The following is a 72089-nucleotide window of genomic DNA, read 5'->3' on the forward strand; positions in this document are numbered from 1 at the left end:
CGAATTGCAGTGTTGGGGATTATGCATAAGCGTCCACTGTGTTGGCTGATATGGAACTAAAACAACAAAATCCATGAATATATAAGAGAACACCTTTGAACAGCTGTCCACTGTAGTGACCACTATGTATGAAAGGGTTAAATCCATTCAACTTCAACTTTTTCGGACTTTGGACTATGTCTACAAATTAGTAGAATATACTGAACATTTTATAGTAATGTAATAAAACTGAAATCATTTAAGTACATTGTAATTAAAGCATTTTAGTAAATACAAAGTCTGGGTTTACAGTGTACTAGAGGAGCAGGAGCAGGGACAGGACATAAACACCCCTCACCCAGAATGAAACCGTCCAGTCAGCTGACAGACTGGTGCTTTACAATCTGCCCGTCAGTTTAACTTCATTATTGTTTTTTATGTTTCAGCTGCAGTCATTCAGCATCCGTGGCCAGAAGGGGGAGGGTCTTGCTGGGCTGGCGCTGTATGATATAATGGGTCTGGGGGACGGAGACATGACTGGACTGACTCTCCATGACATTCTGGCCGTCATCAAAGGACACGCACCTGACGGACATAAGGTAAACAGTAACACTGACCACTGTGGAGCCAGTGTGTTTCAGAGGGGGTTCAGAAGGCTCCGTAGCTCAGGAGTTAGAGCACTAGTCTTGTAAACCAGGGGTTGTGAGTTCAAATCTCACTGGGTCCAGGGCTGTTGGATGTTGTCAGGATGGTCAATAACCATGTCTTTACATATAGGCCCAAATCTTGCTGCTGATTCCATTATTAACCCTTTCATGCACGAATTATGAGAACCTTAATGAAGATTTTTTTCCTGACTGTTTTTATTCCTCTTTAGGCATGAAAAAAAACAATGCAATTGAAATTTTTCTCATGAAAAATAAATAAATAACAAAAAATAAAGTTAAAAAAAGACATACTACTACTACTACTACTAATAATAAAAATGATCTTATGAACCTATTTTACATGAAGTTGCAAAAATGTCCATTCAGCTGGACACCTTGCATTTAATTTTTGAAATGAAGAAACATGTATTTACAGATAAATTGTGTGAAAACTGAGGGGGGCTTGTAGTTCTGGGGGTGAGAGTATGCTCAGGGGAGATCTACACAATGTTTCCAATTCATGTCAGAAAAGATATGTAGTGTCTTAAAACTTTAATAAAGATATGTGCAAAAACAAACAAACAAACAAACAAACAAACAAATCCATGAATATATAAGAGAACAGCTGTAGAATAGCTGTCCACTGTAGTGACCAGTATACATGAAAGGGTTAAAATAAAAGAAAAACAAAGCGATTAAAAAAAAAAAAAAAAAACATTCCACATGACTATCAAGCTTGATATTTGTTCAAAATAATATGTCAAACAAATCACACTCAGATGTTCTTTCTGCTCACCTCACTTCTGTTCAGCACAGTCCTGCTCTGCTCTGTGTGGCAAAACAGGTGTAAGCCAATCAGCCTCACTATATCCCAAAAGGGGGTGTGGCAACAATTAAACAAAATGGGAAGGAAATCCAACAGAAACCAAAAATAGATAAAAACAAAAAAAGGAAGGAAAATATGAAATAGTAAACCTATCAACCGGCCACTAACACAGTCACTTCCCTTAGAAGCTCATTTTTACCATGTCTTCCTGTATATAACCTGCACCAAACGTAATGACAGTGCTGCTGAAAACTCTGTTCCTATTGTGTATTGTAGAGGACCAAACACAAGGACCAGGACAAAGGTGGTAAAATTAGGAAAAATGATAATTTAATAAAGGTAGAAAATGTTAACACAAGCTCAAAAAATGTCAGTTAACAAAATGAACAAAGATGGGCCCGACTGAGGTCAACTAAACCAAACTGCAACAGAACAAAAACTGACCGAACCAGACAAAGAACCCAGGTGGGTTTAAATAGAAGTGGACTAACCCAAATGACACACAAGGGGGAGGCATTACACCATGAAATTCAACCAAACCATTAACTTAGTCCAAATAACATAAAAAACAAATAATCATAAATAGACACAAAATACTAACTGTGTGAAACCAATGTGATTTAACCCTCCCGTATCCGGGTGCGCCTTTTAGGCACACTTTGCACTTCATTTTAAAAAACTTCATATTATTTTTCACAATTTAAATAAGGTTAGAATTCAAAAGTTGTTCATTTTTGCATGATCGATTATAATTTGGGCCACCAACTAAAATTTTTCACATTGTAAACAAAAGAAAATTACAAGACTAGCATCTGTCTCCCAAGTGTGCCAAAAACGCACTATTTCTTCCATTTGATCTGTATGAGTAGGGCTGACCTGGATTTACAAAAATAAAATCAAATTAGAGCAGAAAAATAAATCAACATATAATATTTAATATTTTTATGTATAGGTGTGCATTTTACGCACACTTGGTGACAGATGCTAGTATTTTTGTACATTTGACCCAGCGCCAAAAATAATAATGCAAATTAACCGATGTTGGAGTTAATCATTGACATATGCCAGGCTGCAAAAATCAAATATGTGATCCACTTTTTATGTAATATATTGAAAATAAATAAATAAATAAATATGTTTTTGCATCCAAAAAAATGGTTTGTTTACATTACAAACATGGCATTTAAAGGGTTAAAAAAATGTGACAATTATTGAGTATTTGGTATTTTTATTTACAGCTCAAGTTGATGAAATCGTAAAAAGTGCAAAAGAATTAAAAACAAACTGTATGAATTTTTTTTTTACATTATTCCACAAGTGTGCCAAAAAGGCACACTTGGTGCTTAGTAAGGGCCTAGCTGGACGGGATACCAGAGGGTTAAACCAAGAATTTAAACAACTAAATTAACACATAGAAACAAACAGTGCCCTGCCCAGTCTTGTGGTATTAGTTCCTTCCCCTGTCTTAAATACTAGCCAAGCCCGTTTTTCTGGTCTTTTGTCTGAACTGAAGAACAATGTGAGTAAATAATTCAAACATAACTAAAATGTGTGCACCCACATTAGAATGTTTAAATAAAATACTTCAACTAAACTGTGTTATGTAATCATTAACTGTAACTGAACAAAAACGCATGAAACAAAAACTACTAATACAAGATGGTAATGGCAAAGGATCCACCACATGTATCAAAGTCTGGTTTGACTTGGTCTTTGAACCCAACTGACTTCACTGTTTTACTTTGACATTTGCACTTTAACCCTTTGATGCATGAATTATGAGAACCTTAGTCAAGATTTTTTTCCTGTGTGTTTTTATTCCTCTTTTGCATGAAAAAAACAATGTGTTTGAAATTTTTTATGGACCGGTTTTTTTATGGGGTTACAAAAATGTCTACTCAGCTGGACACCATGTGTTTAATTTTTGAAGAAAAAAAAAACATGTATTTAAAACGCAATATCTGAAAGTGATAAACTGTGTGAAAACTATGAAATACTTTTTTTTTTAAATGCAGCTAATCTAATGTTTTCTCACATTTTAGCATACACTAATACTAGTGATTACTCACTTCATGGACATATTAAAAAAAATAAATAAATAAAAAAATAAAACCTTTTTATTTAAGGAAACTGTTAATTACAGTTAAGAAATCGCAATAGATTTACTCTGAAATAGGGACGTAACGATATGAAAATTTCATATCACGGTTTTCATTATTATTGCGGTATTATTGAAATTGTGCTCAAAATGTTCAAAAAGAACTGATATACACACTGAAATAATTTAACCTTAGTTTAACATTAGTGTATTTTTAATGTATTTGTGTGTTTGTGTGTGTTTTTAATGTATTTGTGTGTGTTTGTGTGTGTTTTTAGTGTATTTGTGTGTGTTATTAATATATTTGTGGGTGTTTATGTGTGTTTTTAGTGTATTTCTGTGTGTTTTTAGTGTATTTGTGAGTGTTTGTGTGTGTTTTTAATGTATTTGTGTGTGTTTGTGTGTGTTTTTGGTGTATTTGTGTGATTTTGTATTTGGGAAAAAAAAAAGAAAAGAAAAACAACAAAAAAAAAAACAAATAAAATAACTGGCACAATGTGCCCTCTGTTGGCAGAAACATTCAAATATTAACCTTTAGTGGTCTGAGCCTATTTTGTCCGTTTTTCAGTCCTTTTGATTTTACCTTTATATACTATATAAACAAATGTTTACTATACCCATGTTTGGGATCTGTTTTTTCAGTACAACTTCATCTATCTCATCTGCCTATTATTTTTTTCACTTTAACCTACTATATTAACATAAGAATATGTAAAATCCGATTTGAAAAATGTATATAATTTATTGCATAAATAACACACAGATGCTTAACGAACCTTTTCAAAGACTTTAAAAGTGAATATTGGTTCCAAATATTAGGTATAGAAAATTAAAATTGTAATAAATTAAAACTATACTCAAATATTTAACATAAAAGCAGATCTTTACATCGGTGTTTTCTCCGGAAAAGTGCGATAATCAAACACGGTTATCATGATAATTACAATTTAAACAGTAATACTAACCGTTGGCAGTTTTACTGCGGTTTATCATTATACTGGTAATCGTTACATCCCTACTCTCAAACATGTTACTGCAGATCAGGTTTATCAAGAACAGCACAGTTATAGTAATGGTCTGAATGTCAGTGTATGGGATGATGCACAAGCGTCCACTGTGTTGGCTGATATGGAACTAAAACAACAAAACTCATGAATATACAAGAGAACAGCTGGAGAACAGCTGTCCACTGGAGTGACCTTTGTGCATGAAAGGGTTAAAATAAGCTGAAACAGAAGACTCAGTCACATCGGTTATGTTATCTCTGAAGGGTTAATGTAGGTGTACCAGGACTCAAACAAACTCACATGAGCTACATAGCCTTTGATTTGTTTTCTAGACTACAGCCTGAACTATCCTTTTAAAGTGTTCATTCTTTTTCCCTTTTTTCAATGGCAGTTTAGCTCAGCTCATCCGCTGAGCTCCGACATCGTGGGTTATGTGAAGAGGCCGAGTCTCAAAGACAAGATCCACTGTGTGGCTTTTGTGGTGGATGCTTCCAAAATCCTGACCTACCCCAAAGGCCTCAGCGCCATTTTCCAGCAACTCCGAGAACACATCAGCGACCTCGGTGAGTAAAGAATAATCGGAAAAAGCAGACACTGACCGAGTGCATTAACAGGATTATTCATTGTTTAAGACTCATTCATTAAAGCCCTTTTGCTGAGTGAGTTCGTCTGAGTTTCAAAAGGTTAACCCTTTAACCCCTGACACGATTCCAGGTAAAGGTGCTGCTAGGGAAGGGAATCGAGAACCGGTTCTTTTTGAGAACCGGTTCCCAGCAGCTCGATTACTTGGAATTGTTTGGCTGCCTCCTTACCAGTTCTGCTTGTCGATTCTGTCTTCGTTGTGCATGCGCGATGACGTCATACGTATGCTGCATTGTTTTGGTCAGAACGTAGCCAACATGGTGTTGAGGCAGAAACGGCCCAAACGACCACACCAGGTCCACTGGAACACTGTCAAAGCTTCCATGTCTTCAAAAGGGTGGAATCCCTCCAATCTGCTCAAACATTTGTCCACAGCATGTGAATCATTTACAGGAATGTCACGTATTTGATACTCTACTCAGCGGCGCTTGTGAATGTAGCGGCAGAGTGAACGCTGGGCCGGTTCCGGTGCGGGCAACAAATGTCGTAACTCCTCAAAAACAAGTTTCCGAAGGTAAGAAGGGAAAGGAAATGAGGTGGACAACAACGGGAGACAAGCCGAGCCGAGTCGAACCGGTTCCACGGAGTAGAAATGCGGCAATAGAGGAATTAGTAAAGAGTCTGTAGTTTCACAGTTTCACTTTCACTGTACACCCCCCCGAACTGGACCCGGCGTCATCTGTTCTTATTATTTGTACATACTGTATATGTTATATTTTCTGTGCAGATGGAAATATAAAAGACAGTTAATGCAAACACACCTGTTTGTGCTCTTTTATTCCCTCACCCAATGAGAATCGATAAAGAATCGGATCGATAAGCAATATCGATAATGGAATTGGAATCGTTAAATTCTTAACGATTCCCATCCCTAGGTGCTGCTGTGAATTATCGTCTGTTTTAGGTTCATTAAAGCTTCTGTGAGTATGTGCTTGTGTTCCTTTTCATCAGTGGTTTTTGTTTTACTGTGTTTTAGGGTCAAAACAGGTGGAAGAACAGAAAAAGACAAAGAGAGGAACTGAAGTTTGACAGGTTTTTTTGTACTAAATAAGTCACTCAGAATGTACATCAGTCAGAGATTTAGGATGTTGAACATGAACTGTGAACTGGAGCACACTGAACAACAACTAGGATTTGAATTTGGGCCCAGTAGTTTATGGTTTTTTACTTTGTTCTAAATCAGTCCACCTGCTTTTGGGCACCTGGTTGAACTCCAAAAAGCAGTTACACGGTCAAAACTCGGTAAAAACACAGTAAAAATAAAAAAAGAAAGGAACACAGCACTACAAACAGTAAAAACAAGAAACAAGGAAGATAGTGTACAAGAAAAAAAGCCCAAACCACCATTTTTATGAGTCGGTCTCATTCACTGCTCTGTGATTTGCCCACCCATTACACAGACGACAGGGGGTGCACTGAGCATGCTCGGATGTGTATGGAAAGAACAAGGTCTATTCTCTCAGCACATTTTGAAGTTTTGTCTGTTGAGCAAACGGTTGAATTTTTATGAATATTTAAAATAAATCATATATTTGGAATGCTCACCACAGACACGACAGGGGTTAAAGGGTTGAAAAGTGTCCAACGGTTATAACCTGAAGAGCTGTAGACCAACTTTACAAAGTAATTTTTATACTATATTAAAACAGTTTACAGTGTTGTGTGTTCTTTTGATGTAAACGTCCCAATGGTTGCGGTGAAACCTCATTAACTGGACTGTTTCATTGTAGGTGTTCATCAGGTGGCTCTGCTGACCCACATTGACAAAATTTGCCCGCAGACAGCCAAAGATGTCTGCCAGGTTTACAAGAGCAAAGTCATTCGTGACATGGTAGGTCGGAATAAACCATGTGTGGTTTCAGAAATGACTGTTGTTATGGAAATACAGTACGAGGATTTGAGTAAAGATATGGGAAAATTTGCATGTAGAGGGGGGTATTCAGGAAAGTTAGCATACAGTGAGGGAGGGTTTTCAGGAAAGGATATGGGAACAGAGAAAGGAATAGATAAAGAAGTTAAAATTCCATTACACTGTATGTTTCTATTACCCCACCCCTGAAGGGGAGGCAAAGGGTGTTGTTTTTGGTTTGGTTTGTGTCTTTGTCATGTCATCAGACAACTTTTGGCGTTATGTAAATAAAATTTGATTTGATTTATTTGTTCTTATCTATCTGTCGTTTATGTGAAGCACTTTGTAACATGTTGTTTTAAAAAGTGTTATATAAATAAAGCTTTACTTACTTACTTTACTTACTTTGTTTAATTGATAGCACTTTAGCAGCAAAACTATTGGTTGAATTCATACCAAACTTGGTTTATAGATTGCCAGTGACCCAGAATAGATTTGGTTACATTTTAGGGAAAGTAAACCAAAATTGTCAGTTTTTTTTATGAATTTTTAAAAATCTTTTGTCTTCTCCCATTTACTTATAATGGGCGAAATTTCTAATGTCTATAAAAACAACAATTTTGTCTCAATTTACTTCAAACTTGCCACATATAGAGGGACAGTTGATATGCTGGTATCAGCACATGCATAGACATGATGACATCAGCTGAATCGTTGCCAAATAAGCTACCATACGTGCGAGGGGTGGAGTTTGTTGTGCCTGGAAACACTTGTTTAAAGTTTGAGATTAAAAATGTCTTTTAACATTGTGGCCAAGACAACAGCACCATTAACAGCGTTCCAGATTCAGTTTCAACTAAACCATAAGGTTCAAGGTTCACTTTATTGTCATTACATGTAGTGTATACATGAAATGAAATCAGTACTCAGGTCCAGCAATGTACATGGTCAAATCCTATAAAATGAATCCTATATTAAAGGTAATAATAATAAAATCTGATAATAACAGTAAAAATGTAAAAAAAATAATAATGAATAAATATACATAAATAAATATTACAGTGCAGGATTAAAAAAATTAGCAGCATGTTAAACCAGAATAAAAACAAGTGGTGCCAGGTACAACAAACCCCACCCCCTCACGCGTATTGTAGCTTACTTTGGCATCGATCCAGCTGATGTCATCATGTCTGTGCATGTGCTGACGTCAGCATAGATATAGACAGTATAGACAAATTTCAGCCATTGTAAGTAAATGGGGAAAAAAAAAGATTTTAAATATTCATTAAAAATTGGAACTTTAACTGACATTTCCCAAAATGTAACCACATCTGTTCAGGGCAATCTATAAACCCAATTTGACATGAATTCAACCAACAGTTTTGCTGCTAGAGTGTAAACAAACAAACAAACAAACAAATAAACAAACCAAACCAATAACAATACCCCTTGCCTCTCCTTCAGGGGGCGGGATAAAAATTATTTAGACCAAAAGAAGAATCACAAATGACATATTTATTGATCTGGATCTGAACAGGTTAGATTTTAACTGACACTTAATGTTAAATTAAACAAAGTGCTGCTGAAATAAATATTTTTTTAATCTGTATGAACAAACATGAGGAGCTGTCAGCTCAATGTGACTTCCTCTCGACTGCATCTTGCTTTAAAAACTAGTTTTGATTCAAGCAGATTCTGCGGAACAAAAGCACATTGCTGTTGTGAGAGCCATATATGGTGCAAATGCTGAGCTATATCACCATGTTATCAGCGTAATGGCGAACATTAACATTAGAAACATTCTGATCAATATTATTTATGTAGAGGATGAACAGCGGTGGTCCTAGAACTGACCCCTGAGGCACCCCTTTGGCTTGAGTGACTGAATGCTTCTACTTATATGGATGGTTCAGTCCAGTCCTAGAGCCGAGGTGCATTTCAGTTATAGGGCTAAAATCGCAGCGACGGTGTTTAAAATGAAGAAACTGAACCTGAAATGTGAAAAATTAAAAGTTAAAACAGTTTTTTTTTTTTAAGATACATACATTTAGACTTCTATATTTGTTGACCTGCATCCCAACAGGGTATAGGCGTTGGTTGAGGTGTCGATGTTAAACCACATAAGGTGCAGCTGTAATGAATATTTAATATTTTATCTGTATCGTGGTTATAATAGTTTTGGATTTTTCATTGTAGTTTAGTTTTATTTAGTTTTGACTTTTTTTCTCTAATTCCGTTGGTTTTAATTAGTTTTTAGAGCAGATTTGCTAGTTTTTATTCATTTCGTTATTTTCTAAATGCTTAGTTTTAGTTTACTTTTTTCGTATCTTTTATCTTCTTCACCATTGTATTCAAATAAATCCCAGACAGGACTCTGCTGCTTTAGTCTCCATGTTTCCAGGCAGAGTGGGGACCAGAAGACGACTGGAAACCACAAGTGACGGACCGTGAAGTGTCATATGGTGCCGCTAGCTAAAATTGCTCGAGGGAAATAAATCAATTTCGGATCAATCCGACACTGACAAAAACAAAAACAGAGAATTTTATCCATAATTTTTGTAAGTTTTAGTTAGTTTTGTAATCACACAATACAGTTGCAGTCAGTTACCATTTTTTGTTTTAATTATAGTTTTTATTTATTTCAGTTAATGAAAATGTTTTTACAGTTGAAGTCTTCATCATTTTGTTAGTTTTCGTTAACGATAATAACCTTGATCTGTATTTACATTAATAGATAAATAAAGCTGGAGCCCTGCTGGGGATGTCCACTTCCTACATTGTCCCTGTGAAGAACTACTCATCAGAACTGGACCTGGACGTTAACACTGATCTGCTTCTGCTCAGTGCCGTCGACCACATCTTGCAGTATTCTGACCTGTACTTCCTGGACAACGCAGAACAAACTCAGCTCAAACTTTAAGACATTTTTTCTGGTGTCATTCGGTGGCGGATTTGGACATGTGCTTAAGTCTTGGTTGTTATTTCCTGTTTAACTTTGAAATTAGTTCTGTCTATGATTATTTATGTCACAAGTGTCAAACCTGTGGCCCGGGGGTCAAAACCGCCCCCCCAAAGGTTCCAATCTGGCCCACGGGATGAATTTGCAAAGTGCAGAAGATATTAACAGTCAAGGGTGTTGAACTTCAAAATAATAGCACAGACCTAAAAATAATAACTCCAAATATTCTTCTTGGTTTAATGTGGAAAAATAATATGACTCTTTGATTCTCTCTTTGATTTATTGCAAAGAACATTAAACTGTGATATCCTTTAATAATAAAACGTCAATAACCTGAATAAATATGAACATCCTGGAATATCTAAAGAAAAATAAGTGTAATTTTAACAATATTCTGCCTGTTTTGTGTCTTGGTAGGCCCGGGGGTCAATCACGGCCCGCGGTCAGATTTTATACGGCCCACAGCTTCGGTTTTATAATGTATTATTTATGGCCCGCTTGGACTGTTGAACAGAGTACATGAGTCATAAAAGGTTCCAAATGCAGTTCCTCCTTTCACCTCATGGTGGCAGCACCACTCTAACTCTATCTGGTTCTGTGACTTTGCCGTGAACCATTTTCGCTAATTTCTAACCATGGCGCCTGTAGATAAAAAAACGAAGTTGACAGTGAGGGCCGCCGCTTCCAGGAGAGATGGGAATTACAATTTTTTCCCCCTGAAAATCGAGGCGATTGTGTTTGCCTAATTTGTCAAGAGACTGTTGCCTTGTTTAAGGAATTCGATGTAAAGAGACACGAGCAGACAAAACATGCTAACGCATACGACAAGCTAGCAGGGAGTGAGCGCTCCGAAAAAGTGAAGCAAATTCAAGCTGCTTTAAACTCACAACAGTGACTCTTCGTGTGAACCTGGGAGTTCAATGAATTCACCACCAGGACAGGCTACCAAGTTGCCAGGTTAGTTGCCTGTAACTGCTGGTGTTATGTACTTGTAGATGTGACACAAATATTACTTTCTGAATGATTTTTGAAAGACAAGAGTAAGAGTCATATGTTTTCATCTGAAATGTTAACAGACTTTACATTACTGAGTAATATATGAGTAATGATTACTCATATAAGTCATGTTTAAAATGAATGTGGGGTTAAGTTTTTTATCAACTTCTTGGACGTTTAAGATACTCCACACAGTTTGTTCTACGTTATCTGACTCCAGTGTGAAAGGAAGGCAGAATTGTTTTGTTTTTTTTTAACTTGTTCACACCTGAGTGGCTTAGATTTCGTTACATTGCCATTTAAAAAAATGATATTGTGACAATGAAAATAAAATTGTTGTAGAACAGTGCTTTTATATGTAATTTTTACTGTTCGAAAAACATCCGAAGGGACCACTGGCCCCTGGCAGTCTCCACATTATCAGATCTGGCCCTCTTTAAAAAAAAGTTTGGACACCCCTGCTTTATTTATATAGCACTTTTTAAAAGAACATGTTACAAAGTGCTTCACATAAGGGAGAGATAGATCAAATCAAATTTTAAGCCAATTTACAGAAACCAGGAAAAAACAGGAAAAAAAAAACAACTTACACCTGTCTTCAACAATACAGTGTCAATATATATGTCTGTTTTTTCTTCCCAGCAGTCATTCTAGTCTCATCCATTTTATTTCGATCATCTAAAAAGTTCTGCTGGTCACTTTTTAGTCACAATGAATATTAAGGATAACAGTCAAAAAAGATGGTGGAAATCAATAAGTGCATATTTCCTCCTTCTCTGTTTTTTTCCAACATGTGCTGTTTGCTAGATTATACAAGACTAAACACAACGTTATTGATCCCTTTGGAAATTAAGGTTCCAGCAGCAGCACAAGATCATATGTACAGAACAGAATTAGCCCATAGGTGTAAGAAAAATGAGGGAATAAAATAAGAAAATGATAATAACAACATCTATAGAGACAGTAGTGAAACAGGAAATTGCACATTGGTGGTACTAGTAAAAATAAATAATCATTTTAGTAGTAGTAGTAACAATATCAATAGTAATAAAAATGGTTACAGTAACAGTAATAATGATTATAAAGGTATGTAGTTAATACTACTTCTAATAACAACAGTTAATAACAATAAAAAAAATAGGAACAAACAAATATTGTACACTGGATAAACAACATTGAACATTGTTTTATACTTTAATAATATTGTAATTTAACCTATTTTTGTTCTACATTGTTAAATGTTTATCTGTTCATTATAACATTTAGTCATTTTAATTCATTCAATTAATTATTGAATATCTTGATAGATTTTTTTTTGTTTGGTAATATTTTATATTTTTTCAAACTCATTCATTTGAAGGTGTTTTGTTCAGGTGTAGAATTTTTTCCCCCTCAACTTTATTAAAAATATTTAGGTATACAAGACATATAAATTTTGAACAAACATCAAGATGTCAAAAAGACAAAGCAGTTGAACAAATACATTTAAGAAAAAATGCATAGATTTAAAGACACAAAGTAGAACAGACAAATATTAGTGTGTGTGTATATATATATATATATATATATATATTTATATATATATATATATATAAATAAACATATCTAACAAAAATTAATAAATACATCAGAGAGTTTGGTCTATTTTAAAGAATTCTTTATAAATTGCCAGGGTGCTAGTGCTAAATTCTAGAGATTTAACTTTTTTTTTTTTTTTTAAATTCCACCAGGAAGATTTTAACATGTGGGTGTGTTTTGGTATGTTTATTTTTGTGTATATGAAATTTACCAAATAAAATGATCAAATTTACAACAAATTCTAAATTACGAATGCCATGTTCAAAATGTGTAATTATAGTTATTTTTTCATGACTTTAGATATGATATATTTTTCTCATTTGAAGGTGTGGTACTTCTCTCAGATCGCAGACATGATGGATGTGGATACTTTCAGTTTCATTTCTGGATAAACGGGAGGGTTTTGAACAGCAGCACACAGTCTGGATCTGCAGTTGTCCACAGGCTCCCCTCATCTGGAGTAGAAGGTAAGACTGGAAATGAAGGATGTTCTGTTTATTTAATCGCCTTTAGTGCTTTGTTGATTTTATTTTGTGACTAAATGACGCAGTTGTACGACGGCGTATTAAAAAAAAACAAAAACGCTGGTCACTACAAGAGTAAAGTCGTTATATTTCGAGAATAAAGTCATAATATAATGAGAAGTTGTACCTAATCATTGATGTAGAACTTGGAACATTTTGTGAAGTTCTGCTTTCATTAATCTATCCTCCATCAACACATTAGTCTGAGGACTTTGAAAAGTTTACACACATTTGGGTTTGTTGTAAGAACTGAACTGATTTGTAGTAAATTGTCTCTTTTGTGGAGGAGAAACTGATGAAGTGTTCATCTGTAGGGTTATCAGTGGAAACACCAGAACTAAACACAGAGGGTCTGGTGTTTCTGAACAAACTGTGGGGATTCTACTGTGAGGTTTTCAGTCCAACAGAAGGAAGGATGCTGCTTCACTTATTGCCTTCGCCGTAAAACCGGAAAATGTCGAATTTTCAAAAATATTACGAGTTTAATCTCATAAAAGTACGACTTTATTCTCGTTAAATAATGACTTTATTCTCGTTAATCAACGACTTTTTTCCTATTAATTAACGACTTTATTCCCGTTAAATGACTTTATTCTCATTAACGACTTTATTCCCGTTAAATGACTTTATTCTCATTAATTAGTGACTTTATTCTCGTTAAATAATGACTTTTTTTTAAAACTACAACTTTATTCTCGTTAAATAATGACTTTATTCTCGTGGTGACAAGCGTTTTTTTTTTTTTTCTTACGTGGCCCTAATACGTCGTCGTACAGTTGTGATACCTGGATAAGAGTGACTGTAAAAAGTGACAAAACAACGAAAAAAACAAAACAACTAAGGTTCTACATTTTGCGCAAAACAATGAACAATCCAAATAAACTAACAATTCCACTTCCAGTCATTTAATTTAATTTAATTTAATTTAATTTAATTTAATGCTATTACTGAGACTGTATTTTAAAGTTTGACACAAACGTGGTCAGATGTGACGTCATGCAGGTGTGTTAAAGCAGTGCAGGAAAAACAGGCTGTTCAGGTGCGCAGACAAATGCTTACAACCTTTATGAAAAAAGAGACAAATGCCCACAACTTTATTTCATAATATTTTATTAGCAACAAAAGTAACAAAATTATATACATTGTTAGTAAGGAGATGCAAAAAACAGTAGCTGTGACATCTCATCACCTCCGTATGTAGACATATTCACAGCTACTGAGGAAAAATGTTAATGTTAAATTAAACAAACACTCCAAGTCCCATTGCCTGAGGATTCATATGTGAAATATTCACCTCGACAAGTTATAAACTTAAAGAATATGTTAAAGTCCCATGTAAGAAAAATCTGTATTTGCATTTACATGTTAAATTGAACTGTCCATTGCATTTTTATTCAGTGTAGCCCATACCATGAAGCACCCTCACACAGATCAAAGACGCTGTAAGGGACGGTCTGCAGGCAGTCAAGAATGCCACTGAAGACCATCTGTTTAAAAATTTTATATATATATATATATATATGTGTGTGTGTGTGTGTGTGTGTGTGTGTGTGTACATGTAGCACCTGAGTATATATAAAATATTCTCCAGAAAAAGAAATCCAAATTAAACTGTCCTTTTGCATTATTTTAATGTAGTCACACATCATAAAGGCTTAGTTCAGATCCTGTATCAATAATGTTACTATGACATAACTATCTGGACTATTGTTGCTTAACAACTGAATACTGATTCCATATGTAGATATCTGCAGAACATATGTACTTAAAATATCTGCAGTATTTGCATGCTTCATATAGGTCCCCCATTGGAATAATGCCTTACTACAAATTGTGGGCATTTGTCTCTTTTCATTAAGGTTGTGAGCATTGGTCTTGTGGGCATTTGTCATGGAATCGCTGTTCCATGTCTGTAAGAGTCTATTATCAGTTCATCTAAAACTAAGTCAGACTTGAAGAAATTCAGTCATCACAATAACACTGAAGTACTGGATATATCTGAACTACTATTAGACCAAAAGTCAGCAGATATGAACATACAGTTGTGTGTAAAAGTCTTGGTCCAACATTAGTTTTGTTGGTTTAGTAAAGTTCTCATGTCAACACATATGCATTAGTCAGTGTCTGTCACTAATTATGGACATTTCATTAACTGACATATTGATCATATATTGTCTAGCACATATTGTACAACTGCTGTTCCAATTTTGTGTCTTACTAGTTTGTTTTAATATATACGTGTTGTGTATGTGTGGGCTTTATACATGTCTGTTTATATTAGTGCTGTCAAAATTAAAATTTTAATCAGATTAATCAAAGGGTTGCTGTGGATTAATTTCAATTAATCACAATTAAATATCATTCATTTTTAATCTATATTTATTGCGTTTCATTTTGCATGAGCAAACAGACTCAAGAAAGAAGGAAATATATATGCACTTAATGTGTTTATTAAACACCTTCAACAGTTTCAACAAAACAACTTGAAACAAAACAGCTGTAAACAGCCGATCAATCTTGTTTTTATTAGTTTGCCGGCCGACAGGCTGTAAGCTACTGTCGTCTGTCGTCCGTTACAAAATTTTCAATCGTCTTCTTCTCCAAAACTACTTTTCTGATTGACTTCAAACTTGGTATACAGCTTTTTTATGATGATGTCAACACAAGGTATTGAAATTATTTTGATCTGGATCTGATTCTGGATTTGGTGTGACTTTGAAACATTTCCCCATTATAAGAGAAAGGAAGTGGATTGAATCAGTAAGTATCAATAGGCCCTTTCCCACCAAAAGCCCAGGAACTTTTTTACCAGGAACTTTTTGGGGTAAAAGAGTTCCTGGTAATTGCGTTTCCACCACATCTGAAAGTTCAGGGTAATTTATTCAAATCAGGTTGATGATGTATGAGGGAGCAGTAACAGAACCTGTAGTCCAGTTCATGTACATTCACAAACTGACCTCTAGTTCAATAAAATGACACAGTACTGAAGTGGACAGGTTGGATTTAACGTTTTACTGGTTGTTGAATCACTTAATCCCTCTGAAATACATTTTAAATGAAGTTAACCATCATTACATATTCTTAATTTGTATTTAAAAATGGTAGAACATGTATTTTAAACTTCTCATTCCTTAAACTAAATCACATCTAACTTTCAGTGTGATGGATGGTTCTGTTTCATTTCTGTTGTTTTACAGATATAGTCCAGGTTCAACCCTAAAGTCAGACACATTTACTCAAGTGCCTGCATTTAATTCAACTGCATATTACTGATAAAAGTACTTATACTCATATTTTGATGCCTTGTAAATGAACAGACAGTATTAGGTTAGATTTTTTTTTTATTAAAATTTGAAACAAAACAAAAGGTGCAAAAAAACAAGGTGCCTTGAGATTAAAAGGGAAATAAACATGTGTGAAGCGTTCAGGCTTGTGGACCAGGGTCTGGTCCAGCTGGTCCTGGACAGCCGGTCTGGAACTCCATGGTCCTGGTCCCTTTTTCGCTTTCCTACTGGAAAAGTAATAAATACGCATAAATGAGTAACAGAACACATGATGACAGATTCCTACCAGTGTGATGTGACATGTGACCTGTCTGACCTGGGCTGTTGTAAACAGCAGTAGACGATGGACCAGGACACAAAGGAGCTGCAGGTTTGGAAAAAGAAGCGAGTCCGTCCGGTCCATTTCAGGTGGAAATCACAAACATACAGAATAAATCGGTGTTCAGCTCACGGTGACAACACGAATACATCCAGTTCTGTGATTTAGGTTTAGTGTCAGACTGTTGACCAGTTAGTATTAGGTTAACTGGACTTCACTTCTGACTAAACAGCTGATGCCACTGACTACTGTTACAATGTGGAATGAACTAAACAGTGAATATTTCTGTCATATACATACTATTGGTTTGTTCGACAGTCAGATCCACTGCGACTGTTGTGGTCCTTTAGTTTCTTTTAATCCTGCATAAATTTCTTCTTCTTTTCTCGTATTTCTTTAGGCTTGTGTCTTATATTTGGCTCCAACAGCTTTTACTCGCTTGTTTCGTGTCGGTGATTCAAAGTCCGTCTGAATTTCCTCGTCGTCTGTCCACTTGTCATGGCTTCTCTTTTGGTCCATTTTCCAAATAATCAAAATACAAAGCTTGTGGAAATTAAATGAGTTAAATATTGGCGGTGAACAGAATGCGGAAACGCTGCCAGTCTAGTCCACCACTCAGTGTTCTGCAGCACACAGCCAGCCCCTTAAAGTTCCTGGTAATCTGGAAAGTACTACCTCTGTACCAGGAACTTCTTCGGGATAAATTGGGGGCTGGGGGAGAGTCATTTACCAGGGTAATTTTTGGTGGAAACGCACCAGGAACTTTGAAAGTTCAGGGTAATGTTGACGAGTTTGAAAATCAAGTTGGAATTTGAATTTTTTACAGATCTGATTGGAATATGACCAAAACATGGGCTGTTTCTGTAATAGAATAAATACACAGAACTGGGTGATAATAAATGGCATCTGATACATTTCCCAAAGCTTTTAATTTGTCCGGTAAGCTCCAGGGCCATTGGTCCTTTTTTTTTGTCCTTATATTTCCACCCAAAGGGTCAACGTGCTGTTTAGTGTCTTCCATTTTTACACTTTTCCATATAGCTGTGATAGTGTTTCTTATATAGTTCCATAGATGTTCAGGTGCAGTTTGCTGTGCATCAGCTGCATCCATGTGTCTCCCTCTACTTTCCACCTTCTCCCCCAGTCTCTCTCTCTCTCTCTCTATCTTTCTCTTTTTCTTCCTTTACCTTCTCTCTTTAAGTTTGAGTTTATTTATTTGTCATTGTAAAACAACTAACATCGAAACTGAGCATGCTACTCCTTCAGTTAACCCCAGCTGGTCCTGTTAGACCTCCATCCTCCAGGAGTCTGGCTCTGCTCCAGGTTTCTTCTGTTAAAGGGAGTTTTTCCTTCCACTGCCATCAGTCACTAGTGTTTGCTCCTGGAGGATTCTGTTGGTTTCTGTAAATTGGCTTAAGAGTCTGGTTTCGACCGGCTCTATATGTAAAGTGTCATGAGATAACTTTTGTTATGATTTGGTGCTATATAAATTTTAAAAAATCGGATCAACTGCCCATCTGTTCATGCCTGATGGTAACTCTACTTGGACTAATGCCGCGTTTCCACTACGTGGTACCGGCTCGACTCGACTCGGCCTTTTTGCATTTCCATTTCGAAAAAGGACCTGGTACCTGGTACTAGTTTTTTGGTATCACCTCCACAGAGGTTCCAAGACTGGGGACCAGATACTGAAATGTGACGTGTAAACACTGCAGACCAGTGATTGGTCAGACAGTTGTCTCTGTGACCCGCCGTTTTACAAAAAACAGATGCAGAAGTTTTCAGCAAATATAGCGGTAGGTTAATCCACATGATGACAGCCCGCAAAGCTACACCATAGTCGGTCGAGGAGATTCAGTTTTTGGTGGCCGATGTAAAAATTCAGCGTGAGCTTGATGAGACAACACGCAACGAGCGAGTTTATCAGCAACTCTGAGCAGACGACATGGAAGTAACGCACCGCATCGCTATGACGTCCAGGTACTGTAATGATGGTAGTATCCTGTAATGGACATGGTCTCCAGGAAAAGGACCTGGTACCAGAGTCGAGCCGAGCCGAGTCGAGCCAGTTCCACGTAGTGGAAACGTGACATAACTGACCCAAATGTGTTGCCAGAGACGTGTTAATTTACAATTTTCAAAATTTGGATGCAGTCATGGCCTGAAGGGATGTTGGTGGTCAAAGGTCAAGGCCAAGGACCATAACTGTTGAGAGACCTGCATGGGCAGATTGTGATATAGTTTGTTTTATTTGTTTGTTTTTTCAGACCCCAAAGTGAACAAACACTGAGTTTTGAGACAACTGAACCTTCTACCATGAACTCCATGTTGACCAGGACCCAGCAGGTAACCATCTGGAAGGAGCTGGGGACGATCCGACTGAAGCTGCTGTACAAGGCGTCCGTCCACGGTTTTACCGCCGCAGCCTTCCACCAGCGATGTGATAACCATGGCCCCACTGTGTCTGTGGGCTATAATAATTCTGGTTATGTGTTTGGAGGGTACACCAGCAAACCCTTTAGTCAGTCTGGGCAGTATGTGAATGATGACAAGGCCTTTCTTTTCAACTTCAGAGGAGAAAGGCTCAACAAATACCCAGTCACTAGTTCTGTTTATGCAGTGAGAATGATAAGTACTTCTGGTCCATATTTTGGAGAAGCACTGGTTCTTCTCAATGGAGGTCAAGCTGTAGTTTATACCAACCCTGGGAGCTACTACAATTTCACTGCTGCAGACATGCATGGAAACAACCTTAACCTGACTGAGTGTGAAGTCTATGAAGTTGAGGGTAAGTCATCTCGCTGATCAATGATTAAATGTGATCAAAATGGATGTTGCAGTTCATTTTGAAAAGTTGTTTTTGTTCTTGACAGAAACCACTGAACTTGAGAAGCCATGGAGGATGATAGTTTGGGAACCTGAGTAAGTTGGATCCAATAACCATCCTACGCCATGTCCTCCACCTTCTTCCTACCTGTGTTTTCACTCCTCCTTCATTCCTCCTTGACCTGTTATTAAAGCTTGTGTTGCTGCTGCAGCCGATGGAAAACCGCAAGTTCTCCATTAACTCCAGCATTAGTGGGATCAGTGGTTTTTATATATAACAACCCTCAACTGTAATTTCAGCTCTTATGAACATCTCCATGATCAGTGAATTCAGTATAGGAAAATACATAGTTTTCATTGAAAAATGCAAAATGAAGAAGATAATATTGCAATAAATGGTGATAAATCACTTAAAAAGGTTAAATATAGAGAAGTGCTGCTGATGCTGCAGCACTTTTACATTACAGTTTACTTTACACCTTTTTATTTACTGTTTTATTTTGACACATTACAGTTATTATCCTGGGTTTTTTTTACCCAGGCTTGTTTATACTTGTAATTTATCATGTATAGTGTTTGCTCTTGTGCTTTATTTTTATTTCTGTCTGTCCGTCTGTCCGAGCATCTTTGCCAATTTTAACCCTGTAAAGCCTGAACCATTAAATCACTGACAAAAAAATTCCAGTTCTTTGAAACTGAAGCCTTTGTTGGTCCTTCTGAACAACCAAAAAGAAAAAAATGTTTTCAAATATCAATTTCCATGTATGAGTTTCAATTTTGTGTCATATTTGATACATCGGGTCTCAGTGCCTAAATATTGTTATTTTTGAACAAACACACATAATATAACACAAACATGTCTAACAAATTGGTAATTCCTTTTCAAAATTGTGAAAGTTCTTCCTCCTTCCTCATTAATGACAGTCTTGTAGTGTCACTGGAAAGGCCTCTGGTGAATGAATTCCTCCCCCCTGGTGGATTATCTGTGTATTACATTTATCTAATTGTATACATCAGGTTTTTCGAGAAAAAAAATATCACTGATCATGTAGAGGGCTTCAAAACTCATGTATCAAATATGATACGTTTGGTGTTATGGGGATAAATGTGTTTCTGCATGACTACACATACATAAATATTACGGCTGCACAATATTAGAAGAAACTGACATTGCGATTTTTTTAACCCTGCGATATATATTGCGATACAAAAAACTACTCAGGAGTATATAATAGCTGTGTGGTGCCGATGTAAATGGTCAAACAAATTAGGCAAGGCAAGGCAAGTTTATTTGTATAGCACATTTCAGCAACAAGGCAATTCAAGGTGCTTCACACAGGACATTGAAATAAAAGAAACAAAAAGAAACACATTTAAAACATTAAAGAAACATGTAAAAGGTGATTAAAAACAGCAAGTAAGAAAACAACACATAAAATCAAAAAAAAAAAAAAAAAATAGAATAAAATAAAATAATAAAAACACACACATATTAAAGTAAGACTTGCAGTGCAGAGTTTCAAAGAGAATATAAAGTTTAAAAAGTCAAAATCCTTTTAGTCAAAGGCAACAGTGAACAGATGAGTCTTTAACCTTGACTTAAAAGAACTCAGATTCTCAGCAGACCTGATATTTTCTGGTAGTTTGTTCCAGATATATGGAGCATAGAAACTGAACGCTGATTCTCCATGTTTAGTTCTGACTTTGGGAACACAGAGCAGACCTGCACCAGATGACCTGAGTGGTCTGGATGGTTCATACTGGACTATAGTAGAAGGTCTCTGATGTATTTTGGGCCTAAACCATTCTGTGCTTTATATGCTAGCAGGAGAATTTTGAAGTCTGTTCTCTGAGAGACAGGGAGCCAGTGTAGAGACCTCAGAACTGGACCGATGTGGCCCACTCTCTTGGTCTTAGTGAGGACTCGAGCAGCAGCATTCTGGATCAGTTGCAGTCGTCGAACAGACTTTTTAGGCAGACCAGAGAAGATACTGTTACAGTAGTCAACTCGACTGAAGATAAATGCATGGACCAGTTTTTCAAGGTCCTGCTGCGACATCAGTCCTTTAATCCCAGAAATGTTCTTGAGGTGATAGTAAGCTGACTTTGTAATTGTTTGTATGTGGTTTTTAAAATTCAGGTCTGAATCCATGACAACACCCAAATTCCTGGCCTGGTCTGAAGTTTTTAACTGAAGTGACTGGAGCTGCATGCTGATTTTAAGACGCTCCTCCTTGGGTCCAAAAACGACTACCTCAGTTTTTTCTCTGTTTAACTGAAGAAAGTTATGGCCCATCCATTCAGATATTTGCTCCATGCATTTACCCAGTGCTTGTATGGGGCTATGGTCACCTGGGGCCATTGAAATGTAGAGCTGTGTGTCATCTGCATAGTTATGGTAATCTATTTTGTTTTTTTCTATGATCTGAGCCAGTGGAAGCATGTAGATGTTGAACAGAAGGGGCCCCAGGATGGAGCCTTGGGGGACTCCACATGTAATTTTGGTCTGCTCAGATTTAAAGTTACCTATTGACACAAAATAATCCCTGCCCTTTAAGTAGGATGCAAACCAATCAAGAACTGTGCCAGATAGTCCCACCCAATTTTCCAGTCAATCAAGTAATATATCATGGTCGACTGTGTTGAATGCAGCACTGAGGTCCAGTAACACTAAAACTGAAGATCTGCCATGATCTGTGTTTAAGCGAATGTCATTAAATACTTTGAGCAGAGCTGTCTCAGTGCTGTGATGTGGTCTAAAACCTGACTGAAAGACGTTAAAGCAGCTGTTGACTGTTAAGAAGTAATTTACCTGTTGGGACACTGGAGCCTTTTCAGTGATTTTATCTAAAAAAGGAAGATTTTATATCGGCCTGTAGTTGTTCATTGAGGTCTTTTCTAGAGTGTTCTTTTTTAGGAGCGGCTTAATAACAGCTGTTTTTAGGGTCTGTGGGAAGACTCCTGAGCTTAGAGACACGTTTACAATCTGTAACAGGTCAGATGCCATGATGTGTGAAACTTTTTTGAAAAAATCTGTGGGTAAAACATCTAGACAGCAGTAGGAAGAGCTCAGCTGGTGTAGAATGTCCTCCAGATTTTTGTCATTGATTGGATTAAACTGCATCAGGGTGTTTAAATGGTTTTCAGACAGCACAGATCCTGAACCTGGTGTTGAGGAATTCACGGCCTGTCTAATATGCTGAATTTTTTCTGTAAAGAACAAAGCAAAGTCATTGCAGGCCCTGGCAGAGTGAAGTTCAGGTGCTATTACCACAGGGGGGTTTGTTAGTCTGTCAACAGTAGAAAACAGTGTTCGAGCATTATTTTTGTTTCTGGTGATAATGTTTGAGAAGAAAGACTGCCTTGCATTCCTCAGCTGTTGATTATAAGTGTGAAGTTTCTCTTTGTAGATGTCAAAATGAATCTGGAGATTTGATTTTCGCCACCTGCGTTCAGCTTTCTGACACTCTTTTTTCATTTTTCACTGCCATGGCATTTCTCCATGGAGATCTTTTCTTGCTAGAGACAACCTTCAACTTAATGGGAGCAATGGCGTCTATCACATTTAACATTTTAGAATTAAAGTTATTCACTAGCTCATTGACTGAACCACAAGGCAGGGTTGCTGTAGAAGAAAAAAGTACATTAAACATTTCACTGGTGTTTTCAGTAATGCATCGCTTCTCGATAACTTCTCTCTGATTACTTGTGTGCACAGAGAGAGAGCTCTCAAAGAAAACACAACAGTGATCAGACAGGGCCACATCGCTCACAACAACCTTGTGTATGTTTAAACCCTTGGCGATAAGCAGGTCCAGAGTGTGCCCCCTGTTCTGTGTGGGTTTTGACACATGCTGACTCAGCCCAAAGCTGTCCAGAGTACAGTACAGTTCTTTAGCCCCTCTGTCCTGGGGGGTGTCAACATGGATGTTAAAATCACCAACAATGATTATACAGTCATATTCAGTACAGATTATGGACAGCAGTTCATTCAAATCATTGAAAAAGTCTGCACAGTATTTAGGTGGCCTGTAGACATTTACTAATATGGCTTGAGGGGAGGACTTCAGCTGAAGAGCCACATATTCAAAAGTAGAAAAATTACTGAAAGATAGTTTTTTAAATTGGAAAGAGTTTTTGAATAAAACTGCTACTCCCCCTCCTCTCCGATTTACTCTGGCCTCACTAATAAAATTATAGTTGGGAGGGGTTGACTCAATGAAAACAGCTGTGCTGTTGTTTTGATCCAACCAAGTCTCAGTTAAAAACAAAATCAAGGTTGTGTTCCGTTATAAAATCATTGAATTCCAGATAACTGACTTTTGGCACCAAGTCTTAGTTTTCAGTGATTTTCTCTTGTTTGTTGCTCATTTTTCAATGTTCTTACCAGCGACTCACTCCATGTGCAGGGGTGTGGTCTGCTTCGGCAAATTGATTAAGGACGATTGTGATTAGTGGATCACTGTGCAGTGTGTGTCAGGTACCCAGGATGAAATTAGATGAAAACATGTTGAGTTCATTTACCTCCTACATTCCAGGACCTGTGATGTGACTATTGTGCACACATACATTGCGATGACGATGCTCAAACAATATATTGTGCATCTCTAATAAATATCAATACAATCTTACCCAGATTTACCCATTTAAAAACCAACTTATTACATCTTCATCACTCGTGTATTACCTAATATTAGCCAAATTATTAACTCTCTGTTCTTTGTTAAACAGGCAGAGGGTGAAGCTGATGGACAGTATTCAGTCCTACCAGCCCATGAACAGCTCTGTGTCCCAGTTTCGGGTTCTGCTCATCGGACCAGTCGGAGCCGGAAAATCCAGCTTCTTCAACTCCTTTAAGTCAGTGTTCAGAGGTCATGTCACCAGCCAGGCCATCGCAGGCAGCTCCACCACCAGCCTCACCACACAGGTATTTAACACCCCCACCCCACACACACACACAGACAGAGGTATAACATCCTTTTGTCTGTGATTTTTTTTTTTGTGAAACCTGTTTCTCGAATGCTGTTCACCCGATTCTGTTCAAATTTCACACACACTTTTTTTTCTTAAGTTTTTCAAAAGTTTGAAAGTTAAGCCTCAAAATGAAAAAAGTGGGTATCAGTGAGCAGGAGGGGCAAAGTTTTGAGTATTAATAAGCTCCGCCTACTTTTTCGTTTGTGCTTTATTCTTAAGGAAACTGCTGTTAAATCCACATCATTTTGATCTGTTCTTTGACAGTTTCGCGCCTATTCTGTGAGAGCTGGACGAAGTGGAAAACCTCTGCCAATCCTCCTGTGTGACACCATGGGACTGGAGGAAAACAAAGGGGCGGGGCTTGATATAGATGATATCAGCAGCATCCTCAAAGGTCATCTGCCAGATTGTTACCAGGTGAAACTTTTTTCTACTCTCAGGAGGACATGGTAGGAAAATAATACTGTCTGTAGCATCCCTGGTTGAATGATGGTCTTTACTCTTCAACTGATGGTTCATGAAAGTCTTTATTTATAACACTGTAGCTCTTAAGCTTTTCTCTGAACACACTGTAAGAGCTAGGAGGAAAATAAAAAACAAAGATGCTATTTTACCATTCTATCCCTTTGAGACTTAAAATATTCCAGTAACATTTAATCACAATGGAATACATTTTACTGTTGCTTAAAGCTTAAATCTGAAAAAGAATTAACTTTACTATTCAAATAAAGTTATGAAATGACCCTTTTTAACCATTTTAACAGTCAGTGACAATCTCCAATAGAGTGCTATAATAATAGGCCGACGACATACATCCCACAAAAAAATTTGCAAATTACATAAACTACAGTTTTTCAAAACCTTTCTCCCACATTCAAATGTACTGCAGTTATTGCAAAACAAATCTTACAGCTTAAACACAAATTTCCTCTTATTAGCTATCTTAATTTAGCCCAGTGGTTCTCAATCTTTTTCTGTTGGGCCCCCCTTTGGAGCACGAAAAATCTCCAAGCCCCCCTCAACCCCAACAACATTGTACCTGTGGTGCAATTATTACTTTTATTGAAAGAAACATCAATATTGTAAGAATACTTTTTGCTTTTCCTTGGATAATTTGTTGTGCAAATTAAAAATAATGTACATTTTTGATTGAACAATACAAATGAACTCAACAACACTGCTCCCTGAGACATTATTTTTCAAAATAAAAATAGGAAATGTGTAATTATCTTACAACTATGACAACAAGGTACTTTTTTTTTAGAACAACAAACACATTTTGGTAACAAAGATGAACATTTTAACAATATCAGTGGCTGCAGTGAGCCCGTTTATGTTGCACATCTGAGAACATTAAAGTGCAAACTGTACAAACTGTGCAAAAACACAAACATTGCACATTTTTCTTTTCCAGTCCAGTCCTTGTCCACTCTCCAAACCTAAACTCTTTGTCTAGTCTAGTGGCAGATCACCATGGCAGTAGATTTGTTTGTTGTACGTCCCTAAAATGAGTCCAGGGTGTTCCAACACTAAAACATTAGTTCCACCTGCTACATGTTCAAACCTGAAGAAAAAATAAACACCTAGGAATGATCCCATGCCCCCCTGGCAAGCCTTCGCGCCACTTTTTGAGAAACACTGATTTAGCCAAAGAATAGCAATGACAACAGAATTTTGATGTCCTATGGCTAATATGACAATTTAGCTAATTTACACATGCAGGCTTAATCAATACAAACTCTGATAAAACTTCTAAGAAAAGTCAATTATAATATGACTCAACGTTGCACACAAATGACATTAACACTGACAAAACTTGTGCCTTTTCAACCAGGTGCTAAGTAAACAAAGCATAACTTGAAACACAGCATAAGAAACACTTGTTCACATTTACCATTATAAACATCTTTTTACTTCCTACCACATTTTCACCTTCAAAATAAAAGCTTTTTCAAAAGTAAAAGCACCTGTTTTTATAATTTAACCAAATGAGACAAAATCAACATAGATCACAAGAAAACTGTAATAAATTGAACAAACATCATATTTTAGGTCCTTTACATTGTCATTGTAGTAAACTTTGAGTGTCTTCTATCTGTATAACTCAGTTCAACCCCTCTGCTCCTCTGCAATCGGAGAGTCACGGCTACCGAAAGTGTCCGGAGCTCAAAGATCAGATCCACTGTGTGGTCTACGTCACTGACACCTGCAAGATTTCCATCCTGTCGTCTAAGGTTGAGGAGAAGCTGGATGCCATCCGCAGAAAAGTCAACCTCATGGGTCAGTAAAATGAACCCTGTCAGTACATCTGAAGACAAAGTTACCTTACCTTCAGTGTTGGTTGTGGAAGTGCTTTCTTTACATATTGTGGATTTGTCCATAACGCTGGTCCGGTCCGGTCCAGTCTGGTCCATCTCCCAAAGATATCGGTGCTGACCTCCATCTACAGCAGGTCATAAACTGATTTATACACCTGTTTTAGATATTTCAGGTGGAGCTTCATGACACAAACACATAATAGACATGAGGAAAATGGGATGTGACTAGGGATGTAATGATTACCGGTATAACGATAAACTGCGGTGAAATTGCCAACGGTTAGTATTGCTGTTTAAATTCTAATTATCATGATAACCGTGTCTGATTACCGCACTTTTCCGGAGAAAACGCCTATGTAAAGATCTGCTTTTATGTCAAATATTTGAGTATAGTTTTAATTTATTACAATTTTAATTTATATACCTAATATTTGGAACCAATATTCACTTTTAAAGTTTTTGAAAAGGTTCGTTAAGCATCTTTGTGTTATTTATGCTATAAATTATATACATTTTTCAAATCGGATTTTATATATTTTTGTGTCTTTTCTGGCCTTTTATGTTGATATAGTAGGTTAAAGTAAAAAAAAATAATAGGCAGATGAGATTGAGGAAGTTGTGCTGAAAAAAAGATACCAAACATGGGTATAGGAAACATTTCTTTATATAGTATAAAAAGGCAAAATCAAAAGTACTGAAAAAAGGGTCAAAATAGGCTCAGACCACTAAGGGTTAATATATGAATGTTTCAGCCAAGAGAAAGTGCATTGTGCCAATTATTTTATTTGTTTTTTTTTGTTTTTGTTTTTTTTTCAAAATACAACTTGGTTAAATTATTTCAGTGTGTGTATCAGTACTTTTTGAACATTTTGAGCACAATTTCAATAATACCACGATAATAATGATGACCGTGATAATTCTGGTCACAATAACCATGATATGAAATTTTCATATTGTTACATACCTAGATGTGACGCCATCATTTAACAATCTCTATGTTTTGAACACACAGATACATACAAACAGGAGTTACGAAAATCTACACTTCAGAAAGCGTTTTTCAAAATCTCAGTTTTTGTGACAATGCTGTTCATCTATGAACGAGAGGAACAAACGAACAGAAAAGTATCTACTTTACCTACCTTATACCCTCATAATTATCACCAGGCTTCGCTGTCAGGGGCCGACAGCAAGGATATATCTGCAAAATCCCCCCAATTTTCTGCTCCCCCAACCATTTGTATAAACACACCACCTGGTGTCAAAATGGTGACCCATGATGTCCTGTAAACTCAAAGAGAACTGTTACACAATGGATATGAACTCAGTTTGAACTACATGGACCTGATAGTGGCAGAATTATGAATTATGGTCAAAGAACCAATTTTTCCCACAAAACTTCACGTAGTGAATGAAAATGACCCCATATGAACTCTGGATGGTAGACAGAACATGGACATTAGGAAAACGATCAATATGAACCAAATTTTATCTCCATCAGCCTATTATTGTTTGATTTCTGTCCAAAAAACTGATTTTTAACTAAAGCGCCCCCATGTGGATGACTCATAATCCTCATAGAGGAGTTGAACTCCATAGGGTTCTTCCACTAGGGGTCCACTATGTTGGTTATCAAGGGAGAAGAAATCCAACCAAATCTGTCCTAGTTATCGCCAAAACACGAAGGAGGCGTTTGGGGTAAAACCATTCTAATTACATACAACAATACTTCTGCACACTTATTTATGAATATTTCTTTAATTATCATATTGATCATATAGTGTCCAGTACATATTGTACAAATCTCCACATCAGCAGGGACGGGGCATGAGGGACTTCACAGCTGACGTGTGAATGTTCTGTTTGTTTTGTCTTTAGGGATTCCTCAGCTGGTCCTGCTCACCAAAGTAGATGAAGCATGCCCTCTGGTGAAGGAGGATGTGACAAACATCTATAAAAGCGGCTACATCAGAGAAATGGTGAGCATTTTAGGATTTGATAGAAATAGGGAGAAATAGAACTCCTGCTCCAGCTTTCATTCAATTTAGTAGAAAAACAAAGCCATTAATGAAGTCATTACATTTTGGTTTGTAATTAATAAACTTACAACGTGCATTTAGTCCTAACAAACCATGCAACTGAAAAAGCAAATACAGGAAAAACTCATTTACCACTCATTTACTGTTCAAAGAGTGAACTCAGCTCATGTCTTGTTTGTGTGTTTGTGTGTCCAGGTGCGGGACATCAGCGACCGGCTCGGTGTGCCCATGTCCTGTGTGATTCCGGTGAAGAACTACAGCGAGGAGCTGGAGCTGGACACGAGCTGTGACATCCTGCTGCTCAGTGCTGTCATCCAGATGCTGCGCTGTGCTGATGATTACTTTGACGAGATCAGTGACCGTCTCAGCAGCACTGAAGTCAAAGAAAAGCGTTATTAGCATTCCACCTTAGGCATCTGTAAGAGCAGAACACAGCATGTCTTTGTAAAGCATGGTTTAGGAACATGTTTTGGTGGAATATTTGTGTTGCAGCCAGTGATATAAACAAAGATTTACCGTAAGGCAAACTAAATTTGTGTCTGCCAAGTTAATTAAAAAACAGGCTGCATTAAGTTCAGTTTAAGTTTCAGTGTAACAGGTTTTTTCAACCAGTGTGGTCATGGAGAATCTAAGCAGTGTCAGTATTACAACAAAGAGATCACACTGGATGTTATTTTTCACACACCTTAATTTTATTTTAAGGGTTTATATGCTAAGCAAGTTTCTGATAAAAGGCGTGTTCTGTTATGTTGTATGTTTATGCAATAAAAGTTCATGGTTATTTGTCCACTAGGTTTGGATGCTGTGATTTTGACTGCCATCTTCCTATTCTGTCAAAGATAATATAAGACAAGACCCTAACTTAACCATAAAGCCGCTGTTTACGCATATATTTTCCGAAGCTTCAATACATTGATTACAAAGACAGGATACAAAGTACTAGGCAAAACTTAAATTATATATAAAATCTCATCATCTTAAAATTGGTGGAAATCTTTTAGCCAACACTTGGGACATCTCCAATGAGTTGTTTACATTTTTTTGATAATCTAAAAAATATAAAATCTCCACCCTAATTTTTCAACAGGTAGTGCACGGATGTCAAACATACGGCCTGAGGGCCAAAACCGGCCCACTAAAAGGTGCAATTTGGCCCATGGGATGAATTTGTGAAATGCAGAAATTACACTTAATATTTTAAAAAAGATGTAAATTTAGCTCAGGGGCCACAGTCAGCTCAATTTGACCTCAAGTGGGTTGGACCAATAAACACTACAATTATGACAATGTTTACATTCATAAAATATCCTTTCACAAAACGGTGAATGACCTTAACAAATATGAACAACCTGAAATGTCTTAAGAGAAGTGCAATTTTAACAATATTCTGTCTGTTCCTAAATGTTTTGTGTATTTGTAGATCCACTGTGAGCTGGAAGTTGTAATGTACATGTGTAAATGATAAACTGAGACATAATGTTAAAATTGCACTTATTTTTCTTAATAAATTTAATTTTTTTCATGTTTGTTCATATTATTCACATTTTTAAAAGTATAATTTTCAGATGTAAACATTTTTATATTGTCATTTTACTTTTTTATATTCTAAAACATGGAGAGAAATGTTTGGAGTTGACAATATTTATAGGTTTTTTTTGTTACTTTACTGGTCTGGCCCACTTCAGATCATATTGGGAGGATGTGGCTCCTGAACTAAAATAAACTAAAATACAATTTTGACTCCCCAGAGTTAGTGTAAAGCAGGGGTTCCCAAAGTGGGGTACATGTACCCCCAGGGGTACTTAGAAGAAGCCCAGGGGGTACTTGAAATTTTTGGGGAAAAATACATTAAGTCATCATGTACTGAATATAAAATAAATAATGAGAATTAACCCTTTCATGCATGAATTATGAGAACTTTAATCAAGATTTTTTTTCTGGAGTGTATTCCTAGTTTATTCCTCTTTAGGCATGAAAAAAAAAATCAATGCGATTGATTTTTCATTAATCTATTTTTCATGGAGTTACAAAAATGTTCACTCAGCTGGACACCATGCGTTTAATTTCAGAAGCAAAGAAACATGTATTTACAGATATACTATGTGAGAACTATGAAATAAAAACATTTTTAATGCTGCTAACCTGGTGTTTTCTCACATTTTAACATACCTGCATGCCGATAATATGCAAAAAAAAAAACAACCCAAAAAACAAGCAACTTTTGTTTTAAAACAAACAAACAAAACAAAACTGTTTATTTCAGTCTAGTAACAATTATCAATTTTTTTTACACTCAAACATGTTACTGTAGATCAGGTTTATCTAGAATAGCAAAGTTACAGTAATGGTATGAATTGCAGTGTATGGGCTGTATCAGCTGTCCACTGTAGTGACCACTATGCATGAAAGGGTTAATGTTGAAATATAAAACGCAATAAATCCATTCATATAATAGTTTTATTGTCAATCATCTTGTTTAAGCTTTGATAACATTTTAAGAACATTTCTATTTTATATTATTCAAAATGAGATTATTTGAGCAGCAAAGTAATTAGTTTTTGTTGATGAAAGGTTCATATATATATATATATATATAGAGAGAGAGAGAGAGAGAGAGAGAGAGAGAGAGAGAGAGAGAGAGAGAGAGAGAGAGAGAGAGGTGGGTAATCCCAGCTCCATAGAGTAAAAGTCCTACCATGAATTGGTTCTACCTGTTCACTAAACACAGGTGATTCCACTAATTATCCATCTACCTGATGAGGAGTTGTGCTCATCAAACTGGGCTGGGTCACTGAGTGGTTGGAACTAATACATGGCAGGACTTTTACTCTATGGAGCTGGGATTACCCACCTGTGTGTGTGTGTGTGTGTGTGTGTGTGTGTGTGTGTGTACACACACACACACACACACACACACACACACACACACACACACACATATATATATATATATATATATATACACACACACATATATATTACAGTTAAATATATGTTGTATGGTTACAAAATTTTGAACATATAAACAGACACCTTTGGCACAGGAACAAATTTTGCCAAATTTTTTCCAATCAAAAATGCTGAAGCGAGAGCTGGGGGTATTCGGCTTAAAAAAAGCATATTTCTGGGGGCACTAAAGTTTAAGAACCACTGGTGTAAAGTATACGGTTGAAATTCTTTCCGATTTTCCGAGGGGAACCTGAAGGCGGCATCTCTTTACCAACGGTTCAGTCACTAATCACTTCTCTGATTGACTTATTTATTTTTTAACGTTGAGTGTAATTTCGTAGTATTCCAACATATAGACGCCAAAGAAAAATCTATAGCGGATGACAGCAACGAAAAGGCATTATATTTGTCACAAATTCAGTATTTGGAGCAGTGGTTGGACAGGTAAGAGTAAAAAAAAAAAAAAAAAAAGTCGTTAGCATCAGTGCTAGCTAACTGGTCATGTCTGAAAGGCTTGAACAAGAAAATGTTTGTTACTGTTTGAAAAGAGACTTAAAACCCCAGACTTGTTGCAGTTGAGTTTAATATTGACTGACGTATCAACTAGTAAATCACTGGGACTTGTTGGGAAAAAGTCAAGTCACTTTTTAAAGTCAATTACCATTAGCTCATGTTAGCATTAGCCTGGTCCCATTCTTGCTAAACGGGTCAATTTGTGCACTTTTGATACTAGTTTCCAAATGCAAGGTTTCTGCGGGTCATTAAAAAGCATTAAAAGTCATTAAGATTTTGTGAAAATAAAGGCCTTAAATGGCATTAAAAAGCATTAAATTCTATGTCCAGAGGCATTAAAAAATTAAATACACTTGATGGAAAAAAGCATTGTTATTCGCGAATAATTTTGATTATATAAACATTTAATAATTTTGCAGTATAGTGTGATGATTGACAGGTGGAACCCTTTAATTGGCTTTTTTTTAAAGGCCGGTGCATGAAGTCACAACACCGGATGCTTAGAATACAACCTGCTGTGAGTGTGTTCATGCTGTGGCGAAAGAGCGGAGGGAATATTAGCAAATGTGGGAAAAATGGAAAAATACAAGTTTCAGCAGAAGTGATTTCAGGAGGAAGTGTTCAGAACCTGGTTAAAGCCTGTTGACGGTAAACTGACATAAAACTACATATAAAACTGTATCTGCATTTGGATATGGGCATTAAATTTGTTTAAAGTGGCATTAAAAAGCATTAAATTAGATTTGCTGATACCTGCAGAAACCCTGAAATGTAATCAAAATCTAACCAAATATGAATTTGACTTAGAAAATAAACAAACAAAACAAGAATTTACCTCTAAAACATCTGAAACAGTGTGAGACACTCATAGTATTAGTAAACAAAACAAGAATTTATCTCTAAAACATCTGAAACAGTGTGAGACTCATAATATTCATAACTACAAAATGTTTGTTGTTCCTACTTGGAAAAAATTGACTACACTATAGGGACCGTTAACATTTAATAAATAGATGACCTACATGAAATCTTCATTTCATACCCCAAATTATTTCCAGAGTAGACAGGAAAAAAGCAACCAAAAGCATATAGAATAAAAATAAAGGTACTGTAAAGGTAAAGTTACTGTTGAAGAAGTTTCCAGGTTGAATTGAATGCACAGTTTGTAGCATTTATATTTTTGAACTACTTAAAAATTTATCTTCTAGGCTTATTTTTAAAAAAAAATTTGTCTCAACTTTTATTATATCAAGTTAACATTTAACATCACTATATGTGTTAGGAATTGAACTAATATATTTTTTTGAGTTACATCATAGTGAAATGCTCCGTTCAGTCACACCATGTATATGTTTAGGACTTTTATTTTGAGCAGTAATAAGTGATGAATCTGTAATATATGGCAACAGACATCTTATTATTTTAATAATGGAGAAGCTTCAAGACAGAACATACTGTACATTTATACCTTTCTTCAATGGTCCCGAAAACATTGACTTTATTTTCCTTTTTTAAGGTAATGCTACTGTTACATTTCCACTTGAAATATTTTTTTAATGGAAAATCACATTACACATCACCTCAATGATAACTCTATTTCTCTGAGCTGAGCTTTAGTCAGAGTTTACCTTTATATAACAGCAGTGGTCTGAAAACGCATTTTTTGCAACCATCACTGAATGTGTCCACATACTTCTCTTCCTCTTGTAGATCTCAGCTCATTTGTAAGGAGATGGACGAGCAAAACATAGACCTCGCCTCGAAGTGTAGCGCCATGGAAAGGAATCAGAAAAACATTACAAAGCCTCTGGAATGTGACCTGGCTGCAAAAGTGGAGGCGAAGTTTGAGGTTCTGGATCTGATGGACCGTCAGAAAGAGACAGCCAAACAGGACGAGGAGGCCCTGAGACTGGAACACAGTGAGACGATGCAGAAGCTCCGAAAGCAGCTGGATGAGCTTACCTCGCAGAGAAGGATGATGGGTGAGTTTAACCCCTGCAGTGTGAGGGTGTTTTCTGTGCAGGATCATTATTTATTTATTTAAGAAAAGAAGGAACAATGCATATTAATGAACGTTTAAAAAAAAAAAAAAAAAAAAAAAGGAAATATACCAGATTATAGCCGAAGGTGAATTTTCATCTGTAGACCTCCTTGCAGGTTGATGTTGCACAAAAATGTACAAAATACATACAGGGACAAATACAGATACCAATAAATACAATGTAGACAGCGTTAGCATGATAATTTTTAATCCATCTGTATTGCACAGGCTATTAGCCTACACAAAATATTGAGCAGAAACACCCAAGTGCTCTATTTTAAGGATACACTAAAGAAAAAAAAATTAAGATCCAGTATATATAGTTTTTATTATTATTCTGACAAAAAAGTCAGAATTCTGAGATTAAAGTTAGAATTCTGAGAAAAAAGTCAGAATCCTGAGAAAAAAAGTCAAAATCCTGAGAAAAAAGTCAAAATTCAGCCTTTTTTCCCCTCAGAATTGACTTTTTTCCCCCAGAATTCTGACTTTAATCCCAGAACAATAGTAAAAAATATTTTAAAAAGTCAGAATTCTGAGGAATGAAGTCAGAATTTTGACTTTTCTCAGAATAATAATAAAAAAAAAAATATTGGACCTTAATTTATTTATATATTTTTTCCCAGTGGCCCTAATCCTCTTCCGTATAAATGATCTCCCCAAACAGAGATAAAGTTTGATGAGCAGGAGAAGCAGGTGGAGGTGGACATCAGGTCTGTGGAGAAGCAGCTGTTGAGTCAGAGTGAGGAACCAGAAGCTGCTGTCCCCAGTCTGACGGTGACGGGAAGGTAAAGGAGAGTATTTTGTTGTGAATAATTAAGAAGAAAAACACAAACTCAGGAATGCTCCTTCTTTCTTTATTTGACGGGGGGCATTTGTACATCATTACTACCATAAAAGGCACTAACCATTTGCTGTGTGTGTGATAAACTCTTTTGCCAAATATGTTTATACCTTTATCCAGTTCGTTTTTCGTGTTGGCTTGAAAAGTCAGCTCAAAGAAGCTGTTCTGATCTGTCCTCCTTCCAGTGACATGACAGTCCCGATGTTGAAGAGGAAGGTGAAGCAAAGGGTCCGGGCGAAGCTCTCGGACTTAACAGAACAGGAAGGCGCTCAACACCAGCGTAGTTTAGAGCATGTGAAGCTCCTGTTGACAGAGAACGCGCTGCTGCAGGAGGAGCATGACTCACTGAAGAGAAATCAGCTCAACGCATCCAAACTCCTGACAAATCTAAAGAAGAAGATCATCCTGACAAACGCAGAAATCCTCAGTAAGCAGAAGGTAAGAAAACAACTGTTGGCTGAAAATACACAATATGGAAAAGTGTGAAATTTGGTTTGAGCAATTTACCACGGTCTGGAAAAGCCTTAAAAAGAATGAAAAGAGTATGGACATCTGTTTTATTTATAGTAATACCTTATAGTTGTGGAAAAAATTATTAGACCACCCCTTGTTTTCTTCAGTTTCTTGGTCATTTTAATGCCTGGTACAACTAAAGGTACATTTGTTTGGACAAATATAATGACAACAAAAATAACTTGTAAGAGTTTAATTTCAGAGCTGATATCTATCTATTTTCCATGTTTTCTTGATGATAATCAAAATCACTTCAGTTCTTACACACTGGAAAAAATCAAAATCTTACCAAGTGTATTTTTCTAATTTTAAGTCCCAATATCTCACCATACTTAAAATAAGACACAATCACCTAAAGAGTAACTTTTCAGGGAGATATAAGAACTTATTTTTAGACAGTAGATCTGGAAAATCTTACCAAGATCATTTTCTCTTCTTCCATTGGCAGATTTTTTTTTTTTTTTGCTTAATTCAAGATTTTTTTTTTTTTTGTTTAATTAAAAAATAAATAAATAAAAATTGCCAATGGAACAAGTGAAAAAGATCTTGGTAAGATTTTCCAGATCTATTGTCTAAAAATAAGTTCTTATGTTTCACTGAAAAGTTACTCTTTAGGTGAATTTGTCTTATTTTAAGCGTGATGAGATATTCGGACTAGAAATGAGAAAAATACACTTGGTAAGAGTTTGATTTTTTTCCAGTGCATCAATATCTATGTCATTGTACTGACAAAAACAGTGCTTTTAGGCATTCCATGTTTTCTTTTCTGTCTGTTTTAGTCACATGGTACACACAGGAGTTAGTACTGGATTGCATAACCATTGTTTTAGATGACTTTTGATGGTCTAATAATTTTTTCCATGACTGTGTACTGCTGAATTTGAGTGTTTTGTATTGACTTACAACTCCACCACCAGAGGGCAGTAGTGGTTCAAGTGAAAAAGTCCTGAGGTGTTTCATGTCACATCCAAGACTTTTTCAGTTGATCATCACCACCCTCTGGTGGATTAATTAAATGATATCATATCACGTTTAGGCAAAGGTTTAAACACGTTTCTAATGTGTTTCAGCGCATATCCTCCTGAGACCCAGGAAAGTAAATGTTTTGGCTGTTTTACATTAAATATTTGTCTTGATTGGGGAAAAGCATAATGTAACAGTTTTTTAGATACCGTTGTTTATTTTTATTTTTTTATGGAAGGTCCTTTGCAGTGGACAGGATTTTGTTTTTTTTTACCTCCGCGAAGGATGGCCGAGGTTATGTTTTCATCTGGGTTTGTTTGTTTGTTTGTCTGTTAGCAAGACAACTCAAAACGTTATGGATGGATTTTCATGAAATTTTCAGGAAATGTTGATACTGGCACAAGGAACAAATGATTAAATTTTGGTGGTGAATGGGGGGGTGGGGGTGGGGCTGATCTGCCTTGGCGAAGGTCTGAGCTCTCAGAGTGCTTTTCTAGTTTAAATTCTCTTTTTATTGAAAGAAGTTAGGTTTTTACAAACACTGAAGAATTTCCTAGGTACACATAAACTATGTACATCCAGAGAGTGGGTGTAGAAGAACAAAAACACTTACAGCAGCTCGTTATTGTCTTGGCGTACAGGATTTCAGAGTAAAGAGTCAATATATAAATAGATGAATAAAAACACAAAAAACACAAAAACATATTTCCTTCAGTTAGAGGACTTTGGATCCATATTCATGCATTCGTCCCAGCAAAATCGGGTCTCAAAGGCCTCACATATCTCACCCATCCCTCCCACCGTTGCACAAAAGAATCCATCTTCAAATTTACAGTAAAGGTTTACTCTTTCCATCCTATAAATTCCCATTATTTTATATTTGTATTTATGTATTTAGTTACAGGACAGTGTGTATTGACATTAGTTGCAAAGAACAAGATGCATGCACCAGATTTAGCAGAGAAGCTAATTTTCATCTGTTGTCCAGGACAAATGACAAACACAGGGCTGTCAAACTCATTTTAGTTCAGTTCCACATTCAGCTAAATTTGATCTGGAGTGGGCCGAACCAGTAAAATAATAACATAATATATAAATAATGTCAACTTCAAACTTTTCCCTGTTTTAGAGTGAAAAAAGCAAATTTACAGTATGAAAAGGTTTACATCTACAAACTATCCTTTCAAAAGATGTGAATAACATGAACAAACTGAAAAAATAAGTGTAATTTTAACAATACTCAGCCTCAGTTTATCATTTACACATGTATATTATACCTAACAGATCACAGTGGATCTACAAACACACAAAACATTTAATAACAGGCAGAATATTGATAAATTGTACTTACTTCTCTTAAGACATTTCAGGTTGTTTATATTTGTTCAGGTTATTCACATTTTTTGTGAAATTATACTTTGTTTTAGTGTAAATACATGAAAATATTTACATTTACAAAGAGAAACATTTGGAATTGTCATTGTTTATATGTTATTATCATAGTATTTTACTGAATCCTGCCCACTTGAGATTGAATTGGTCTGAAATTGGAACCTGAACTAAAAGGATTGTTAATATCTTAGTGTAATTTTTGCATTTCACAAATTCTTCCCAAGGGCCAGACTGGACCCTTTGGTGGGCTGGATTTGGCCCCCGGGCCGCATGTTTGACACCTGTGTACTAGGAGTCTGGGTCTGCTCCAGGTTTCTGCCTGTTAAAGGGAAGTTTTTCCTCACCACTGTCACCAGTCACAAGTGTTTGCTCCTGGAGGATTCTGTTGGGTTTCTGTAAATTGGCTTAGAGTCTGGTTTTGACCAACTCTATATATAAAGTGTCAAGAGATAACTTTTGTGATCTGGCACTATATAAATAATATTTGATTGATTGAGTGATTTAATTGGTTTTCCCCTGTAAGTCGCTTTGGAAAAAAGCGTCTGCCAAATGCGTAAACATAAACATAAACATAAGAAAAGCACTCGGAGAGCGCAGACCTCCGCCAACGCAGATCAGCCCCCCCACCCCCCCTCCAATCACCACCAAAATGTAATCATTTGTTCCTTGTGCCAGTGTCAACATTTCCTGAAAATTTCATCCAAATCCATCCATAACTTTTTGAGTTATCTTGCTAACAGACAAACAGACAGACCCCGATGAAAACGTAACCTCCACCGTTCCATGGCGAAGGTAATAAAACATCATATAGATTATGAAGTACTCATAAACTGGAAGAAAATCTATAAACATGACAGATATAGGAAAGTTTGCTCAGACTGAACGGTTACAGCCAAGTACATGACAAGGGGCTTACATTCTAAAAGTACAATAACATTTCCTAGAATAAGAGTATCTGTTCTAGTGTCTAGTGTCTATCCAATTATTTATTGTCAGTTCTTCTTGTGTCATCCATCTTTTAGTTATTGCTTTTTTTTTCCTGCAGCTAGTAATATGCTGAATAAGTATCTATTTATATTTTTGACCTCTGGAGAAATGTATCACAAATATATGGTTTTGAAATCAAAGGGTACACGGATATTAAGAATCATTTCTCGGGTTTTATGTATTTTCTTCCAATAACGGTTAATTTCTGGGAATAACCAGAATGTGTGAAAATGATGTGCAGTGTGGCAGCCACAGTTCCTCCAGTATTGTGAATTCCCATATGTATAGTGTGACGTATGGTTAGGGCTAACAAAGAAACAAGTCACATTTTTCCAACAGAATTCTTTCCTTAAGTGAGATTTTGTACTTTTCCATTGATATTGGCAGATGTTTTGCCACTCTTTGTCCGTTGGATTTTTTTTTCTCCTAATTAATCTGTGAAACTCTTGTCCCCTAATGAGGACAAAAAGGCATTGCTGGGTCTCAAGAGGATATTTAAGGAATTAATAAACCGTTTCTGAAGCATTAGAGGTTGTTTGACAGACTTTTTCACACACTCACTACTGTTCTTTATTGGTCGTGTTGTAAGTCTGAACAAAAACACTCAAGTTCGGCATCTAACACACATAATGACTCCGGACACAAGGATTTTTGCAGATAGTTTGTGTATAAGAATAAAATGTCTTCCCTCATTATGGGATCTTTAACCCTTACATGCATAAGTGGGTCAAAAATGACTGGGTGAAGTTGTTTTCTAGCAAGAACAGAAGATTACTGGACATAATTCACATTATTATTATTATTGCACATTTTTGAAAGATGATTGGTGATGTAAATTGAGTCAATTTTTAATTCAGTGTTAAGAAAATGACTTTGTAAATCAATGTAAAACTAAACTAAAAATGATGAAACTACTGAGGTGAAAATGCTCATGCAGATACTTAAAATGGACACAGGGGGCATCCGGACTTGAACCGGAGACCTCTTGATCTGCAGTCAAATGCTCTACCACTGAGCTATACCCCCACGTGTAGTCAAACAGATTTGTGTTGCTAGTGTTTGAACAGCTTTAGGTGATTGTGAAGCTTTTCCATCCTGAACGGTTGGTTTGTCGGTGCCGTCACATGTATGGGAGAGTTCTGAGTTCACACACCTGTTCACTGCTGGACTTCAGCTCTGGAGTTAGTTCTGTCCTACTTCCCTTTACTAATACTGTATATTCTGAGCATAAACAACATTAACTCTTTCTACGTTCATCTTTTCTCAAATTCTACCCCCTTAGTTGTCTGGAACTATTTTTGTGGTGACATCAAAATGAAATTTTTCCATATATTTCACCTTTCTGAAGTGATTAATCATCATTTATTGTAATATTATCTTACGTGTTTTTCTTTCTTTCTTTTTTTTTTTTTTTTTAAAGTAAAATCTGGTATTTTCTGACATTTAATTTGCTGATCATGTAGATCACAGGTGTCAAACATGCGGCCTGGGGGCCAAAACCCGCCTGCCAAAGGTTCCAATCCGGCCTGTGGGATGACTTTGTAAAGGGCAGAAGATATTAACAGTCAAGGGCGTCGAACTCAAAAATAACAGCATAATAACCTAAAAATAATGACTGCAAATGTTCCTCTTGGTTTAATGTGAAAAAAATAATATGACATCATGCCTATGAATAATGGTAACACCAGTTTTTTTCTCTTTGATTTATTGCAAGGAACATTAAATTTTGATATCCTTTAATAATAAAACGTCAATAACCTGAACAAATATGAACAACCTGAAACGTCTAAAGAAAAATAGGTGTAATTTTAACAATATTCTGCCTGTTTTGTGTCTTGGTAGATCTGATCTGTAATGCACATGTTTAAAACATAAGTTGAGGCATAATATTGATCAAATTTTTCTTATTATTTCTTCTTATTTTTCCTTCAGAAATTTCAGTGTTTTTCAGGACATTCACATCTTTTTTGTTTTGGATAGTTTGTAAAATGTAAATGATTTTATAATTTAATGTTTTTTTTTTGCTTATAAAAAATTTGGAGTTGTCATTATTAATAGGCTATTACGCTATTATTGGACTGGGCCGGCCCACTGGAGATCAAACTGGGCTGAATGTGGCCCCTGAAAGAAAATGAGTTTGACACCCCTGATGTAGATGTTCATAAAAGCTCAGAGTAAATCAAAAGGTTGTTTTATCAAAACAGAGAAAACTGAAGACAAAGTGACTTTTTCAGTAACACACAGGGTGTCCACAAAGTCTCGTTACAATTTATGAAAGTGATTATGAAAGCAATTGATTAGATATGTTAATCCGATTTGTTCTATGTACTCAGTGGTTATCAGAGTTTTTAATCAGATTGTGGGATCATGTGCAATCGAATCATTGGTCCTTTTTTTTTTTTCAACAAGAGATTGATTACTGTAAATGTTAACCTTTGACCTTCTTGACTGTATATATGTCACCACAGCTGGAAGACCTTCAACCAAACATCATGTTCCATTTATTAAATTTGGTCCCAGTCCTATAGGCTTTATAGTATATGGCTTTTTAGCATTGACTACACGGGTGATAGACACACTCTCTATCTTCTTTCCTAAACATTAGATATGTGACAGCTTGGGAAGAAGTGAGTGATTAACAGAAGTGTTCTACACCACAGCTCTGCGCCCGGGCCCCATCTGGTGGTTCCGATGAATATTTAAATAAAGGCTTGAAACACTTCTGGAAACATGTGGATGGGCGTAGATAATGCTCTAGATCACTTTTTAACCAGATTTGAAGATGGTCCAAAATAGCCTGTTTTGGAGCACATACTATAGCCTTACAATCTGAACAACAGGGGGCGCAGATGAATATTTAAATTAAGTTTCAAAACACCTTGAAATACCTCTGGAAACATCTAGATTGGCATCAATAATGATCAAGAACACTTTTGACCCAGATTTGAAGACAGTCCAAAATTACCCTTTTTGGAGCACATACTATATAGCCTTACCATTTGACCACCAGGGGGCGCAGACGAATGTTGAAATAAAGGCTCAAAACACCTTGAAAAACCTCTGGAAACATCTAGATGGGTATCAGTAACGATCTGGAGCATTTTTAAACTAGATTTTAACATGGTCCAAAATTACCCTTTTTGGAGCACATACCATACCTTACCATTTGGCCACCAGGGGGCACCGATGAATGTTGAAATAAAGGCTCAAAACACCTTGAAACACCTTGAAACACCTCTGGAAACATCTAGATGGGTATCAATAATGATCTAGAACACTTTTTACCCAGATTTCAAGACGGTCCAAAAATACACTTTTTGGACCACATACTATATAGCCTTACCATTTGACCACCAGGGGGTGTCGATGAATATTTAAATAAAGTTTCAAAACACCTAGAAACACCTCTAGAAACATCTAGATGGGCATCAGTAATGATCTAGAACACTTTTTACCCAGATTTGAACATGGTCCAAAATTACCCTTTTTGGAACACATAGCCTTGCCATCTGAAGAAATGGGGGCACCGATGAATGTTGAAATAAACTCTCAAAACACCTTGAAACACTTTGAAACACCTCTGGAAACATCTAGATGGGTATCAATAACGATCTCGAGCATTTTTCAACTAGATTTGAAAATGGTCAAAAATTACCCTTTTTGGAGCACATACTGTAGCCTTACCATTTGAACACCAGGGGGCGCAGATGAAGATTTTAATAAAGGCTCGAAACACCTTGAAACTCTTAAGGAGACATGTAGATGGGTGTCCAAAATGATCTAGAGCATGTTTTTACCAAATTTGAAGATGGTCCAAAATTACCAGTTTTCTAGCACATACTACAGCCTTACCATTTGAACACCAGGGGGAACCGATGAATATTGAAATAAAGGCTCAAAACACCTTGAAACACCTTGAAACACCTCTGGAAACACCTAGATGGGTATCAATAATGATCTAGAAAATTTTTACCCAGATTTGAACATGGTACAAAATTACCCATTTTGGAGCGCATACTATAGCCTTATCATTTGAACACCAGGGGGCACCGATGAATATTTAAATAAAGGCTTGAAACACCTTGAAACACCTCTGGAAACATCTAGATGGGTATCAATAATGATCTAGAGCATTTTTAAGCTAGATTTGAAGATGGTCAAAAATTACCCTTTTTGGAACACTTACCATTTGAACACCAGGGGGCACCGATGAATTTTGAAATAAAATCTCAAAACACCTTGAAACACCTTGACACACCTCTGGAAACATCTAGATGGGTATCAATAACGATCTCGAGCATTTTTCAACTAGATTTGAACATGGTCCAAAATTACCCTTTTTGGAGCACATACTATAGCCTTACCGTTTGAACACCAGGGGGTACCGATGAATGTTGAAATAAAAGCTCAAAACACCTTGAAACACCTTGAAACACCTCTGGAAACATCTAGATGGGTATCAATAACGATCTCGAGCATTTTTCAACTAGATTTGAACATGGTCCAAAATTACCCTTTTTGGAGCACATACTATAGCCTTACCGTTTGAACACCAGGGGGTACCGATGAATGTTGAAATAAAAGCTCAAAACACCTTGAAACACCTTGAAACACCTCTGGAAACATCTAGATGGGTATCAATAACGACCTGGAGCATTTTTTAACTAGATTTGAAAATGGTCCAAAATTACCCTTTTTGGAGCACATACTATAGCCTTACCAGTTGAACACCAGGGGGCGAAGATGAATATTTAAATAGAGGGTTGAAACACCTTGAAACACCTCTGGAAACATCTAGATGGGTATCAATAATGATCTAGAGCATTTTTAAGCTAGATTTGAAGATGGTCCAAAATACCCTTTTTGGAGCACTTACTATAGCCTTACCATTTGACCACCAGGGGGCACAGACGAATGTTGAAATAAAGGCTCAAAACACCTTGAAACACCTCTGGAAACATCTAGATGGGCATCAATAATGATCTAGAATACTTTTGACCCAGATTTAAAGACAGTCCAAAATTACCCTTTTTGGAGCACATACTATATAGCCTTACCATTTGACCACCAGGGGGCGCAGACGAATGTTGAAATAAAGGCTCAAAACACCTTGAAACACCTCTGGATACATCTAGATGGGTATCAAAAATGATCTAGAAAATTTTTTACCCAGATTTGAACATGGTCCAAAATGACCCTTTTTGTAAAACATACTATAGCCTCACCATCTGAAGAAATGGGGGCACCGATGAATGTTGAAATAAAGTCTCAAAACGCCTTGAAACACCTTGAAACACCTCTGGAAAAATTTAGATGGGTATCAATAACGATCTAGAGCATTTTAAAACTAGATTTGAACATGGTCCAAAATTACTCTTTTTGGAGCACATACTATAGCCTTACCATTTGAACACCAGAGGGCACCGATGAATGTCTAAATAAAAGCTCAAAACACCTTGAAACACCTTGAAACACCTCTGGAAACATCTAGATGGGTATCAATAACAATCTGGAGCATTTTTCAACTAGATTTGAACATGGTCCAAAATTACCCTTTTTGGAGCGCATACTATAGCCTTACCATTTGAACACCAGGGGGCGCAGATGAATGTTGAAATAAAGGCTCAAAACACCCTGAAACACCTTGAAACACCTCTGGAAACATCTAGATGGGTATCAATAATGATCTAGAACACGTTTTACTCAGATTTGAACATGGTCCAAAATTACTCTTTTTGGAGCACATACTATATAGCCTTACCATTTGACCACCAGGGAGCGCAGACGAATGTTCAAATAAAGTTTCAAAACGCCTTTAAATACCTGTGGAAACATCTAGATGGGCATCAATAATGATCTAGAACACTTTTTACCAAGATTTGAACATGGTCCAAAATTACCCTTTTTGGAGCACATACTATAGCCTTACCATTTGAACACCAGGGGGCGAAGATGAATATTTAAATAGAGGGTTGAAACACCTTGAAAAACCTCTGGAAACATCTAGATGGGTATCAATAATGATCTAGAGCATTTTTAAGCTAGATTTGAAGATGGTCCAAAAATACCCTTTTTGGAGCACATTCTATAGCCTTACCATTTGACCACCAGGGGGCGCAGACGAATGTTGAAATAAAGGCTCAAAACACCTTGAAACACCTCTGGAAACACCTAGATGGGTATCAATAATGATCTAGAGCATTTTTCAACTAGATTTTAACATGGTCCAAAATTACCCTTTTTGGAGCGCATACTATAGCCTTACCATTTGAACACCAGGAGGCGCGGATGAATATTTAAATAGAGGGTTGAAAGACCTTGAAACACCTCTGGAAACATCTAGATGGGTATCAATAATGATCTAGAGCATTTTTAAGCTAGATTTGAAGATGGTCCAAAAATACCCTTTTTGGAGCACATACTATAGCCTTACCATTTGACCACCAGGGGGCGCAGACGAATGTTGAAATAAAGGCTCAAAACACCTTGAAACACCTCTGGAAACACCTAGATGGGTATCAATAATGATCTAGAGCATTTTTCAACTAGATTTTAACATGGTCCAAAATTACCCTTTTTGGAGCGCATACTATAGCCTTACCATTTGAACACCAGGAGGCGCGGATGAATATTTAAATAGAGGGTTGAAAGACCTTGAAACACCTCTGGAAACATCTAGATGGGTATCAATAACGATCTAGAGCATTTTTAAGCTAGATTTGAAGATGGTCCAAAAATATCCTTTTTGGAGCACATACTATAGCCTTACCATTTGACCACCAGGGGGTACCGATGAATGTTGAAATAAAGGCTCAAAACACCCTGAAACACCTTGAAACACCTCTGGAAACATCTACATGGGTATCAATAATGATCTAGAACAGTTTTTACTCAGATTTGAACATGGTCCAAAATTACTCTTTTTGGAGCACATACTATAGCCTTACCATTTGACCACCAGGGGGCGCAGACGAATGTTGAAACAAAGTTTCAAAACGCCTTTAAATACCTGTGGAAACATCTAGATGGGCATCAATAATGATCTAGAACACTTTTTACCAAGATTTGAAAATGGTCCAAAATTACCCTTTTTGGAGCACATACCTTACCTTGCCTTACCATTTGAACACCAGGGGGCGAAGATGAATATTTAAATAGAGTGTTGAAACACCTTGAAACACCTCTGGAAACATCTAGATGGGTATCAATAATGATCTAGAGCATTTTTAAGCTAGATTTGAAGATGGTTCAAAAATACCCTTTTTGGAGAACATACTATAGCCTTACCATTTGACCACCAGGGGGCGCAGACGAATGTTGAGATAAAGGCTCAAAACACCTTGAAACACCTCTGGAAACACCTAGATGGGTATCAATAATGATCTAGAGCATTTTTCAACTAGATTTGAACATGGTCCAAAATTACCCTTTTTGGAGCGCATACTATAGCTTTACCATTTGAACACCAGGGGGCGCAGATGAATATTTAAATAGAGGGTTGAAAGACCTTGAAACACCTCTGGAAACATCTAGATGGGTATCAATAACGATCTAGAGCATTTTTAAGCTAGATTTGAACATGGTCCAAAATTACCCATTTTGGAGCGCATACTATAGCCTCACCATTTGACCACCAGGGGGCACCGATGAATATTTATATAAAGGCTCAAAACACCTTGAAACACCTCTGGAAACATTTAGATGGGTATCAATAATGATCTAGAGCATTTTTAAGTTTGATTTGAAGATGGTCCAAAAATACCCTTTTTGGAGCACTTACTATAAAGCCTTACCATCTGAAAGACAGGGGGCACAGATGAATATTTAAATAAAGTTTCAAAACACCTTGAAATACCTCTGGAACCATCTAGATTGGCATCAATAATGATCTAGAACACTTTTGACCCAGATTTAAAGACAGTCCAAAATTACCCTTTTTGGAGCACATACTATATAACCTTACCATTTGACCACCAGGGGGTGCAGATGAATGTTGAAATAAAGGCTCAAAACACCTTGAAACACCTCTGGAAACATCTAGATGGGTATCAAAAATGATCTAGAAAATTTTTTACCCAGATTTGAACATGGTCCAAATGACCCTTTTTGTAAAACATACTATAGCCTCACCATCTGAAGAAATGGGGGCACCGATGAATGTTGAAATAAAGTCTCAAAACGCCTTGAAACACCTTGAAACACCTCTGGAAAAATCTAGATGGGTATCAATAACGATCTAGAGCATTTTAAAACTAGATTTGAACATGGTCCAAAATTACTCTTTTTGGAGCACATACTATAGCCTAACCATTTGAACACCAGGGGGCACCGATGAATGTTGAAATAAAAGCTCGAAACACCTTGAAACACCTCTGGAAACATCTAGATGGGTATCAATAACAATCTGGGGCATTTTTCAACTAGATTTGAGCATGGTCCAAAATTACTCTACTTGGAGCACATACTATAGCCTTACCTTTTGAACACCAGGGGGCGAAGATGAATATTTAAATAGAGGGTTGAAACACCATGAAACACCTCTGGAAACATCTAGATGGGTATCAGTAATGATCTAGAGCATTTTTAAGCTAGATTTGAAGATGGTCCCAAAATACCCTTTTTGGAGCACTTACTATAGCCTTACCATTTGACCACCAGAGGGCGCAGACGAATGTTGAAATAAAGGCTCAAAACACCTTGAAACACCTCTGGAAACATCTACATGGGTATCAATAATGATCTAGAACAGTTTTTACTCAGATTTGAACATGGTCCAAAATTACTCTTTTTGGAGCACATACTATAGCCTTACCATTTGACCACCAGGGGGCACCGATGAATGTTGAAATAAAGGCTCAAAACACCTTGAAACACCTTGAAACACCTCTGGAAACACCTAGATGGGTATCAATAATGATCTAGAAAATTTTTTACCCAGATTTGAACATGGTCCAAAATTACCCATTTTGGAGCGCATACTATAGCCTCACCATTTGACCACCAGGGGGCACCGATGAATATTTAATTAAAGGCTTGAAACACCTTGAAACACCTCTTGAAACATCTAGATGGGTATCAATAATGATCTAGAGCATTTTTAAGCTAGATTTGAAGATCCACCTGACCATCTGAAGAAATGGGGGCACCGATGAATGTTGAAATAAAGTCTCAAAACGCCTTGAAACACCTTGAAAAACCTCTGGAAAAATCTAGATGGGTATCAATAACGATCTAGAGCATTTTAAAACTAGATTTGAACATGGTCCAAAATTACTCTTTTTGGAGCACATACTATAGCCTTACCATTTGACCACCAGGGGGCGCAGACGAATGTTGAGATAAAGGCTCAAAACACCTTGAAACACCTCTGGAAACACCTAGATGGGTATCAATAATGATCTAGAGCATTTTTCAACTAGATTTGAACATGGTCCAAAATTACCCTTTTTGGAGCGCATACTATAGCCTTACCATTTGAACACCAGGGGGCGCAGATGAATATTTAAAAAGAGGGTTGAAAGACCTTGAAACACCTATGGAAACATCTAGATGGGTATCAATAATGATCTAGAGCATTTTTAAGCTAGATTTGAAGATGGTCCAAAAATACCCTTTTTGGAGCACATACTATAGCCTTACCATTTGACCACCAGGGGGCACCGATGAATGTTGAAATAAAGGCTCAAAACACCCTGAAACACCTTGAAACACCTCTGGAAACATCTAGATGGGTATCAATAATGATCTAGCACACTTTTTACTCAGATTTCAACATGGTCCAAAATTACCCTTTTTGGAGCACATACTATAGCCTTACCATTTGACCACCAGGGGGCGCAGACGAATGTTGAAATAAAGTTTAAAAACACCTTTAAATACCTGTGGAAACATCTAGATGGGCATCAATAATGATCTAGAACACTTTTTACCAAGATTTGAACATGGTCCAAAATTACCCTTTTTGGAGCACATACTATAGCCTTACCATTTGAACACCGGGGGCGAAGATGAATATTTAAATAGAGGGTTGAAAGACCTTGAAACACCTCTGGAAACATCTAGATGGGTATCAATAATGATCTAGAGCATTTTTAAGCTAGATTTGAAGATGGTCCAAAAATACCCTTTTTGGAGCACTTACTATAGCCTTACCATTTGACCACCAGGGGGCGCAGACGAATGTTGAAATAAAGGCTCAAAACACCTTGAAACACCTCTGGAAACATCTAGATGGGCATCAATAATGATCTAGAACACTTTTTACCCAGATTTGAACATGGTCCAAAATTACTCTTTTTGGAGCACATACTATAGCCTTACCATTTGACCACCAGGGGGCGCAGACGAATGTTGAAATAAAGTTTCAAAACGCCTTTAAATACCTGTGGAAACATCTAGATGGGCATCAGTAATGATCTAGAAAATTTGTTACCCAGATTTGAACATGGTCCAAAATGACCCTTTTTGTAAAACATACTATAGCCTCACAATCTGAAGAAATGGGGGCACCGATGAATGTTGAAATAAAGTCTCAAAACGCCTTGAAACACCTTGAAACACCTCTGGAAAAATCTAGATGGGTATCAATAACGATCTAGAGTATTTTAAAACTAGATTTGAACATGGTCCAAAATTACTCTTTTTGGAGCACATATATAGCCTTACCATTTGAACACCAGGGGGCACCGATGAATGTTGAAATAAAAGCTCAAAACACGTTGAAACACCTCTGGAAACATCTAGATGGGTATCAATAACAATCTGGAGCATTTTTCAACTAGATTTGAACATGGTCCAAAATTACTCTATTTGGAGCACATACTATAGCCTTACCATTTGAACACCAGGGGGCGAAGATGAATATTTAAATAGAGGGTTGAAAGACCTTGAAACACCTCTGGAAACATCTAGATGGGTATCAATAACGATCTAGAGCATTTTTAAGCTAGATTTGAAGATGGTCCAAAAATACCCTTTTTGGAGCACATACTATAGCCTTACCATTTGACCACCAGGGGGCACCGATGAATGTTGAAATAAAGGCTCAAAACACCCTGAAACACCTTGAAACACCTCTGGAAACATCTAGATGGGTATCAATAATGATCTAGCACACTTTTTACTCAGATTTCAACATGGTCCAAAATTACTCTTTTTGGAGCACATACTATAGCTTTACCATTTGACCACCAGGGGGCGCAGACGAATGTTGAAATAAAGTTTCAAAACGCCTTTAAACACCTTGAAACACTTCTGGAAACACCTAGATGGGTATCAATAATGATCTAGAAATTTTTTTACCCATGATTTGAACATGGTCCAAAATTATCCATTTTTGAGCGCATACTATAGCCTCACCATTTGACCACCAGGGGGCACCGATGAATATTAATTAAAGGCTTGAAACACCTGAAATACCTATAGAAACATCTAGATGGGTATCAATAATGATCTAGAGCATTTTTAAGCTAGATTTAGAGATGGTCCAAAAATACCCTTTTTGGAGCACATACTATAGCCTTACCATTTGACCACCCAGGGGGCGCAGACGAATGTTGAAAATAAAGGCTCCAAACACCTTGAAAACACCTCTGGAAACATCTAGATGGGTATCAATAATGATCTAGAGCATTTTTCAAGTAGATTTGAACATGGTCCAAAATTACCCGTTTTGGAGCGCATCGTATAGCCTTACCATTTGAACACCATGGGCGCAGATGAATATTAATAGAGGTTTCAAAACGCCTTTAAATGCCTGTGGAAACATCTAGATGGGCATCAGTAATGATCTAGAAAATTTGTTACCCAGATTTGAACATGGTCCAAAATGACCCTTTTTGTAAAACATACTATAGCCTCACAATCTGAAGAAATGGGGGCACCGATGAATGTTGAAATAAAGTCTCAAAACGCCTTGAAACACCTTGAAACACCTCTGGAAAAATCTAGATGGGTATCAATAACGATCTAGAGTATTTTAAAACTAGATTTGAACATGGTCCAAAATTACTCTTTTTGGAGCACATACTATAGCCTTACCATTTGAACACCAGGGGGCACCAATGAATGTTGAAATAAAAGCTCAAAACACCTTGAAACACCTCTGGAAACATCTAGATGGGTATCAATAACAATCTGGAGCATTTTTCAACTAGATTTGAACATGGTCCAAAATTACCCTTTTTGGAGCACATACTATAGCCTTACCATTTGAACACCAGGGGGCACCGATGAATGTTGAAATAAAGGCTCAAAACACCTTGAAACACCTTGAAACACTTCTGGAAACACCTAGATGGGTATCAATAATGATCTAGAAATTTTTTTTACCCAGATTTGAACATGGTCCAAAATTATCCATTTTTGAGCGCATATTATAGCCTCACCATTTGACCACCAGGGGGCACCGATGAATATTTAATTAAAGGCTTGAAACACCTTGAAATACCTCTAGAAACATCTAGATGGGTATCAATAATGATCTAGAGCATTTTTAAGCTAGATTTGAAGATGGTCCAAAAATACCCTTTTTGGAGCACATACTATAGCCTTACCATTTGACCACCAGGGGGCGCAGACGAATGTTGAAATAAAGGCTCAAAACACCTTGAAACACCTCTGGAAACATCTAGATGGGTATCAATAATGATCTAGAGCATTTTTCAACTAGATTTGAACATGGTCCAAAATTACTCTATTTGGAGCACATACTGTAGCCTTACCATTTGAACACCAGGGGGCGAAGATGAATATTTAAATAGAGGGTTGAAACACCTTGAAACACCTCTGGAAACATCTAGATGGGTATCAATAATGATCTAGAGCATTTTTAAGCTAGATTTGAAGATGGTCCAAAAATACCCTTTTTGGAGCACATACTATAGCCTTACCATTTGACCACCAGGGGGCGCAGACGAATGTTGAAATAAAGGCTCAAAACACCTTGAAAAACCTCTGGAAACATCTAGATGGGCATCAATAATGATCTAGAACACTTTTTCCCCAGATTTGAACATGGTCCAAAATTACTCTTTTTGGAGCACATACTATAGCCTTACCATTTGACCACCAGGGGGCACCGATGAATGTTGAAATAAAGGCTCAAAACACCTTGAAACACCTTGAAACACCTCTGGAAACACCTAGATGGGTATCAATAATGATCTAGAAAATTTTTTTACCCAGATTTGAACATGGTCCAAAATTACCCATTTTGGAGCGCATACTATAGCCTCACCATTTGACCACCAGGGGGCACCGATGAATATTTAATTAAAGGCTTGAAACACCTTGAAACACCTCTTGAAACATCTAGATGGGTATCAATAATGATCTAGAGCATTTTTAAGCTAGATTTGAAGATCCATCTGACCATCTGAAGAAATGGGGGCACCGATGAATGTTGAAATAAAGTCTCAAAACGCCTTGAAACACCTTGAAAAACCTCTGGAAAAATCTAGATGGGTATCAATAACGATCTAGAGCATTTTAAAACTAGATTTGAACATGGTCCAAAAATACCCTTTTTGGAGAACATACTATAGCCTTACCATTTGACCACCAGGGGGCGCAGACGAATGTTGAGATAAAGGCTCAAAACACCTTGAAACACCTCTGGAAACACCTAGATGGGTATCAATAATGATCTAGAGCATTTTTCAACTAGATTTGAACATGGTCCAAAATTACCCTTTTTGGAGCGCATACTATAGCTTTACCATTTGAACACCAGGGGGCGCAGATGAATATTTAAATAGAGGGTTGAAAGACCTTGAAACACCTCTGGAAACATCTAGATGGGTATCAATAACGATCTAGAGCATTTTTAAGCTAGATTTGAAGATGGTCCAAAAATACCCTTTTTGGAGCGCATACTATAGCCTTACCATTTGACCACCAGGGGGCACCGATGAATGTTGAAGTAAAGGCTCAAAACACCCTGAAACACCTTGAAACACCTCTGGAAACATCTAGATGGGTATCAATAATGATCTAGCACACTTTTTACTCAGATTTCAACATGGTCCAAAATTACTCTTTTTGGAGCACATACTAGAGCCTTACCATTTGACCACCAGGGGGCGCAGACGAATGTTGAAATAAAGGTTCAAAACGCCTTTAAATACCTGTGGAAACATCTAGATGGGCATCAATAATGATCTAGAACACTTTTTACCAAGATTTGAACATGGTCCAAAATTACCCTTTTTGGAGCACATACTATAGCCTTACCATTTGACCACCAGGGGGCGCAGACGAATGTTGAAATAAAGTTTCACAACGCCTTTAAATGCATGTGGAAACATCTAGATGGGCATCAGTAATGATCTAGAAAATTTGTTACCCAGATTTGAACATGGTCCAAAATGACCCTTTTTGTAAAACATACTATAGCCTCACAATCTGAAGAAATGGGGGCACCAATGAATGTTGAAATAAAGTCTCAAAACGCCTTGAAACACCTTGAAACACCTTGAAACACCTCTGGAAAAATCTAGATGGGTATCAATAACGATCTAGAGTATTTTAAAACTAGATTTGAACATGGTCCAAAATTACTCTTTTTGGAGCACATACTATAGCCTTACCATTTGAACACCAGGGGGCACCAATGAATGTTGAAATAAAAGCTCAAAACACCTTGAAACACCTCTGGAAACATCTAGATGGGTATCAATAACAATCTGGAGCATTTTTCAACTAGATTTGAACATGGTCCAAAATTACTGTATTTGGAGCACATACTACAGCCTTACCATTTGAACACCAGGGGGCGAAGATGAATATTTAAATAGAGGGTTGAAACACCTTGAAACACCTCTGGAAACATCTAGATGGGTATCAATAATGATCTAGAGCATTTTTAAGCTAGATTTGAAGATGTTCCCAAAATACCTTTTTTGGAGCACTTACTATAGCCTTACCATTTGACCACCAGAGGGCGCAGACGAATGTTGAAATAAAGGCTCAAAACACCTTGAAAAACCTCTGGAAACATCTAGATGGGCATCAATAATGATGTAGAACACTTTTTCCCCAGATTTGAACATGGTCCAAAATTACTCTTTTTGGAGCACATACTATAGCCTTACCATTTGACCACCAGGGGGCACCGATGAATGTTGAAATAAAGGCTCAAAACACCTTGAAACACCTTGAAACACCTCTGGAAACACCTAGATGGGTATCAGTAATGATCTAGAAAATTTTTTTACCCAGATTTGAACATGGTCCAAAATTACCCATTTTGGAGCGCATACTATAGCCTCACCATTTGACCACCAGGGGGCACCGATGAATATTTAATTAAAGGCTTGAAACATCTTCAAACACCTCTTGAAACATCTAGATGGGTATCAATAATGATCTAGAGCATTTTTAAGCTAGATTTGAAGATCCATCTGACCATCTGAAGAAATGGGGGCACCGATGAATGTTGAAATAAAGTCTCAAAACGCCTTTAAACACCTTGAAACACCTCTGGAAAAATCTAGATGGGTATCAATAACGATCTAGAGTATTTTAAAACTAGATTTGAACATGGTCCAAAATTACTCTTTTTGGAGCACATACTATAGCCTTACCATTTGAACACCAGGGGGCACCGATGAATGTTGAAATAAAAGCTCAAAACACCTTGAAACACCTCTGGAAACATTTAGATGGGTATCAATAACAATCTGGAGCATTTTTCAACTAGATTTGAACATGGTCCAAAATTACTCTATTTGGAGCACATACTACAGCCTTACCATTTGAACACCAGGGGGCGAAGATGAATATTTAAATAGAGGGTTGAAACACCTTGAAACACCTCTGGAAACATCTAGATGGGTATCAATAATGATCTAGAGCATTTTTAAGCTAGATTTGAAGATGTTCCCAAAATACCTTTTTTGGAGCACTTACTATAGCCTTACCATTTGACCACCAGAGGGCGCAGACGAATGTTGAAATAAAGGCTCAAAACACCTTGAAAAACCTCTGGAAACATCTAGATGGGCATCAATAATGATGTAGAACACTTTTTCCCCAGATTTGAACATGGTCCAAAATTACTCTTTTTGGAGCTCATACTATAGCCTTACCATTTGACCACCAGGGGGCGCAGAGGAATGTTGAAATAAAGTTTCAAAACGCCTTTAAATACCTGTGGAAACATCTAGATGGGCATCAATAATGATCTAGAACACTTTTTACCAAGATTTGAACATGGTCCAAAATTACCCTTTTTGGAGCACATACTATAGCCTTACCATTTGAACACCGGGGGTGAAGATGAATATTTAAATAGAGGGTTGAAAGACCTTGAAACACCTCTGGAAACATCTAGATGGGTATCAATAATGATCTAGAGCATTTTTAAGCTAGATTTGAAGATGGTCCAAAAATACCCTTTTTGGAGCACTTACTATAGCCTTACCATTTGACCACCAGGGGGCGCAGACGAATGTTGAAATAAAGGCTCAAAACACCTTGAAACACCTGGAAACATCTAGATGAGCATCAATAATGATCTAGAACACTTTTTGCCCAGATTAGAACATGGTCCAAAATTACTCTTTTTGGAGCACATACTATAGCCTTACCATTTGACCACCAGGGGGCGCAGACGAATGTTGAAATAAAGTTTCAAAACGCCTTTAAATGCCTGTGGAAACATCTAGATGGGCATCAGTAATGATCTAGAAAATTTGTTACCTAGATTTGAACATGGTCCAAAATGACCCTTTTTGTAAAACATACTATAGCCTCACAATCTGAAGAAATGGGGGCACCGATGAATGTTGAAATAAAGTCTCAAAATGCCTTGAAACACCTTGAAACACCTCTGGAAAAATCTAGATGGGTATCAATAACGATCTAGAGTATTTTAAAACTAGATTTGAACATGGTCCAAAATTACTCTTTTTGGAGCACATACTATAGCCTTACCATTTGAACACCAGGGGGCACCAATGAATGTTGAAATAAAAGCTCAAAACACCTTGAAACACCTCTGGAAACATCTAGATGGGTATGAATAACAATCTGGAGCATTTTTCAACTAGATTTGAACATGGTCCAAAATTACCCTTTTTGGAGCACATACTATAGCCTTACCATTTGAACACCAGGGGGCGAAGATGAATATTTAAACAGAGGGTTGAAAGACCTTGAAACACCTCTGGAAACATCTAGATGGGTATCAATAATGATCTAGAGCATTTTTAAGCTAGATTTGAAGATGGTCCCAAAATACCCTTTTTGGAGCACTTACTATAGCCTTACCATTTGACCACCAGAGGGCGCAGACGAATGTTGAAATAAAGGCTCAAAACACCTTGAAAAACCTCTGGAAACATCTAGATGGGCATCAATAATGATGTAGAACACTTTTTCCCCAGATTTGAACATGGTCCAAAATTACTGTTTTTGGAGCACATACTATAGCCTTACCATTTGACCACCAGGGGGCACCGATGAATGTTGAAATAAAGGCTCAAAACACCTTGAAACACCTTGAAACACTTCTGGAAACACCTAGATGGGTATCAATAATGATCTAGAAATTTTTTTTACCCAGATTTGAACATGGTCCAAAATTATCCATTTTTGAGCGCATACTATAGCCTCACCATTTGACCACCAGGGGGCACCGATGAATATTTAATTAAAGGCTTGAAACACCTTGAAATACCTATAGAAACATCTAGATGGGTATCAATAATGATCTAGAGCATTTTTAAGCTAGATTTGAAGATGGTCCAAAAATACCCTTTTTGGAGCACATACTATAGCCTTACCATTTGACCACCAGGGGGCGCAGACGAATGTTGAAATAAAGGCTCAAAACACCTTGAAACACCTCTGGAAACATCTAGATGGGTATCAATAATGATCTAGAGCATTTTTCAAGTAGATTTGAACATGGTCCAAAATTACCCGTTTTGGAGCGCATCGTATAGCCTTACCATTTGAACACCAGGGGGCGCAGATGAATATTTAAATAGAGGGTTGAAAGACCTTGACATACCTCTGGAAACATCTAGATGGGTATCAATAACGATCTAGAGCATTTTTAAGCTAGATTTGAAGATGGTCCAAAAATACCCTTTTTGGAGCACATACTATAGCCTTACCATTTGACCACCAGGGGGCACCGATGAATGTTGAAATAAAGGCTCAAAACACCCTGAAACACCTTGAAACACCTCTTGAAACATCTAGATGGGTATCAATAATGATCTAGAACACTTTTTACTCAGATTTGAACATGGTCCAAAATTACTCTTTTTGGAGCACATATTATAGCCTTAACATTTGACCACCAGGGAGCGCAGACGAATGTTGAAATAAAGTTTCAAAACGCCTTTAAATACCTGTGGAAACATCTAGATGGGCATCAATAATGATCTAGAACACTTTTTACCAAGATTTGAACATGGTCCAAAATTACTCTTTTTGGAGCACATATTATAGCCTTACCATTTGACCACCAGGGGGCACCGATGAATGTTGAAATAAAGGCTCAAAACACCTTGAAACACCTTGAAACACCTCTGGAAACATCTAGATGGGTATCAATAACCATCTGGAGCATTTTTAAACTAGATTTGAACGTGGTCCAAAATTACCCTTTTTGGAGCACATACTATAGCCTTACCTTTTGAACACCAGGGGGGCGCAGATGAATATTTAAATAAAGGCTAAAAACACCTTCAAACACCGTTGAAACACCTCTTGAAACATCTAGATGGGCATCAATAATGATCTAGAACCCTTTTTACCCAGATTTGAACATGGTCCAAAATTACCCTTTTTGGAGCACATACTATAGCCTTACCATTTGACCACCAGGGGGCACCAATGAATGTTGAAATAAAGTCTCAAAACACCTTGAAACACCTGTGGAAACATCTAGATGGGTATCAATAACGATCTAGAGCATTTTTCAACTAGATTTGAACATGGTCCAAAATTACCCTTTTTGGAGTACATACTGTAGCCTTACCATTTGAACACCAGGGGGTGCAGATGAAGATTTAAATAAAGGCTCGAAACACCTTGAAACTCTTCAGGAAACATGTAAATGGGTGTCCAAAATGATCTAGAGCATGTTTTTACCAAATTTGAAGATGGTCCAAAATTACCAGTTTTCTAGCACATACTATAGCCTTACCATTTGAACACCAGGGAGCACCGATGAATGTTGAAATAAAGGCTCAAAACACCTTGAAACACCTCTGGAAACACCTAGATGGGTATCAATAATGATCTAGAAAATTTTTTACCCAGATTTGAACATGGTCCAAAATTATCCATTTTGGAGCGCATACTATAGCCTCACCATTTGACCACCAGGGGGCACCGATGAATATTTAAATACAGGCTTGAAAAAACTTGAAACACCTCTGGAAACATCTAGATGGGTATCAAAAATGATCTAGAACACTTTTGACCCAAATTTGAAGACAGTCCAAAAATACTTCTTTTGGAGCACATACTATATAGCCTTACCATTTGACCACCAGGGGGCGCAGACAAATGTTGAAATAAAGGCTCAAAACACCTTGAAACACCTCTGGAAACATCTAGATGGGCATCAATAACGATCTAGAGCATTTTTAAACTAGATTTGAACATGGTCCAAAATTTCCCTTTTTGATGAACATACTACCATTTGAACACCAGGGGGCGCAGATGAATATTTAAATAAAGGCTCAAAACACCTTGAAATACCCTTAAAACACCTCTTGAAACATCTCGATTGGCATCAATAATGATCTAGAGCACTTTTTACCCAGATTTGAACATGGTCCAAAATTACCCTTTTTGGAGTACATACTATAGCCTTACCATTTGAACACCAGGGGGCACCGTTGAATGTTGAAATAAATGCTCAAAACACCTTGAAACACCTTGAAACACCTCTGGAAACATTTGGATGAGTATCAATAACGATCTGGAGCATTTTTAAACTAGATTTTAACATGGTCCAACATTACCCTTTTTGGAGCACGTACTACCATTATCTTACCATTTGACCACCAGGGGGCGCAGACGAATGTGTAAATAAAGGCTCTAAACACCTTGAAAAACCTCTGGAAACATCTAGAAGGGAATCAATAACGATCTGGAGCATTTTTAAACTAGATTTTAACATGGTCCAACATTACCCTTTTTGGAGCACGTACTACCATTACCTTACCATTTGAACACCAGCTTGAAATTCTTCAGGAAACATGTAGATGTGTGTCCAAAATCATCTAGAGCACTTTTTAACCAGATTTGAACATGGTCCAGACTTACCCTTTTAGGAGCACATACTATAGCCCAGGGTTTTTCAACCTTGGGGTCGGGACCCCACATGGGGTCGCCTGGAATTCAAATCGAGTTTCCTGAAATTTCTAATTATTGATAAAAAATAAATAAATAAAAAAACAACTTACTAATAAAAAATATATGGTGAGTTGACAGAGACAATCCCAGTCCATAAAAGACAAACTGTGAGTCTGAAACTGAAGCACTGTGGTTCTGTTTATGTGTCAAATGTTCATTGTGGTCAGTTTCAGATGCTGCAGCTCTTTCATAATTCATAGTTTGAGTTCTTGTTTGTTCAGTATTAATTGTCAGTCTATTAAATCCAAGCTGGACTGACTGTACATATCCTGACCAAGGAAAATAAATTCTCACTTTGTGCAGTAATCTACACCTGGTTTTTCTGTCTCCCTCCATAATAATATACATTATAAAGGTTAAATGGCATCTAAAATTAGTGTTTATTTGCAACAGAGTATAGCAAACTATTACATGATGTAAAACAAATTAATTTTAGTAAAAAAAAAAGTCTATGTTTTGAATGTCTGGGGTTGCCAGAAATTTATGATGTTAAAATGGGATCACAAGCCAAAAAAAGGTTGGGAACCACTGCTGTAGCCTTACCATTGGAACACCAGGGGCTGCCAATGAATCTTTAAATAAAGTCTCAAATCACCTTGAAACTCTTCAGGAAACATGTAGATGGGTGTCCCAAATTATCTAGGGCACTTTTTAACCAGATTTGAACATGGTCCATATTTACCCTTTAAGGAACACATACTATAGCCTTACCATTTGAACACCAAGGGGTGCCGATGAATGTTTAAATAAAGTCTCAAAACACCTTGAAACTCTTCAGGAAACATGCAGATGGGCATTGATAATGATCTAGAGCACCCGGTCACCCGGTCATGTAAGTGTCATTTAAAAGTCTTGACCGTCTTACTACTTAATCATGCTTTTGTTGTTCAGACGGTGATGAGGCTGACAAGGTCGTGCATCCAGCTGCAGTCGACACTGAACAGACAGAGCATCATCCACAAACAACAGCAACAGGACATGCAGGACACCATGGAGACTCTCAGGTATTTACTCCGATATTTTATTCAATAAACAAGGAGGACGATAGACACCGCAGATACTGGAAATGAAAGCAAACGGATTCATTTAAAGGAGTAAAAAAGACAACGACAGATGGAATAAATACCTTTTAATGAAGAGTAATGAGGAATAAATAAAACAGTGATGGCGCTCCGGGGCTTAAAGAAGAAGCAGAGACAGAGATGCTGGTTAGCTGTGAAATACTTAATGAAAATGAGTAATCAAAGTATTTTCAGGTATCAGCTTCCATATATGTCAGTTACTTGATAAAAAAAAAAAAAAAGAAAAAAACAGGCATTTGTCAGCATCTGAAAGACAAAAGTTTCATGGTTAATCATGAAAACCATCCACTCATTAATAAAAATAATTACTGGATGCAGTGCTGCTGTTCTTTTTGGTCAACATTTAAGAGAGTGAAATGTTTAGTGAAGTGACGTCTTCACTGAAGCTTCATGGTTTCAAACCCTGACCATAGAATCAGTGCTTCAAAGCCTTCCTTATTTTCCCAGAACTCTATCCTCAATAACACGATACAAACATTCATCAATCTGTAAATAGAACATGATATGCACTCTGAGTGTTTGTGTGCGTGTGCATCAAAGAATTTTCAAATCAAACACACTTTAAAGCCAAGGGTGATAGAAGCTTCAGAACCAAAGGTATTTTCTGTAAATGTAAAGTAGTTTCTTCAACACTGCTCATTGAGGTGTGTGTGTGTGTGTGTGTCTGTTTAAAGGGCTCATATTTCTCTAAACCCACTTTTATTAGTCTGTGGTTCATTTATTTGTGTATTTGGACCCTAATAGTTCATACAGTTTGAATTTGAACCCTCCAGCTGCTGCAAAACTATCTTTATATTCATTTGGGCAAAAATCCAGTGGATTTCTACAACCTGTTTGAATTCCTTCTCAATTTGTTACGTTTTATAACTAGTTATGTCATGACATTTGCACATATAAGGTCAAGACTTCTGATGAACATTTTCTCCAAGTACATCATAATTGTTTATCAGCAGCAGCGGTTGGAGTAAAAACTGAAAATACATCCAAACTTCAAGCCGATTACCTAAAATGTTCAGTTGCTGGTTGTATTAATGAACACAAGTGGCTGAACGGGACAGAGAAGCACCGTCAACAACCTGGAGGGGGCGGAGCCTGAAGTGGCTCATGTGCATTTAAAGGGTCAGCGCTCCAAACCACCTTTCTAGTGTCATTACTCAGAAATAGGGTTGAAGATGGACCTGTGGAGTTGAATGAATGAAGAATTCAGACCCAAGCAGAGCATTTACAGTTTATGGAGACCACAGGGAAATGTTTGAAAATGAAGAATTCCATTTAAAAAAGACAAATATCACTCCTTGTCCAACTACTAGCCTGTGTTACTTGACAGCAGCCTTTCATTTCACCATCAGAGGTCACTGTAACACATTAAGATGGAATCAATCCAAACAAAAACTTCATTTAACCTGGAACACTTCTTGGAAAATTTTCCTAAATTCCTATTTTTGGAGCACATACTATAACCCAGGGGTAGGCAACCTGTGGCTCCAGGGCTACATGGCTCTTGGGCCCTTTTCCTGTGGCTCAGTGTGGCTTTGTAAAAAAAACAATATGGAAATGAATAACACTTAAAAATATTTATTTATTTATTTATTTATTTTTACATATTTTATGATTATTGTCATGACCACAAATGATGTAAAAATGTAGACTACACTCCAAGTGAATTAAAAAATAGTAGTAGTATTAGTGAAAGTAGACAGCTTTTTAATTTTGTGACACTGAAGGTATTCATCTGTATTCTTCACTGCAAAGAAAGCCTTCACGTACCAGGTGATTTCTACTGCAAAACGAAAATAATGACAAATATCACTGTTTTCTTTAGTTCTGTAAATTCTTTGTAGTTCTGTAAATGCACTGAAACTTTGATTTATTCTCCACATATTCTGCACAAACTAATCCTAAAGAACTTCTTAAACAGTCACCACTCGGAGGAAAAGTATAAGGGCATCTTTTGGCTGGAGACGGTTTACTTTTTCTATTACTGTCCTAAAATGGCTCTTTAGATTGCAAAGGTTGCCGACCCATGCTATAACCCAATATAAAAGATTTTCATATTATTCACATCATTTTTTCAACAGCCGCTCGAGACGAGGCAGTGGTATTAGATGACCTGATTAGACCGTGTACCAGTCAGGTGATTCATTCAGATGATGAAGCAGTTGCTGCTTCATACGTCATATATTGTGATTTTGTCACAGCGATGCTACGGTCAGGGTTTGAAGCATGTATCGCACTGTCATCACAATGAGTAACTACAGATGCCTGTTGTAAATTTTTGTCAGTATCAGTGGGAGCAGTCAGTGAATTACAGAATGTTTGTTCATAAAAGAATAAATTCTATATTAGGGGGCATCCGGAGCTGAACCAGAGACCGCTTGATCTGCAGTCAAATGCTCTACCACTGAGTTATACCCCCAGGATGAGCTGAGCCATGTGCTCTTTTCTTTCAGAGGAGACCTGGACTCAGTATTTGCAGAGTACGGAAAAACAACAGCCAAGCTCAAACAACTGGAGGCGGAGCTAAAGAAGCCGAAGATTAGGAGGAGCCAAGAGGTGGATGATGTGAAGAAAGAAATCAGTACCCACATACGCAGTCTCAAGGTAAAAAAAACAAAGAAACAAAAGCTAGTTTTGTGTGTAATACCACTGATGGCCACTGGGTGCTGGTTGTAAAACGTCCCAGTTCATGTGCACTCACACTTATCAGCCGTAATATTAGGATCACCAACAGGTTAAATGGTATTAATGTTGAGTATGTTATTCCAGTGGGACCTGTCAGTGGGTGCATATATTAGGCATAAAGTGAACATGTAGACCTCAAAGTTTGTTAGAAACAAAAAAAAAAAGGGCAAGAGTATGGATTTGAGCATCTCTGACCTGATTATTATTATTATTAACTCTGACCAGGGACAAACTGGGATGAAATCAGTGGGTCAGAGCATCTCCAGATGTTGTTGTTTATTCCTGATATAAAGTTGGTTGAATCCTTCCTGTTGATGGAGCTTTGCTTGGTTTTATTCCACTTCTATTCAGTCTCATTTCTGCCTTTTTTTTTTTTTTTAATTTTTCCTTTTATAATTCACTCTTCTTCTCCGAAACTACAATTCCGATTGACTTCAAACTTGGTATACAGCTTCTTTATGATGATGCCAACAAAAGTTAGTGAAATTATTTGGTTCTGGATTTGGTGCGACTTTGAAAAATTTCCCCATTATAACAGATAGGAAGTGGATTGATGCAATAACTCAGTAAATATAAATGATATCAAGTGTAAATTTCTCCAGTCCAGCCCTGATGGGGAGATGACCAAAACATAATGTCCACATGCTGATCAGGATCTTCAGGATCCGGGGACTTATGGAAAATTTAACATGGGCTCTAATGGGGAAAAAATTTCAGTCGTCTTCTTCTTCCAAACTCCAGTTCTGATTGACTTCAAACTTGGTATACAGCTTCTGTATGATGATGTCAGCACAAGGTATTGAAATTATTTGGATCTGGATCTGATTCTGGATTTGGTGCAACTTTGAAAAATGTTCCCATTATAACAGATAGGAAGTGGAATGATCCAATAAATCAGTAAGTTTCAATGATATCAAGTTGGAATTTGAATTTTTTACAGATCTGATTGGAATATGACCAAAACATGGGCCATTTCTGTAATAGAATAAATACACAGAACTGGGTGAGAATAAATGGCATCTAGATACATTTCCCAAAGCTTTTAATTTGGCCGGTAAGCTACAGGGCCATTGGTCCTATTTTTTTTTTTTTCCAGTGGCTCTAATCCTCATCTGTAGATAGATATAGTTGACCAGTCAAGCTCAAGTTTGGTTATATTGATCATGTTTTGTACATTGTGTGGTTTATTTGCTTTATTATATAACAGAGGACTGGGGGGATTTTTGGGGTATACCCTTGATGTCGGCCCCCAACAGCGTAAGCCTCATTATTAAAGTTCTATATGAAGTTTGTCTTATTCACAGGTGGAAGACTCCAGGAATACATCCACGATCCTGCAGACGCTGTTTAACTATCTGGACGATGCAGAAACAGACTCCAAACTCCTGGATGATACTGAGAAGACAAACCAAGGACGTCTGAGGACCAGCGGGTCTCCACGAACCAGGTACTGGGTCCTTCATGTCTTTGCTGTTTCACAACAGTGGATCAAGTTTTTAGGTTCTTTACTTTAAGCAGCAGGAGCTGAAATCAGAGGAAAAAATGCTAGAATTTACAAATGCACCCCTTCTCTCCTGAGCTGTCTCCTCTCTGTCCAAAATTAAAAGACTAAATATAAATGGGTGCTTCTATGAAACTGGGTTTATTTTGGTATCTGTCACTTTTCCAGCTTTTTCGACCCAATAATAAAAGAGAAATATAAACATATTTCCCCCCAGGATGGACCTAATGATGACCTCAGATAAATGCAAAAAAATTATACACTTCCTCTGAGCCATCCCATAATTAATGAATTTTTAATAAAATACTGGGGCCAAAAGTAAGACCCAAATATGGACATTAAATCTCCCTAGGTGTCAGTGCATTAGATCTGAAAACATGTCTGTAAATGGTCTTATATAGACTATAAATAAAGACACTGTGCTAAATTTGACAATCCCAGTAGTGTTTTGCTGTAAACATAAAAATTTTACCAAGTGTATTTTTCTCATTTCTCGTCCAAATATCTCATCACGCTTAAAATAAGACAGAATCACCTAAAGAGTAACTTTTCAGTGAGATATAAGAACAGATTTTTTAGACGATAGATCTCAAGAAATCTTACCAAGATCCTTTTCACTTGTTCCATTGGCAGATTTTTTTGCTTGAATTAAGCAAAAAAAAAATTCTTGAATTAAGCAAAAAAAAATCTAATGGAAGAAGTGAAAATTATTTTGGTAAGATTTCTTGAAATAAGATTTTCCAAATCTATTGTCTAAAAATCAGTTCTTATATCTCACTGAAAAGTTACTTTTTAAGTGAGTGTCTTATTTTAAGTGTGATGAGATATTTGGACTAGAAATGAGAAAAATGTACTTGGTAAAATTCAGATTTTTGCAGCGTTCTAATCCAGACATGGGTTTTTCATGAATCTCAGTCTCATTCCAGGTTTTGTATGTAACCCATCGTGTCCACTCGCATTATGTGCGGAACCTGCCCATTTAAACAAATAAATTGCGAGTGATTTTGCAACAGCAGTCATTTTTGTGAAACACTCTGCCTTGAATATTTACTTCAATTCCCCAAATTTACCTGTGGGAGAATAAAATAAAAAGATATTCATAAAAATAGTAGCGCGTAATTTTCGTGTCCTTTTTAAAGGCAGGTTTTTGTATGCAAATAAAAAATGTACTTTAAATTTGTAACCCTTGATATGTGTTCAGAGAAAATGGGAAAGAGAACTGGCCACAGAATTTTCTGAAGATGTATGGCAATCTATACTTCACAACACTCATTCATCCTCAATCTGTTTAAGACATAGAGTAATTCAATTCAAAGTGGTTCACAGACTGCATTGGTCGAAAGTGAAGTTGACAAAAATTAAATCGGACTTGAATCCTCTTGTGATCGTTGTGAAGCTGAAAAGGCCACACTGTCTCATATGTTCTGGTTTTGTTCAAAACTGATAAACTTTTGGCAGTCTATATTTAAATTTCTTTCTGATGTCACAGGGTCTCATATTGAACCTGAGGCAACAATTGCAGTATTTGGCATTACATCACATTCTTTTCATTTTAACCAAAAATCTAAAAATCTAATTGCCTTCACCACTCTTCTAGCTCGTAGACTAATACTACTAAAATGGAAAAATAAACACCTTCCAACATTCAAATCTTGGTTTCTAGATCTTTTACATCATTTAACATTGGAAAAAATCAGATATTCTGTAAGAGGATGTGCCAATAAGTTTTTCAGTACCTGGCAACCTGTTCTGAATCACATAAAAAAGGTAGATCCCTCACTTATTCCACAATAGTCTTATTAAGTCTGTGACTAATATCTGTATTCCTTATTTATTTATTATTTTTACTGTCAATTATCCTTTTTTTTTTTCTTTTTTTGGTGCAACAGGGTGGCAATGTTCGTGGGTTTGGGTTTAAAAACAAAAAAAAGAACAATGACTGTATTACATTTTTTCTGTGACTTGATATGCCATAAAAAACACTTTGAACCAAAACAAAAAATTGTTTTATCTGAGAAATAGTTTCTCTTTTATCTCAGTAAAAAGTGCTTCCAAACTTGCTTCTTAACATTAGTCTAAATCTGGTTTGAATGTTTAGCCCCATCCGTCTTGTTTTTAGGACCAGTTTCACTGAAGCACCCAAAGATGGATGACTCTGATGTTTCATGTTCTGATGGAAAAGCAAATGTTTGTAGTTTATTGAATCTCTATTGACACGATAATGTGATTGAATGAATAAGATCTGTTTGTCTGATCGGTTTTCTCAGGAAACTCTTGGTGCAGACGTCGTCCTCTTCAGCTCCGTGACTCAGATGAGCACAAGACGATCCTTAAACTGCGTGAACACCACCACTGAATGCAGCCGATTGTCACAAAACTGAATGAAATCAACATTATAACTACACAGCTCTGTCTGCGTAAGTCGTTTTCACTTCATCTATTGGGTTTGGGTTTCACTCTTTTTGTATCAGCAGTGTAAAAATAAGAAACCCCTCACATGTGAAATCTAATAATTGTACATTTTTTGTTAATTTAATACAGATAAGAAACAGGATGTGACGTTTAGTAAATCTCTTTGTCAGTCTGTAAACTCAACCATCCAGCAGCTAATTCTACTTATGGAGTGAAAATAACCAATACTTCGGACACATTAATTCTCTTTATTGGAGCCAATTGTGTAGTTTCTAAAAACAGTTTAATTGCTCTAAACCAGGGATGTCCAAACTCATACTAGTCCTGGTTCCACGTTCAGCCCAACATGATCTGAAGTGGACAGGACCAGTAAAATAACAGTAAATTAAGTCGAATTACGTTACGAAAATGTTTACATCTACAAACTATCCTTTTAACAAATGTGAATAATATGAACCAGACATTTATTAAGAAAAATAAGAGGAATTTTAACCATATGATGCCTCAGTTTATCATTCACACATGTGCATTATTTACATGAATATTGTTAAAATTCCCCTTATTTTTCTTAAGACACAAATAATGACAAGTCTAAAATTTTAACACTATTATGCCTTTGTAGATCCACTGTGACCTGTAATGCAGATGTATGAATATGAAGGATAAGTTAAGGTATAATATTGTTAAAACTGTGCTTTTTTTCTAGGAAGGTTTGTAAATGTTAATATTTTCATTATGCAATTTTACTTTTCACATTAAACCAAGGAGAAAACTTGTCCTTATTTACAGATTATTATGGTAGTATTTTACTGATCCAACCCACTTGAGATCACATTGGTCTGTATGTGGAACCTGAACTAAAATGATTTTGACGCCTCTGATTGTTAATATTTTCAGTGTATGAAATGCAAAAATTAAATTCAACCCGTGGGCCGGATCAGACTCTTTGGGGGGCGGCTTTGTAGCACCGCATTACGAAATAATGGTGTAATACGTAATAATTATTCACCCCATTATGTGATAACGTGCCACATTTTGTAATAATTTATTTCATATTGTAACAGTTATGACAAAATGTGGGTGTAGCACTTAAAAAAAAAAAAAAAAAAGCAATAATTTGGTGCATTATGTATAAACCAGGGAAAAAGCAGTGAAATTAGTGCCTTATTTGGAAAAACCATCACACCAGCAGAAAAACATTAAGCACTCCAGCTTAATTAAAGTTCTGTTTATGAAACTAGTCGAATGTTTCATTGAAAATACAGTATTCCAAATTTTTTTGTTAATAGGTAGTTTGATGCTCATTAACTTTCATCTCCTGTTGTTGCATTAACACAAATGGAGCGTCTGAAGATGTTTTTTTTTTTCTGTTCTACTGTTTTTTTTTATGTATTGTATCATGTGTAATATTTCCGTGACATAATTCAGATTGCAATTGGGTATGTTTTCCAAAATTTCAGTGCACCGGTAAGTTTCTTATCAGTAATACTTAATTAATGCAGCTTTTGTCTCTAGTTTGCAAACACATTCTCCATTATAATGAATACAATTACATTTGATTTAGCTTTGACCAATGAAACATCCGACTTTTTTTTTTTTTTAATGAATTCTATTTAAGCTGGAATGCTTAATGTTGTTCTGCTGGTATGATGGTTTTTCCAATTAAGGCATCAATTTAAATGGTTTATTACATAATGCACAAATTTATTACATTTTTTTTTAAGTGCTACACCCACATTTTGTAATAAAAGTTGCAAAATGTAATATGCTGTTACAAAATGTGGAAAAGTTTATTACAAAACGCGGTGTAATTACATGAGGTGAAAAATTATTACATATTACACTGTTATTACATAATGCGGCGCTACAGCCTTCCCTACTGGTCTTACATTTCCCCAAGTGACTGAATTCAATAACACAGAGCCCAAATGAACAGAAAAAAATGGATTTTATTAATGCGGGTCAGACAGTTCCTTTAAAGCGAACCGAGCTGGAGTCCGACGGTTTCAGTACACGACAAACATGACACGTCTGATCGGAACTCGCCGCCTCCTTCTGCATCAGCTCAAATTGAACAGGGGGGAATTAAGAAATCGGCGACTGTTTCTCTGTGCGACAACAACCGTCGGTTTAAAAAAAAAAACAACAGCGCCCTTGTGCTCTGGATAACGCTCAAAAAACAAACACGCACGTCTCTGAAATAGTGTTTAAAACATCAGTTGTTGTGTTAGTGCACATAAAACCACAGGGCTCTCGCTCTCTAACTTGGCCACATCGAACATGACACCGGTAGCAACGCAGCCGCGACTGCGACCGACAACAAGTACACAACAGTGAAGAAGGAATGTTCTGCGAAATGAACAAAAAAACAAACATAAAAACAGCTTGTTGCATCATATTCAGCCAGGCAGTCTACCGCCGTCTCCTGTTTCCATGAAGACGACGACATCATCATCAGTCAGACGGTTTCAGTCAACAACAGAAAAGGCAGAGACGTGAAGAAGAAACTATCTCGACTTCAACCGCCTGAACACACACACACACCGAAAAGTACAGGTAGGCTTCGTCCGAGTCCAAAGGCTGATGTGGGCGTCGCCCGGTCCACGTTGGCACCTCGTCTAACAAAATTAAACAACAAGTTTATGGCTGAAATTCTGCGCGAAAAAAACCCATCCCCTTAGGTCAGAGGTGTCAAACATGCGGCCCAGGGGCCAAATCTGGCCCGCTAAAGGGTCCAGTCCGGCCCTGGGGATGAATTTGTGAAATGCAAAAATTCCACTAAAATATGAACAATCCTTTTAGTTCAGGTTCCACATTCAGACCAATTCAATCTCAAGTGGGCAGAACCAGTAAAACACGATCATAATAACAACTCCAAATGTTTCTCTTTGTAAATGTAAATATTTTCATGTATTTACACTAAAACAAAGTATAATTGCACAAAAAATGTGAATAACCTGAAATGTCTTAAGAGAAGTAAGTACAATTTTAATAATATTCTGCCTGTTACTAAATGTTTTGTGTGTTTGCAGATCCACTGTGATCTGTAAGTTATAATGAACATGTGGACATGATAAACTGAGGCACAATATTGTTAAAATTACACTTATTTTTTCAGTTTGTTCATGTTATTCACATCTTTTGAAAGGATAGTTTGTAGATGTAAACCTTTTCGTAATGTAAATTAACTTTTTTCGCTCTAAAACAGAAAAGTTCGGAGTTGACATTATTTCTATATTATTCTGTTATTATTTTACTGGTTCGGCCCACTGCAGATCAAATTTAGCTGAATGTGGAACTGAACTAAAATGAGTTTGACAGCCCTGCCTTAGGTCCACAAACAACTGCATCTGTTAGCATCAAGAATAAGCGCTGGAAGTTTGTCTTTAAGTATAAAACGACTGATGATCTTTTATACTTTTATGGCCCGGTAAAAACTAAACAAGAACAAAAAAAAGACGACAAATGGCAAATGAGGTGTTGGCAGCGTTTATATTATTACTATTATTGTAGAATATCGCAGCTTATTACATTGATTTGAGTTGTTTCTAAGGATTGACTCCGTGGCACGTAAAAGTTAAGTCTAAACTGTTCTGTAAATAGAGCTGAGCGATAAAAGAAGAATGAATTCTACAAGAGAATTTAATATTATGAGAAATATCCTTGTGATCATTTTCCGTTTATTTTGTCTTTTAGGTGTATTTTATTTAGATTAATGAAAGTGAGTCAGAATAAACAAAAAAACAAGAGCAAATTCGCACTAAATTCTAATAGAAACTGGACATGTTTTAATCGTGCTGGGCCTTTTACATTATTTTCATCTTATTCTGTTTTTTAGCTGTTTTAGTCGTTTTCATTTTTTTTGCATCTTTTCCGCCAATTTCATGTTTTTTTTTTTTACATCCGTCTCATGTTCTTACCACAAAGAACTGTCTGATTTCTTTCGCTCGGGAGCAAAATGTGCCTTTAAAACGTTAAATAATTCCATTTATTGCAATAAGTATCGATATCGACCGACTGGAAAATTACGATCACGGTATAATTTTTTTTTCGTCTTATCGCTCAGCCCTAACTGTAAAAAGATAAACTCGCAGTATTCCAGTGCTGAAAACATAAATGTAAATGAACAGTTAAAGGTAAATGGATGGAAAAAAAAAAGACAAGCGATTCGCTGTGATTAAAGCTAACAAATATTTTATAAATTAAAAATGTTAGAAGTGAGCTTCTATTTACAGGCACGGATCAATAAATGCGGGCGTCATCAGCGTTTGGACTCGACGCCTCGATCACACTGTGCTTACGTCAACACGGAGAGGGACAACGCTCAAATCCCTAACAGTAGAAAAAAAATTTAACAAAGACCTATTCCTTTGTTTTTTTTCTTCTTCTTTTAAAGAACTGTACAAGATTAAAAAACTCAATAATTAGTTATACATATTTATATGACAACATTGTTATATTAATATAAAGAAATACAACTTTTGTCTCGCTCTCGTTAAAGACTCTAGATGCAGTATTCGTTTTCGGATCGCCGTGGCTCTGCTGCGCTTACGTAATGTACGCCCCTACACTTGAAGCAAAATCAGAATACGTAAAGTGACGCTGTTTTTTAATCATTATTAAAAGAAAAGGAGGTTGAATTCTCCACTGCACTATATGGACTAAAGTATGTGGACACGTTGAATTCAGGTGTTTCTTTTCTAACGGGTCTGGGATACAGAACAATAATGACTAATGTCAGAATACAGTTTTATATTGGGATAAACACCATTGCATTGGTTAGTTTTTAAACTGTTATCTTTGCCTCCAAAATGCCTCAGAGATGGTTTTTACATAATTTCTACCATCTACTTTCTTCACATCTCACTGAGGAAGAAAAATCTCCCATTAAACTTCAAGTAACTGTTGATATTTATAAACTATGTGGACAAAAATCAATATTTCCTTCAAGTTTAATGGGATATTT

General features: G+C 36.7%; 2 protein-coding genes, 1 long non-coding RNA gene and 1 other non-coding gene across 4 annotated transcripts in view; 3 read left to right on the forward strand and 1 right to left on the reverse strand.

Annotated features, from left to right (window-relative positions):
• The window catches only part of ifi44g (interferon induced protein 44g), a 19500-nt gene extending 9163 nt beyond the window's left edge, over positions 1-10337 (forward strand). The window contains exons 5-8 of the mRNA XM_030131462.1: positions 426-578; positions 4949-5120; positions 6930-7030; positions 9783-10337. Coding sequence (XP_029987322.1) covers positions 426-578; positions 4949-5120; positions 6930-7030; positions 9783-9968 — 612 coding nt within the window. The 3' untranslated portion in view covers positions 9969-10337. The remainder of the gene's footprint in view (positions 1-425; positions 579-4948; positions 5121-6929; positions 7031-9782) is intronic.
• A 2558-nt stretch (positions 10338-12895) lies between these two features.
• On the forward strand, positions 12896-29657 carry LOC115417409 (interferon-induced protein 44-like). Its single transcript, XM_030131313.1, has 8 exons — positions 12896-13048; positions 18976-19496; positions 19582-19630; positions 24266-24461; positions 24773-24925; positions 26617-26788; positions 28705-28805; positions 29061-29657. The coding sequence occupies exons 1-8, from the start codon at positions 12942-12944 to the stop codon at positions 29262-29264; spliced, it is 1503 nt and encodes a 500-aa protein (XP_029987173.1). The 5' UTR covers positions 12896-12941; the 3' UTR covers positions 29265-29657.
• Positions 29658-40018: 10361 nt separating this feature from the next.
• Positions 40019-40090, reverse strand: trnac-gca (transfer RNA cysteine (anticodon GCA)). Its single transcript has one exon. It is a non-coding gene; the product is annotated as a tRNA-Cys (tRNA).
• Positions 40091-69009: 28919 nt separating this feature from the next.
• Positions 69010-71270, forward strand: LOC115418594 (uncharacterized). The gene is made up of 2 exons (XR_003935336.1): positions 69010-69804; positions 70456-71270. It is a non-coding gene; the product is annotated as an uncharacterized LOC115418594 (long non-coding RNA).
• The last annotated feature ends 819 nt before the right edge of the window (positions 71271-72089 follow it).

This window comes from Sphaeramia orbicularis, chromosome 4, assembly GCF_902148855.1.
Source record: "Sphaeramia orbicularis chromosome 4, fSphaOr1.1, whole genome shotgun sequence".
In the NCBI taxonomy this organism is placed as follows: domain Eukaryota; kingdom Metazoa; phylum Chordata; class Actinopteri; order Kurtiformes; family Apogonidae; genus Sphaeramia; species Sphaeramia orbicularis.

Excerpts from the sequence above, each read along its gene's own strand:
- LOC115417409 (XM_030131313.1), top strand. The coding sequence starts at position 12,942 with ATGTGGATACTTTCAGTTTCATTTCTGGATAAACGGGAGGGTTTTGAA. Across the intron at positions 19,497-19,581 it reads TGAAGTCTATGAAGTTGAGG|AAACCACTGAACTTGAGAAG; the intron begins GTAAGTCATCTC and ends TGTTCTTGACAG. Across the intron at positions 19,631-24,265 it reads ATGATAGTTTGGGAACCTGA|GCAGAGGGTGAAGCTGATGG; the intron begins GTAAGTTGGATC and ends TTTGTTAAACAG.